Source organism: Papaver somniferum, chromosome 7, assembly GCF_003573695.1.
Source record: "Papaver somniferum cultivar HN1 chromosome 7, ASM357369v1, whole genome shotgun sequence".
Classification (NCBI taxonomy): domain Eukaryota; kingdom Viridiplantae; phylum Streptophyta; class Magnoliopsida; order Ranunculales; family Papaveraceae; genus Papaver; species Papaver somniferum.
In genome coordinates, this window is record NC_039364.1 from 84,357,943 (window position 1) to 84,429,803 (window position 71,861).

A 71,861-nucleotide genomic window follows, 5' to 3' on the forward strand; every position below is an offset into this window, starting at 1 on the left:
GGGCGGCTCGGCATATAGGTTTTGACCAAGGGGTCCCACTTGTTCGTCATCCGGTTGTTCCAGAAGTCTCGTTGCCAACTGTTCTCGATGCTACTGTTCTTGTGTCGGGTAAAAATTTCCCTTTCCTGCTTGCGGAACGAAATCCATCAACAACCTCCAAATATAACATATTTTGGCAGGATGAGTTTCTCTTTTTCCATGGATTCGTGAATGATGTGGTAGAAAACCGTCGCGGTAAGCCTTTTCCTGCGGTTTTAGCAGAGCATCCACTGTTGAGGGATCCTTCTTTGCCCAAGCGAAAATCCGTTAGCCCGAATGCAGATAGTCCCCAAGTGAAGGAGCGAAGATCTAAAAGCTGTGCAGATGGTTCCCAGTCAGTTTCGACAGCCCTACCGACTTTCAGTTCGTCCAATATGCGGGTACGTATGATTTTCCTCTTGACTTTAGTTGGATCGTGTATATCCTTGTTTCTTTTCTGAATATCCGTCTTTGTATCTTGCCTAAGGTCTCAGCAGCGTGAACGCCTTTACCAAACTTGCAAATGGTCAGAAAACATCGTTTCTCGAGACGGAGGGTGGCGGTGTGAGCCTATCCATGGTGATGGGGAACCTGAGAAGGATGAAAGTTCAGAGTCCAGTGATGGCGAGAGTAGTTTTTCCGACAGCAGTGCCGAATCTTCCTCTAGTCGGTCTAAAAGCGAATCAGTGAGACTCCCGCATGTTTTTTCTTCTTTCCTCTCACCCTTTATCTTTGGAAAATATCTAAGCCGTGATATCATAGGGGGAAGCCGTTTCTGAAAATGGCCCTGAGATGGAGACTGGCGGAGATACAACTTTGTCTCCAACTGTGGCAGCCGCATCGGGTGACCTTGAAATGGATGTTGCTCGAGATGAAAACGTCGTTGTGACTCAGACAATGGAGAGTACTCCAGTGGCCGCAGGTGCAATTGTCGTTAGGAATCCCTTGCCTGACGTTGATGCAGTCGCGGGCGCCACTTTCAATCCTCCATACCTGGTTCCTCATCCGGATCATGTGTTGATCGGGGGATTTAACGTGCCAGCCAAACATGCGGCGCTATACACTAAGATATGGGAAATCTACGGACATATCGCCACGACCAAGAAAATTACTAGTCGATTTGCGTTGGTTAAGCGTGTGGAGGAAGCTTTGTCTTCGATTGACGACATGTGCAACGTGACAGGTCATACTGTTTCTGAGGATGTAGTCTCGAGCTGGAGGTTCCATCGTGACGTGTGTGTAAACTTCGAGTTCAATGTTCCTTGGTTCGTTGAAGGTCTCTCTGAGGTTGAAAAGTTGCTGGCCGAAACAGTCGAAAGTCCTTCTGCGGATATGGTGAAGAAGCAGGAAGCGGAAGTCGAAAAGTTTTCCAGGAAGTTGAAGTTGAAGAGGGCGGCTCTCCAAAGCACGAAGGAGGCTTTCGCCAAGAAGAGCAAGCCATTGTTGAAAAACTTTCCTTGAATGCATTTCTGTCTTCTGAACTTCTTATTTTAGGGTTTTTTTTTTGAAAGGCAAATGAAACGCCTAGTTTATGGTTTTGATTTCCAGAATTTTTGGGTTGGTAGACAAATGTTACCCTGAGGGTTTTGAATTATTATTTGGAATGAATCATCTTTAGAATAATGATGTTTTGGTTATGAACATAAGTGTCATGAGTACCCCAGGAGAGTCATGGAATTGTGAATGTTGTGCGATAGAAGAAAGCATGAAGCACGGGAAAATATGGCTATTGGTTTTTATTTCCCTTGTGAAGACTTGAGGTAGTAGACCAGGTATTTTGTCTAGCAAGACTTACTCGGTTTTTCGGATCTTCTAGTGAAAAAGGAATCTCCCGGATGTAAGACCGAGTTTTGTGGGAAACACCGATGTGACTGTGGAAAGTCCCCGGTCATTCCTTGTTGTGCCGCTGATCCCTGGTCGGATCATTCGCTTCTTACCCCTCGGAAGTCCCCAGTCGTCCCTTGTTGTGTTACGACTGGTAATCGAGCCGCCTGGTAGCTGAGTCGTCGCTTCCTGAGCGGATCGTTTGATTCTACTGTCCTGACGTCTGGGTCGAGGTATGAGATCGAGGATTGAAAACTGACGTCGTGACCGAAACATCAATCTCCCACTGTGGTCGCCAATTGTTTGAGGGTGAAAACGGTTTCTGCTGATTTTGCTAATTTTGGGTGTGTGGGTGAGAAACGAGTTTAAACCCTAAACAATGTACTGCAAGGGAGTACTTTAGATTCGAGAGATCAATCTGTACAAATCCGTCCTAAACCAAGAAATGGCCGTTCCAGAATTTCTTCAGTCACAAAGTGAAGGAGAAGGGTTGGTTTTGGGGAGGGAAGCGAAGAGAGTGTTGAGACCAGAATAGTTGATTCTGGAAGAGTAGTTGTTTCACGACTTGTATCAGAAAGTGGGAAGCTAACAGATAGAAAGCTAGCAAATGTTTTCTGAGTGTTGTATGCTCCTGACCTGAACTTGTTGTTCGGTGGGAATAGGTAATGCCTATTTATACAAGTCGAAGTGAAACGTACTCTGGTCTCATTAAGAAATGGAAAACGGGTGAGTAAATGGGAGGAGGTGGTAACCGGTAACGCCTGGAATTGATGTTCCATAAAAGAAAGCGTTTCACCATTACTCCCTGTATTTACTAACCGCCTCATCCTTATGACACTTTCTTATAACGGTCGTAGTGTATGCCGCACGCTGTAAACCTCCAAACCAATACCCAACGAGCATCCCCCAGTTTGTGACATGCGTTTATGTCTCGAGTGTTTTCATGGAAAACATGTAGCACGTTGTTGTTGTCTGGAAAGTTGATCTTGGGAGACTTTCCGGCTCGGTGGTGACCTTCGACAGTCGAGATTTTGCATCTTAAGAGGAAAGGTAGCCGTTGATTATTGCAACCCTTCGTTTGGTAGCCAATGACATGAAAGCATGATCAGTATGGCTTTAATATGGCCTAGTTTAGGCGCGGCCAAAAGTTAGGGTTTTGGCTTTGTTTAGGCGCGACCAAACTAGGGCCAAAGGTTGCCATGCGTTAGCTGGTAACCTTGGACGGCTAAGATCTGCACCTTAGATGAAAGAATGGTCGTTGATTGTTGCAGCCCTTCGTTTTGGTAGCCGCATAGGGAAGGTCGGAATGGTATGGTGCGGCAAGGTGGTTGGCATGCCATTGGCACATGTGGCATGGCATGCCTTGGCGCGGTTTGGCGTGGCCAAAACTAGGATTTTGGGCCAAAGGTTACCATGCGTTGTTTGGAGACCTTGGACGGCTAGTATTTGCATCTAGGATTAAAGTGTGGTCGTTGATCGTCGCACGCCTTCGTTTTGGTAGCCACATAGGGGAGCCCGGCATGGTATGGCGCGACAAGGTGGCTGGCATGCCATTGCCACATGTGGCATGGCCGGCATCCCTTGGCGCGGTTTGGGCGTGGCCAAAACTAGGGTTTTGGCGTTGGGCCAAAGGTTACCATGCGTTGGTTGGCAACCTTGGACGGCTAAGATTTGCATATAAGATGGAAGGGTGGTCGTTGATCGTCGCACGCCTTCGTTTTGGTAGCCGCATAGGCAAGGCCGACATGGTATGGCGTGGAAAGGTGGTTGGCATGCCATTGGCACATGTGACATGGCATGCCTTGGCGCGGTTTGGCGTGGCCAAAACTAGGGTTTTGGGCCAAAGGTTACCATGAGTTGTTTGGCGACCTTGGACGGCTAGGATTCACATCTAGGATTGAAGGGTGGTCGTTCATCGTCGCACGCCTTCGTTTTGGTAGCCGCATAGGGAAGGCCGGCATGGTGGGGCCAAGGAAAATGGCGCGGACGGCTTGGCATAGTGGAGCCAAGGGTTCGGCACGGACGGCTTGGCATGGTGGGGCCAACGCAAGGTGCAGTTGGCTTGGCATGGTGGTGCCAAGGCAAGGTGCGGTTGGCTTGGCATGGTGGGGCCAAGGGTTTGGCATGCCATTAGCGCATGGTGCGGCTAGCATGGTTGGGGCCAAGGAAAGATGTGGTTGGCTTGGCATGGTGGGCCCAAGGGTTTGGCATGCCATTGGCGCATGGTGCGGCTAGCATGGTTGGCATGCCTTGGCGCGGTAGACGTGGCTGGCATGGTTCGCTACTGGCACAATGGTGCGGCTGGCATGGTCGACATGCCTTGGCGCGAAGATGTGGATGGCATGGTTTGCCATTGGCACAGTGGTGCAGCTGGCATGGTCGGCATGCCTTGGCACGGAGATGTGGCTGGCATGGTTTGCCATTGGCACAGTGGTGCGGCTGGCATGGTCGGCATGCCTTGGCGCGGAGATGTGGCTGGCATGGTTTGCCATTGGCACAGTGGTGCGGCTGGCATGGTTGGCATGCCTTGGCGCGGTAGCATGAGAATTAGGGTTTGGCTTAGATGATGTCAGTCGATGTTAAGGGTTCTGCCGTGAACATGACCCATAAAAAAAGGGTACCCCGGTAATTCTTGCGCAGGCATGCTGATTGATTCAATAAATGTGCTAATGGTCATAGTGACGTCATGTCAGTTGTACAATTTTACGATTTTAACCCTAAGCTAAAAACCACCATCAACAGAGACATACATGTACAACAAATCAACAAAGGCAGGGTTAGATAGGCTATTTGCTTTAGCTATCGGACTTCAGGAAATATTGATGCAGTACATAGACAAGTGGCAAAAGACGTGCCAAGCAATTGGAAAAGTCAATCCAGAAATTAGCATTAACTGCTATAAGTATGGACTGGATAGAACCTCATCCATCTTCGTGGAACTTCACAACAGAGCCCTCGATTACGAAGGTGAGCTCAGGGTTGTTCAAGACCGCTACATCAGACTCGAAGAAATCCAAAAGGACAACCCCATGGCACAAGAAAAGGTGACAACAGCTCCACAACGTACCAACTCTTTGGAACCAATTCCGAAGATACCTAAGCGACAAAACAAAGCCGGGGCAGGACCATCTCTCGAGACAAACGATCCAAATACGGGGATGGCAAAAGAGGCAAAGGAAGGGAAGAATTTGTAGATAAAATCTACACGAAGCTGAATACAACTTTCTCTCACATTCTAAGCAAGGAGGGAGCAAAGCCAGGCTTTCCTTACCCTAATACTAGGGGAAAGCATCCAGACAAAACTAAGGAGTCCAAGGAGTATTGTGCATACCACCAATACTACGGGCATACAACTGATGCGTGCTACCACTTACGAAACGTGATCCAGAGATTTATAGACGAAGGCAGATTCATGGAGTACGTACAGCTACAGCCAGCTGAAACTGAGGAGGCCCCGAAGAAAATGATAGAATTACCTTAGGACGAAAAATACATCAACATGATCACCTTCTTCAGCGGAGTTCAAGAATAACTGCTCGAAGACATCCTCGAGTTAGCTCGAAACAGAAAAAAAAAAGCTAGAAGCCCATGATGTGTTCAAGCTAAGTGGACCACCTACTAGCACTTGGGAAGAGTGGATGGCCACGCCATTAACATTCTCAAAAAAAGACGTCAATCAGGATGTCGAGATGCACAACGATCCACTAGTGATCACTCTTCCATTACACAGATGGAACGTTGACGGGGGCAATTCGTTAAATGTACTGTTTTACGAACCCTACCTACGCATTGGTTTGACAACGGAGCATATGGATTCTTCTACTTGCACAATATACGGATTCAATGGAGCAGTCTCTTGACCAAAAGGAGAAATTGTCTTGCAGGTGTGTGCAGGACCCTTAGTAACCAATACACGATTCTGCGTGGTGGAAGCACCTTCGCCTTACAATGTAATCATGGGCAGGCTATGGGTCCATAAATTACGAGGAACAACTTCGACATATCATCAATACCTACGATTTCCTACACCTATGGGTAAAATGGAAATAAGAGGTGACCAGCAAGACGCAAGGCTATGCAATCTAGCAGAGGTCATACTCAACGAAGAAAGAGCTGCTGCCCAGCAGCACGAAAAAAAAGACGCAAAGCAAACACTAAGGAGGTGAAGGACGGATCCTTCTCAGTACTCGAAGCAATTTCAGTTCCGGAGACAAGAACCTCCGCTACTCCAAGGGCAGACGTCTCCGCCAAATGACAATTACAGAAAAGCACTCCTCAACGACCTCATCAACAAACCTGCTCACCGGTGGAACCAACGAAGAAAATCAACATCGGAACGGAGACAAAATCAAAAATGCTCAACATCGGAACCTTACTTGAAGAGGAAGAGGAGATGCAACTACAAAGGTTACTAAGGGAATACGCAGACGTCTTCGCATGGTCAATGGAAGACATGCCAGGAATTGACCCGAATTTGGTCTCACACCACCTTCGGCTCAAACTGGAAATGACACCATTTAAACAACGCATACGCAAGGTGGCAGACATCTATCATAAAGCGGTAGAAAAGGAGTTGTAAAAGCTACTCGCAGCAGGATTCATACGAGAAATCAAATATCCCACGTGGATATATAACATGGTCATCGTACCTAAGAAGAACGGGGGCGTGCGCATTTGCATTGACTTTAGCAATCTCAACAAAGCGTGCCCCCAAAGACAGCTACTCACTTCCAAACATTGACCAACTGGTCAACGCAACCGAAGGTCACCAGAAGCTATCCTTTATGGATGGATACTCATGCTACAACCAAATAGCCCTTGCAGAAGTATATCAGGAGCATACTGCGTTCTTTACCCCACGAGGCTTGTATTGCTATACAAGGATGCCTTCTGGACTAAAGAACGCGGGGGCAACATACCAGAAATTAGTAGACAAAATCTTTAATCCATGGATAGGAAAGATACTGGAGGTCTACGTGGACGATATGCTCATCAAGAGCAAAGAAGCATTAAACCACTTGTCAGACCTAAGGGAAATATTCGAAGCCATGAGAAACTTCCACATGAAAGTGAACCCGTAGAAATGCACATTCGGAGTAACCTCAGGAAAAATTCTTGGGATACTTGGTAACTAAGCGAGGGATAGAAGTAGACCCCGAAAGGGTTAGAGAAATAATGGAGATGACATCTCCAAAAACTTTAAAAGGAGTACAAAATCTAAATGGAATCTTAGCTTCCATGGAAAGATTCATAGCAAGGTCATCGGATAAATGCAAAGCATTTTTCGATACGCTAAGGAAAGGAAACAGGTTCACATGGACCACAGAATGTGAACAAGCCTTTCACAAGATCAAAGAGTACTTAGCATCAGTACCCATCCTACAGAAACCAGAGATACTCACCTTATACTTAGCAGCAACAAGCTACGCTGTGAGCGCAGTGTTGGTACGAGACCAGGGGCAAGGAGAAAATCGCGTATACTACATCAGCAAGACACCCAGTTCAGCGGAGCGTAACTATACCAAGGTGGAGCAGCTATGCCTTAGTAGTGGAAACACAGAAACTAAGGATATATTTCGGTGCACACACCATCCGAGTCTTCACAAAAGCTCAGATAAGTCAAATCCTCAACGGCACGGAGAAAATCAGAAGGGTGGCAAAATGGAGCGCCATGATTAAACAGTTTCACGTAATCTTCGAAACAAGGGAAGCTGAGAAATCACAAATCTTAGCGGACCTACCTCTTAACGACGAAACAGAGATAGATGGAATCCCAGGAATGGAGGAAGATAAGCCGGAACCTGAAGACCTCTTGGAACCACAAAATTCACGAAGGTGGGAGATATTCGTAGATGGCTCCTCCAACGGAGAAGGCGTAGGCATAGGGGTTGTAATTACAACCCCTACTGGAGACCGACTCATCTATGCATTCAGGTTAGAATTCGAACAATACACTAATAACATCACGGAGTACGAGGCGGTCATACACGGTCTACGCTTTGCACAGGAGCTAGGCTTATCATATGTTCGTTTGACTAGTGACTCACAGCTGGTCATTAGACAAATCGAGCTCAAATATCAAACTCTGGATCCAATATTGTATTCATACCTAAAGTTAACACAAGAGCATTCGTCAAAAATCAACAAGGTCACATTCAGACATGTCTGTCGGAAAGACAACAGACACGCAGATGCCTTAGCATTCATATCATCAATGCTGAGGGATAAAAGCACCACCTCCATACAAATAAGGAGGATATATGAACCCTCGATAGAAGGTCCAATCTCAGGCGTTGAGGAAACCTTGGCCGTCCAAACTTGAGCCATGAGAGAAGCAGAACAAGAAAAAGAAGACGAAGGAATAGAAGAGATGGATAACGAAGCTGACGAGTCTGACAAAGATCAATCCATGTCATACGGAAGCAACTAAGACGAAGCGGAAGATGATTGGAGAACCCCAATTCACCAGTACCTTGACAAAGGTACCTTACCGACATATGTCAAAGAAGCTCGGAAACTTGAATCAAAGGCGGCGGTGTACAGCCTACGTGATGGAATACTGTATAGAAGGTCATTTCTTGGACCTCTAATGCGGTGCCTCTCACAAACCGAAGGTAGGAAAACACTGCATGATATACACAGCGGAGAAGCTGGCAACCATAGTGGAAGAAGGTCCTTGGCGATCAAAGCCAAGATGCAAGGATGCTATTGGCTAAGCATGGACGAAGATCCAAAGAACGTGGCTAAGCGTTGCGAAAGATGCCAACGCTTTTCCAGGAAGATTAAAGCACCAGCAACGGAGCTCAACTCAGTCATCATACCATGGCCGTTTGTCAAATGGGGGGTTGATCTTGTTGGACCCTTGATAGAGGGAACATCAAAAAGAAAATACCTTATCGTGGCTACGGATTACTTCACCAAGTGGGTGGAAGCAAGGGCTTTGGCAAGAATTAGGGACACAGATGTCTTTAAGTTCTTGTTTGAGAAAATCATCTGCTAGTTTGGAATACCAGCCGCCATCTCTGACAATGGCAAGCAGTTGGAAGGAAAGAACATAGACATGTTGTTCAATACTTTCAACATTCAGAAAAACAAGTTCACTCCGATATACCCTAAGAGCAATGGAAAAGCAGAGGCGACTAACCAGACGATAGCAATGAACTTGAAAAAGAAGCTGGGAGCATACAAGAAGAGATGGTGCGAGCAGCTACACAATGTCCTTTGGGCCTACCGAACTACAAGAAGGGAGGCTACGGGATAAACCCCATTTTTGCCAACCTACGGAGCCGAAGCGGTCATCCCAACGAAGATAATACTCCCAACAACAAAAATGGAGGCATGGGAAAAGAACCTGACGACGGACCTAATGCTAGAAAATATCGATGATCTTGAAGAAAGGCGAGAAGTGGCATTGCAAAGGATTGTAAACCATCAACGAAGGCTAGCTCGCGAATATTACAAACGGGTTATCCCAAGGAACTTTGTAGTCGAAGAATACGTGCTACGACAGATACCGCCATATCAAAGGAAGAAGGAGTGGGGTAAGCTAGCTCCGACATGGGACGGGCCCTACATCATACATGACATTGCCGAGAAAGGATCATACTACCTAAGGAACCTCAAAGGTGAAGAATTACAACACCCTTGGAACGCAATATACCTAAAGAAATACTACCCGTAAGTGAATGGTTATTATTCAGGAGAAGAAGGGAAGGGGCAACGACCCACCATGTTCTATCCCTGACCAAAGGTATTATAAACCTTACTAATCAACGAAAGAAACTTTTTGCTAAGAAAAAGTCTATTTTGATTAAATGCAAACTGGGTTAGAATGGACACCCTCCATCAGGACTGACGATGAGACAAGGCAAGGCACAACTGCGCGTGTGTGAATACTCGGATCCTCGGAGTGATAGCTCCATTCATGAGGCAGTAAGAAAAAGTAAGATATCCCCTATAGAGATACCTTGTCGAAGTAAAGCAGCCTTCACGCTGAACGCGTAGGGTTACAGGAAAATTATTACCCACGTAGGAGCCCTCGCCACCACGGTACCTTCTGGCCAAAGGATACTTGAGTAAGATGATGAATGTTCCGCCAAAGTTTAAAATACCTTAGCACCTTGTGATAACTCGAATGTGCAAATAACTAAACATAACACGTCTACATATATATATTCATGCAATACTAAAGGTACCATAATAGTGTTACCAAAATACGACTAACACGTCTTAAAAGTTGCAGATGACAAAGGTTCAAACCATAACAAAGTATTGTTTCAAGGAAAGGAGACAACAAAGGCCCCTCAGCTGGGGGAATAACACAATAAAGAGTTCAGTTAAAGAGAGACGGAACACATCAAGGATAAGAAATACGAGGAAAGACAACTCCTTTGGCTTGGAGCTCGGCTTCTGCAAAGGAAATGTTAATATAATCAATGGTCGAACGCTCGAACTGCACCTTCATCTGAGAAGCTTGAACCTCCAAATCCGAAGCCGACTTTTGATGAAGCTCCATCATCTAAGCACTAAGATGATCGTTAGCTTGCCGAAGCGCCTCAGCCTTAAACTTAGCAGCAACATCAAATTAGCGAGATATCTCCAACGAAGATATTTGACCCTCAAGACGAGTAATCTTGGCATTTGCACCCACTAGCTGCTCCTGGAGACCTGCAGAAACGAAAGGTATCAACAGCAAGAAAGGGGCAATTAAAGACACGAAGGGTGCTGCGGAAAAATAAGTATCCTAAGCTACCTCCTGCATGGCTAAGGGATTCTTCTACACTATGTTGAGCCTCAACAAGATCCACCTCAGCGGCATCGAGATCTTCCACGAGGGTATCCCGTTCCGTCCGGAGATCATCAACATCAATCCGGAACGAAGCATTCTTAGAGGATAAAGCTTGGTAACCATTCCCTAACTCTTCTAACCTTTTTACTAAAGATGCATGAGACATGGAAGAAGACACGGAGCCAGCCTCGATAAGTTTGTTTTTAAGAGAACAAACCCCACAAGATAGGACATTTCATTCTGCAGTAACCTTAGCTAAGGAAGCACAGGCATCTTCGAAGTCTATGTGGTACTTCTTGCGGATAACTTCCTGGGCTGAGAGGCGTCTCTCAACTAAGGAAATATCCTCCCTTTTCTTTTAAATAAGACTCTCTTTACACTTAAGGGTTTTACCACACTCCTTGCGAAGCAAAGCCATCTGCTTCACTAGATCTGCATTATGAGCAGACTCTAGGGAAAGTTGGGCCTCGTTGTGAACAGTCATGTTCATCAACCTATCTGATTTCTTCTAATAATACCAAACATCAGACGATAACGTGGATACTTGTTCCCGAAGCTGCATAAGTTCGTCAGAACCACCAACTGGCAGGGATAGGTCGTCTCAGGACTATACAGCCAAGCAATAATACAGACAAGGTAAAGAAAGAGGAAAACAAACCTATGTCTTTAGAAGACTCAGCAGCTAAGGCAGAATCGGCAGCTTTGCTCCCATCTTCAGCAAGCTTGGCAACAATATTAGCTCTCTCAAGAGCCAGCAGACAAGCCTCCAGGGATCTCTGAGTCTTTCTCAGATCGTCCTCCAATGAGGATATCTTAGCAACAGAAGCAGCATTACTCGACGAAGGTTGTTGCACGATAGCAAGCGCATATTCTTGACGAGCACCTTCCAACAGAGCACCCAAGTGAGTACACTTAGCTCTATAGACCTTGAATAAGGTATAACCAACATCGATCTGCTTGCAAAGCTGCCAACAAAGAAGTATAAGAGCAGAATGAAGGACCAAAATCAGGAAGCAAAACAGTAAGGCAAGAATTACTTACTGAGAATGCTGAGAGACGAGGAAGGAAATCGGTGTAGGCGTCCATAAAAGCCTCCATCTCTTGGATACTACCCCTAAGGATCTCACCAAAACTCTGACTAGAACGAAGGCAATCCGGGTCAAAGAACAAGTCCTTAGCCGCACGGTACTGAGCCGATAGCACATCTAGCTGCGAAGCTACCTCAAAGGAACTGCCCAGATGATGGTGATCAACCCCAGCAGAAAAAGGACCCTTAGAGCCCCGCAGAATGGCTTCGAGGATAGCATCATCAGAACTACCAAGACTCAAGTTCTCAGGCAGCTTACCCTGACTAGGCTCAACAACAACTCCCTCAATCGCTTGAGAACGAACGTGGGGCACAACTGCTGAGCCCTCACCACGACGAAGAGACGACATGGTGGATGAGCTAGGAACTGAAGGAAAGGCTTGAGCACCACCTAAGTCCAAGTCACCAGCGGAAGGAAGATTACCCAGTCTGGTCAAATCTGGTGACGAAGGCGGAGGTCCAATAGCTTTGCTAACAGGGGAAGTAGAAACAGACTGAGCGCTCCTTAACGAGGTCGGCGTAGCATTGGAGGAGAAGCTAGCAAGTGAAATCACAACCTTCTTCTTCGGCTGAGAGTCTGAACTGCTAACCCTCACCGCTGGGGTAACAACCTTATCAAACGAACCACTTGATTTAAGCGAGGTAGAAGGAGATGAAGGAAGACTCTTGGAAGCCATAACAACAGCTTCAGCAGTAGCCGAGACAGCATGCAATGCTCCGTCGGGAGCAGAAAACGAAGGCATCTTCAAAGACAAAGTAGGAGTTGGAGCTTGAACACTAGCAGGCTCGACCAACTGAGCACTAGTACCAGCAAGGAGATTCTCACCCTCGACTGAGCCAGCTCGAACGGGACTGGGGATATCCTTGGAAAATCTGCCTCAATATCATCCAAATGAGGGTTGAGGCCAGTGTCCTCGATATCCTCCATGTCGTCATCATCTGGAACCTCTCCAACAGCCTTGGGATCCTCATCCAAAGCCTCAAGATCAATAACAGTCTTCAGCTTACCCTTTCTCTTGGAAGACTATGAAAGAACACATGCGTCAGCTAAGAATCAGGGGCAAGATACTAAGGAACTTACAAACACAAAGGTATGGTAATGATCCTTACCTCCGCAGGTGTTGGTGTAGTTGTTTCAGCCGGAGCTTTCCTCTTCCTAGTCCTGGTAGCCACGGAGTTACCAACAGAGCCCGGACCAGTTCCAGCAGACGAAGCAGGGGCAGACTACAAAAGAAAGCCATCAGAATATCAAACAAAGATACTAAAGCGAAAACATTCAAAGCAAAAACCTTCAAGGAAAAACGAAGGTTACCTCATGAGAAGCAGTAGGGTTGAAAACCCAATGCTGATATCCATCATACTTCTCAGGCAAAGAAAAAGTTGTGCGGGGAACGTGGGGATCAGCGGTAGTAAAACCGGGCCTAAGGACCGACCACACGAAGAGGAGTACGATCCCAGCTATCATCATGGTCAAGGCGGATGCGATCAGACTTTGGAAAAGGCAGCTTAGCGGAATAAGGGATGACAGTCAAACCGGTCTTATTGATCTCTTCCAACAGACGAAGGCTATTACCTTCCCTGATTTTCTTAGCAGTAACATGGATACGACGAGGGATAACACTCTAAGGAAGAAGATTACTCTTCTAAATAGCATCAACATACATAGCATTGAAGTTGACGGGGGTGTAATCCTCTCGCTTAGACCTCCCCTCAGCAAAGGGATCATAAGACTCCAGAGTTGTTTTACCCTTGCTACGGTACCAGCTCTCGCGAAGGACACGCCAGAAGTTACCAGTATACTGCATAACTTCTCGGACCTGAGTCTTGTTCACCGGGTCATCCCTGGTAGATAAAACGTCATAGTAGAAGGGATCCTTTCTACTAAACAAAGGGAGGAGCATACCTGCGTCCAATTGGCCAACACTAATCAGGAGGTTATTCTCATCGTAAGGAAAATCCCGGATAAGGGACTCGGTGAGAACATCAGGACCATTGACGAATGAGATCTTGAATTTACGGAGGCGAAAATACTTGGCGATCTCAGCAATGAACAGATGAGCGAAGCTATCCTTGTCACGCAATTGAAGCCTCTGAAGCTCATAGTGAGGAGGAGGAGGTGGAAGGTCCTCAACAACAACTTCTTCAACCTCAGGGTCCGCAACATCCTCAGGAACCATAGCCATCTCAATGCCAGTAGGTATCTCAGTGTCCTCAGGGGCGCGGGGATGGCGTAGCATCAGGATGATCCATCCGCGGAGGTGGATCAGTTGACGATGAGGTCCTCGGACCCTTACGCGTAGGCTTCTTCGGGAGTCTCCTAATTCCTAGCACCAACAGGGAGAACATCCCATCAACAATGGCGGACGAAAATCACAGTCCACTTCAAAAGAAAATAAAGGGAAAAAAACAGTATACTTTGGGCATGGGTTTTATTAAATCAACCAAAGAGAGGGTTTAAACTCATCGTAAGGCATAATCAAGGATCATTCACCACCAAAATCAAGGTTGCAGACGAAGAACAATCATGGCAGAATCGTCATCAAAACACGAAATGGGATAAAACCCAAGTTCTCATACAACATGAACAAGCGAAAAAGAACTAGAATCCTCACATGCAAATACAACAGCAACATCAAGCGATCAAAGAAGGAAATACAGGATTGAGCATGGAGAAATATGAAAACAACGGCAACGAGTAAGAACCACTTACTTTTACAACCAAGTGTTGAACCAGAGCCTTGAGGAATCGAAGGAGAAAGGGAACAATTAGCAGCAGGAGAAAAATCTCTATGAAAGAGATGGAGAGCGATAGTTCGAAGAAGAAAAAGGAGTTAATGAAAATTCCTTCTCTTTATTCCCTTCTTATAGGCGGCTGGAGAATCCAAAAATTTGGATGTCCCGAGATTCAAGGGGAAGTTATTGCATGAAAGGACATGTAGGGACCACCCAATCAGTATGTGCAAAAATGGCGGCTTAACGGAAGTTTTCTTCCAATCCTACCAAACGGTAGAATACGAAAGAAAAGGGGAAAACTGTGAATACCAATATTATGCGGAGCACGTGTCACGATTTTAGTGGACGCATACAAGATAATTATGTAGCCCTCGCTATGCAGAGAAACCTGAGTAACAGAGGATACCTTCGTAGATCTGCTTTATCTCATCCCAAGAAGGGATACTTCTACGACCAGGATGGAAAAAGTAAAGCCTAGTCTAGGAAGGGGCAGCTGGAGAGGGGACAGAGTTAGATGACACATCTAACCAGCATTAAATGCACAAATCTCTTATCTACACGAATAATCAAAGCACGTGAAGAGAGATGATGTGGCAGTACCTGATTGGCGGAGGCTGGCGGTGAACGAAGGTACAACCTGTACTAAGGTTGGGAAGTTCCCGAAGGAACGTGGGTCAGCTGAGATGGCAGAATACGACTGGAGAAAGCACGCGGTGAACGAAGGTACAACCTGTACTAAGGTTGGGAAGTTCCCGAAGGAACGTGGGTCAGCTGAGATGGCAGAATACGACTGGAGAAAGCACGCGGTGAACGAAGGTACCATTGGTACGAAAAGTATAGCAGCAAACGATGGACCCATAGGCACCAAAGATATACCTGGAGCAGAAGGGGCTATAAATACCAAGCCTCACCAACAAACTAAGGGCATTCAATATCTATGAGAGAAGATCTAGTCTTAAGCTTATACCTCTTTAATGTTTAGAACTTAAGTATTTACTTCCACTTGAGTTCTCTCTATTACTTTGGGAAGCATTTAAGATCTTTGTAACCACCATACTTAATACAAAACAATCACTCATTACCCCGTGGACATAGACAAAAGTCGAACCACGTAATCTCTTGTGTCTCATGATAACTTAGAAGCTTTTACATTATATTGTGTTCTTAGTTATTATTGTGATCTTTGATATCTTTTATTACTTAGCATTATCAGTTCAACAGAGGTATCGATACTACTTAGCATCTGATACTCTGAGCTGTATACATTACGTAGACTACGGGAAAACGAGTAGTCACAGTATGCAGTGGATGCAGGCGATATGCAGGTGATATACGAGTCTTGGTGATATGCTGGTGGTGAAGGTTATGCAGGTGGGGATGAAGATGATGTATGCAGTGGTGATGAAAGAGATGAACTGGATGGATGATTTTGGAGAGGAGCAAAGCTCCTCCCTGTTGGTGGTGGAAAACAGTCGCGAGGGGTATTAGATGTGTCTTCTATGTAGCTTTAGGTTAACCCTTTTTATAGCTCTACCTTGTCCTGCAATTTCAAATCTGAAGCACCCACATTCCTGAATCAGACAGACTTCTAAAATCACTTCTTCATCTCCTCCGTTCAGCACTAAATCGCACGGCAGAAACATACTTAATATTAGCTGAATTCTAGCTCAACTTACCCAAACCGACTAACTTGAACCCCTGATTTATCGAAATTCTCTCTTGACCCATTGAATACAACCCTCAAGAACCTGGTTAGCTGCGGCTAGAATTGGCAAGGCACCTGGCTTAGTGACATGAACATGGCAGTAGAACTAGGTCTCATTCTACCTGATTTCTTGGCTTAAAACATCTTACAACTCCTGTTTGGGAGCAACCCAGGTTCTCTCTCTTTCGTGGCTTCAAAATCCTGTCTAAACCCTTGGCAACCTGCTTTGGACCATGGCCAGAGCAGCGGTAGGGAGAGAAGACTTGAACTGATGCTGCAGACAGGACCACTCATTCGAACATTTCTACAAACACCTGATATGCCACGAACAGATTGGTGATGGTCGTGTACAGATTGCATTTTAGACCACACATCAACTCCTTCCCTGCAAGCAATTACGAATTCAGAACAAACCCATTCATTTAACCATTCGACAAAATCAACAACAACCACCAATCTTCATTATTCACTCACAAATGGTACTGTTTCAGCTCCCTCTCTTTGGCTGGTTTCTTGAACAAACTCTGCCCAAATCTATCACAAATTGGTATCCCAGCTCCGTCTCCTCACTAACTTCTGAAATATGTCCAACAATTCGAACACAATCCTATAATTTCACATCTCGGACCAACGAATTCCAATGGTAACAATACCTGCTCTTCCATGTATTTCCGGCACAAAGAAAACCCAAAACCATCACAGACTCATACACAAGTCTACCGTGTTGTTCTTGCCTTTGTGAACCTGTCCTAGCCAGTCGAATACGACCCCTGGTCCCATGGTTTTCCTGCGAGAACTTGGTGCAGCTGCTGCTGTTGTGACAGGAAGAAATAGAATCTGTCTTGTTTGAGCTCGACCTAGGTTTGATGTAAAGCAGGAGGATTCACCCCTTACCGAACTGTAATCTGTATTTAACAATCCTCAGATGGTCGCCTTTAAAATGACATTCCTTTCCAGATTGCAAATGTTTCTTATTCTTTTATTACTCCGATGACTCCAAAACACCTATAAAATGCAAATAATATACATAATTTACAAGAGAAATAGGTAAGAATAACGTACGAAATTGACACTCAAATGATATAATTAAGGCACTTATCAAAGTCCCCCACACTTAATCGTTGCTAGTCCTCGAGCAAACAAAACAAAACTAAAATACAACAACTCCATGACGTTGAGGATACAGTTACTTTTAGCATAACCCCTAGGTGTCCCTAGTGGACGAGTTATAGTCTCGTGAAGGTTTACAAGAGATATACCTAAAAAACCTTTTACTCCAAATTCCAACTACCAGTGAACAATCTATGAATAAATCCAAAATGATTATAGGAGGAAGTACCCGGATGCAACTCCAATTCATATATAGGTGACAAAGCTCTACTCAGAAAGTCGAACAAACCACAATACTCGGAATCTAACTAACCACAATCACACATGAATATATTAAGAAGATGGATATAGAGATAGATGTTTGTGAATGTTGACTAAAGTGAATGGTGTTTCCCATATCTGTCTGAAGGTCACCGCCAAGATGAACCTATGAATCCTAATGGATTGAGATACTGGTCTGAATTCTAATATCAACTCAACTGGCATATACGAGGGAACCAGTGGTCGATAATCTTAATTCTAGATCAACTCGACTGGAAAATACAAGGGAACCAGCAGTCGATTTATTAATTGAATAATAATAATAATAACTTTTTTTTTCTTTTTCTTTTTTCTTTCACTTTTTTTTTTGAATTGACAACATGATTAGATCTTTTGGATCCAAGCACATACTTCTTATCAGCAGATTACATGGTAATTCCCGTGGATCATGCGTTCCACGCTTGTGTAGGCTATGGAAACAGGGAAAACATACACATATTGCTATCCAAGTGTCAATCTATTTTTCTTTTTAATTTTTTTTTGATACATACTCCGATTGGTCTGGTCTTTTTTTTTTAGTAACTCAATCACTCTATTTATCCTAGCAGTAATAACAATTCGATGTTAGTGACCCACCACATCACTTAGATAAAAAAAAAGTTTGCAAAAATAAAAACAGAAAGTGATATGGTGACGATTCCGAGATATGGTAACAACTATCATATAATTTCTAACACCTGAGCTCTGTTTTTTTAGTTAATGGGTTCCTCAACCCCTGCAATCAAGATGGTTCCATCCACTTATATTATTTAGTGTCATCCTGAAGGCACACGTTTCTAGATTTTGAAGTTTATCATGCAATTTTTTTCTCTATAACTAAAGGCATCAAACTCTACAAATTATATACAAATTACATAAATTGATACTCCAACTCATACTTATTTCTGAACAATAGAGGATAAACACTAAACTAGCTATTTAGTTGGCATCTAATCCCAACTCAGCCAATATATACCTCACCGTCAAGAAAAAATGCCATCTACTTAGAAAGGCTAGTGTTCATTCTAAATTGTTCAAAAATCTCTAAAAGTTGGAGTTTTGTATACGTCAATTTTTTTGTTCATATTATACCCTACCCCCACACTTAAATCAAACATTGTCCTCAATGTTTCAAACCATTGCAAAAAGAATAAGAGGAATACTTGAAAAAGACAAGGAAGTAAGAATTGGAATTGTTCACCTGATTGACGCATACGAGAAACATTCAAAATAGACTCCCCATATATCAACAATCTGAAAATTTGAGGATCCACCCACAGAACAGTCTGCATATATTGCAAAAGCTTCACAATAATGTTAGCAAATGGTGGGAAAAATGAAATTATCATCCCACGAGAGTCACCCCCACACTTAGTCCTTTCTACACTCAGAAGTGTATACAAAACATAAGTGGAAGGCCCTTCGATTGGTTCGTCTTGGCAAACCTGCATGGTATTAGACTCAAACACATATGGTGGATATTTGGAAGCAAGAAATTCGGAAAGAACTTTTGAAGCACATAATTCCATCCCCAAATGAGGTATTTTCCTAAAAGATGGATTAATAACTTTATAAGAAACAACTTCAAGTTTGGGAGGATCATCATTAGATAAAGATTCATGTAAAGGGTTAGACAAACCTTGCATAATCTAACGCATTACGGGATCCTCAGTACTTCTGAAAAAGTCCATTGATTCTCCTACATCACAAGTATCGATATTCTCATTCAAACTCTTTACGAGCCATTCTTCATCAGTTTCTTCTATATCCAAGTCCTTCTCATCGGAAAAGAAATCAGAATCTTCCATAAGCAAATTGTCGTAATCCTTATGTGCTTCGTCACAAGTTGACTTCTCATTCAAAGTATTCACAATCTCTGAATTAGGGGTGTTATTCACAAAGAAGTCATAATCATCGTCGCTCTCATACACAACATAAGTCTTACCATTAATAACTTTAGTGTTTCTAGACTCAACTTCTTCCTTTTGAATAGGTGAATGATTATTATCACGATCAAGAGTTGAGCTAGTTACACCATCATTATCAACATTTAAGTATTCGTATTCTTCGGACTCATCATACTCTATATTGGCTTCCATGGGAATGTTAGAATGAGTTTGAACCTCTTCTTTGTTCCGCTCTTCTTGAATTTGATTCATGCCATTTCTGATGTTGTCTATATTCCGTTGAAGTTCTTGGAGTGATTCATTGTAACTCAGCTGAAATTCACAAAATTGTTTTGTTGTTTGAAGCATCTGTTGCATCACGGGAATAGCAGATTCAACAAAACTATCAAATTTTTGATTTGAAGATTGCTCCACCAAACTTGGACACACACCACTTTCATAGTTTCCAGCTCAAATCACATCCCTTTGAATGGGTGAATGATCATAAATACGATCCGGAGTTGGGCTAGACTCATTGAAACAAGGTCCGGTTACCAAGTTGTTCTACTGCCTTTAGCTCATAAAGAATGTGATCGAGCATCTGCACATGTCAAGAATTAAACTGATTAAAAGTACAACTATCCTCCCATCCTTGTGATCGTTCATCATATCCAAAAGATTGGTTTTGATTACATCCCAAGTATGGTTGGAAGTCATAAGAATGAGAATTAAATTGATCACTATAGTATGTACGGTTTTATGAACCATATTCGTTGTTCCCAAAAGGAAACATCTTGAAATATTATGCACACAACTCATTTAGAGACTTACCTCTTGTTCCCAATTGTGCACACGCAAAAAGGATGATTTATGGTACCTGAAAATAAGATTCTTAAAAAGAGAAATTAGTAAAAGCTAAAAAGCTAAAAATAAAAACTATATACAAAAACAGAAAATTAAATAACAACTCAAACTACCGACTGCTCCCCGGCAACGACGTCAATTTTGACGAGGTGTCGAACTCGCAAAAATAAATTCCTTACTTCTCTTACACTAACTAGTAGTACAATGACAAGCAGGTTCGTTCCTAAGGGAGAGTTGAGTCTAAGTTGCCAATTAAATTTCTGAATACGAATAATGCAAATATGAGGATGAAAATGATCAAGGGTTCTTTCTCGGTCACAAAATAAGAATCTTATCAATATAGCTATGTTTCTGCAATTACCAATTACTAACAACCCTAGAATAGTTAGTACGCTCAACTATTCCGTTATTATCTCCTAAGTTCACCAGACACGGAAGCGCTCGACTACTGGATTCTACTTGCCAAGTTTCCTAGAAGTACGATCTCTAGATGTGACTTAAACAAGTGCATTAAGTAATGTGAGATAGGCTATTCCTAGTGACAAATACATAGGCTCGACTCATCTACTAGTGTCAATCTCTACACATGAATATTTAACAAAATCTCATCATCAATATCCACGTATCGCTACTTGTATCAAGATTCTCTAGACAATTACGGGTCAAAGAGGTCTCAACTAGCATTAGAATCATCCATAAACCAATTTAATTTGCAACTTAAACGATTCACAAATAACTCATAAGCATTATTAGCACGGTAGAGAATAAGCAATAACGATAGAATTGCAAGAAACAAGCCTTTCAAATATCAATACGAGTTCATGTTTCGGACGTCAAAATCGTCCCTAATCAAATATGCTTAGCTACTGGAGTTCATTATAAACACAACAAAATATAATACTAAACAAGCAAACCAATCTAGCAAACCAACGCAGCAGCAGGTGGAGTGAATGATGTATGGCCTGGTGGTGATGTTGTAAGGCGAGGTGAACTGTGGAGTTGTTATTGCTGCTGGTGCTGGTCGCGAACTCAGGCCTATGCAGTGCTCTAGTGGTAGCTGTATTGCTGAAGAAGGCCTGATATTGGAGCTTGCGATGGAACTGGTGTTGTTCGAGTATGGACTGCAGGCTATGTTCTGTTGCTGCTAACAGATGACCGACTCCAACTGCTACTGTGGTGGGTATATGCAGGTGAGATGGGAGATGTAGGTGGTATGGAATGGTATGCAGTGGATGCAGGCGATATGCGGGTGATGTATGAGTCTTGGTGATATGCTGGTGGTGAAGGTTATGCAGGTGGGGATGACAGTGGTGATGAAAGAGATGAACTGGATGGATGATTTTGGAGAGGACCAAAGCTCCTCCCTGTTGGTGGTGGAAAACAGTCGCGAGGGGTATTAGATGTGTCTTCTGTGTAGCTTTAGGTTAACCCTTTTTATAGCTCTACCTTGTCCCGCAATTTCGAATCTGAAGCACCCACATTCCTGAATCAGACAGACTTCTAAAATCACTTCTTCATCTCCTCCGTTCAGCACTAAATCGCACGGCAGAAACATACTTAATATTAGCTGAATTCTAGCTCAACTTACCCAAACCGACTAACTTGAACCCCTAATTTATCGAAATTCTCTCTTGACCCATTGAACACAATCCTCGAGAACCTGGTTAGCTGCGGCTAGACTTAGCAAGGCACCTGGCTTAGTGACATGAACATGGCAGTAGAACTAGGTCTCGTTCTACCTGATTTCTTGGCTTAAAACATCTTACAACTCCTGTTTGGGAGCAATCCAGGTTCTCTCTCTTTCGTGGCTTCAAAATCCTGTCTAAACCCTTGGCAACCCTCTTTGGACCATGGCCAGAGCAGCGGTAGGGAGAGAAGACTTGAACTGATGCTGCAAGACAGGACCACTCATTCGAACATTTCTACAAACACCTGATATGCCACGAACAGATTGGTGATGGTCATGTACAGATTGCATTTTAGACCACACATCAACTCCTTCCCTGCAAGCAATTACGAATTCAGAACAAACCCATTCATTTAACCATTCGACAAAATCAACAACAACCACCAATCTTCATTATTCACTCACAAATGGTACTGTTTCAGCTCCCTCTCTTTGGCTGGTTTCTTGAACAAACTCTGCCCAAATCTATCACAAATTGGTATCCCAGCTCCGTCTCCTTACTAACTTCTGAAATATGTCCAACAATTCGAACACAATCCTATAATTTCACATCTCGGACCAACGAATTCCAATGGTAACAATACCTGCTCTTCCCTGTATTTCCGGCACAAAGAAAACCCAAAACCATCACAGACTCATACACAAGTCTACCGTGTTGTTCTTGCCTTTGTGAACCTGTCCTAGCCAGTCGAATACGACCCCTGGTCCCATGGTTTGCCTGCGGGAACTTGGTGCAGCTGCTGCTGTTGTGACAGGAAGAAATAGAATCTGTCTTGTTTGAGCTCGACCTAGGTTTGATGTAAAGCAGGAGGATTCACCCCTTAACGAACTGTAATCTGTATTTAACAATCCTCAGATGGTTGTCCCTTATCCTTTGCTGTCCTCCTGATAGCACTCGCCTTTAAAATGACATTCCTTTCCAGATTGCAATTGTTTCTTATTCTTTTATTAGTCCGATGACTCCAAAACACCTATAAAATGCAAATAAAGCATAATATACATAATTTACAAGAGAAATAGCTAAGAATAACGTATGAAATTGACACTCAAATGATATAATTTAGGCATTTATCAAGGAGATGAAGGCAGAATGATAAGGTGATATCATTCTTTCTAGATGCTTTTAATGTTATTTGCCATCAGTTCATATTAAATTTTATATGGGGTGTTACTTAATCCTATTGGTCTGAAATTGTTTGGCATACCAATTGCGCCACTATGGGAAAACTACTGGGTGATCGAGTTTATAACGAGCGTTATTATCAAGAACGTCAGCGATATCATGAGTATCGCTGGCGTCATACATCCCATCGCGAGATATAAGTAGTATTCCTGGCGATATTAAGATTATCGACTAGTAGATATTTTGCAACGGCTATTTCACTCCTACTGGTTCCTATATATACGCCCTTGTATTTCTCCAAGTTACTCACACCTACTTCTACCTATATTTCACCACTTTCTCTATCTCTATTCTCATTTTAAATTTCATAATCATCAATGGCGAGATCCAACGAAGAGAGGAATGTTATTATGAATCGGTTTAGATTACAACAAGAAATGCATCGAAGGAGGTTGCAACAACTTGATGATGAGGAAGCTGAAGATAATAAACTAATCGACACTTTTATGCTTGTACATACGGGCCAAATACCTAGAGTTCCAGAGCCACAAGAAGTATTCTCAAGAAGGTATACGTATCGAGGGAGGGAATTTTACCATCAGAAGCTGATGCACAATTATTTTCTTCCCAATTGTGTGTACTCTGATCAAAATTTTCAAGGTCGATTTTGTATGCCTCGTAATCTGGTGATAAAGATTATTAAAGAGCTTTGTCGAGTAGAACCTCAATTTAATTATCAGTTTGATGCACTCAATATTAGAGGTCATAGTCCTGAACAAAATATTACTTCGGCTTTAAGGATTCTAGGTTGTGGCATACCAGCGGATCATGCAAACGATGAGTACCTTCGTATGGGTAAAACAACTTCTTTCACTTATCTTTCATTGTTTTGTGAAGTAATGATTAATCATTTTGGTCCAACATATTTACGAAAACCAACCAAGGAAGATGTTAGAAAAATATTGGGGGAGAATGAGGAAAGGAGATTTCCAGGAATGATAGGTAGTCTTGACTGTATGCATTGGGTATGGAATGGATGCCCCGTTTATTGGGACGGTCAACATAAGGGTCACTATCCTAAACCAACCGTTATCCTTGAAGCTTTTGCTTCTTATGATTGTTGGATATGACGCACTTTTTTTGGTCTTCCGGGTACACAGAATGATATTAATGTTATGCAAAAGTCGCCTCTGTTTGAAGATCAGAAGTATGGAATTTGTCCCCAAGTCCATTTCACGATCAACGACCATCAATACACTCATCGGTATTATCTTGCAGATGGTATCTACCCAAAATGGTCCACCTTGGTTCAATGCTACCGTCAGCCTCCTGCCGGTGCGTTGGGGCGTTCATACCGGTATTTTAACACCGCCCAAATGGGAGCGAGGAAGGATGTGGAACGCGCTTTTGGAATTTTGAAGAGGAAGTTCGCTATCATTTGTGGCCCATATCGTAGGTTGAGTGCTCGTGAAATGCACAAGACCATGCTCACTTGTATAATTCTTGATAACATGGTCATTCAGGAAACCCGTCATGATTCAGAGTGGATTAACTATGAAGATGAAGATTTGAGGCCAGAGATTCAACCACAAAAAGGGGTCCCTGCAAGGAATTATGCTCAAATGACTAATTACATTCACAACGAGAATTTGTATGACAGTTTAAGAGATGATCTGAGAGTGAATCTTTGGGCAGAGCATGGAGATAAGTTATGTATTTTAAGTTATATTTAAGTTATTTTGGTTTATTTGTTATGTATTTTGGTTTAATTATTAAGTTATGTTGGTTTAAGTTATATATTTTGGTTTGATTATATTTATGTATTTTTGTTTAATTATTAAGTTATGCATTTTAAGTTATGTTCTTTGGTTTAATTATATTTATGTATTTTGGTTTAAGTTAATATGCGAAACTTATTTAAGTGGACTGCGACAATATTTCAAGTTAATCAACTTTTTATTTCAAACTAAATATTAAGCAGAATGCAAGAACAACATATCAAATTAAAATGCAATACTTCAAATTAAAACTTAAATTAATACATCAATCATCTAGAGGAACTACTACATCGAGCCCATCATCGGACTCATCCTCGTCATCACCATGGTTGTTAGTAAATCCAGCTTGTTGTTCAATTTGTGCTTGAATCCTGTCAAATTCGATTTTTCACACATGTTTTTGTTGGGCGTTCATAATTGAAGTGTTAGCTTGAAGAATGTTATGCTTGTCACAGTCAAACCCAAATTTTTCTTGAGAAAGACGACTTTTCTTACTCTCCTTGTTTTGAAATTTCCTATCAACTGCTCTTTGCTTCTCGATGGTCTTTTGATGTTCCATAAACTCCGTCATGTTAAATCCACCGGAATTTTCGCCTTCTTGGGCTAATTTTCTAGCCCCTGGAAGTTTTCTCTTACCACCATCATCATTGAGAACTAAGTTCGCATTTAGGTTTCTCGGGGTATCTGGTGAAGAATTTGATGGACTTGGTGAAAATGGTGAAGAATTTGGTGTTGAGGGAGATGAATTATATGGTGACCTTTCAGGTACTTGTTGATTACCTACTAACACATCTGGATTATATTTGTTCAACACCTTCAAAATATGATAACAACTTTCGAAAGCTAACTTTTTGCCATGTTTTAGCTGCCAAACCGTACAAACCTTTCTTTCAACATCAACATCCACAAGACCACTCTCCCAGCCTCTCTTGGCTTGCATTATCAATCCAACATAAGCGGTTACTTCCCTGTTGATTACAATTAAGTGTTCTGCCAACCATTTTGCATCACGAGAATTGATGTTCATGGTTTCTTCTTCATATTTACGAAATATATTTTCCCACCATCGATACAATCTTGGGTAAAAAAAATATAATTACGACAAATGCATTCATCTTCTATCATGGTGTATTTTGCACCCTGGACTTTGACCTTTTTACCTTTACCGTTGCCTTGGCTTTGAGATTGTGAATCCATATTACAAGAAATTAAGAATTGTAGAGAAGGTGTGATTGTTTTAGATTTGAATAAGATTGAGAGATTGAGAAATTCTAGAAAGATTTAGAAATTCTGGTGTGAGTTGAAATGAGTTCGAAATTGGGTATTTATAAAGGGGAAGAATTGTGGTCGTTGGATGAGGAACTGATAAGCGATGATCAGATCAGTGAGCGGTGTACTGACTAACGTTGGCGCTGGAATGACCAGCGAGCGAGATTATGACCATCGAGCGATGAAACTCTATCCCTCGCTGGAAACTCCACCGTGTATGTTATATGTTATAATTGACATATAGCCATATGAGTTTGGCAGTTTGGCATACCCATAGTGAGTGCATATATGACAAAATCGGATGTTTGCCATATGCATAGGAATAGGCCTTAGGATGTTTTATTTTTGGTATAATAAAAAAGAGATATTTTGTAAAAGGGTCGTAAGTTTATTTCCTAATTAGGGTCTGGGTCTTAGAACATGCGGTTGATGCATTAGGGTCGTAGACTAACCAATGACCGTTAACCAACTGTTAGCTGACCTTTTTTTTATTGCTTAATACCCCGACCTTTAATTGACCAGCGTTGACAGTTAGAGTTTGTTAAAATTGATAGTTGTCTCGTCTTTTTCCATCTTCTTCCGCTTCTAACGAGGAATTCTAGTTTTTCCTACCATCTAATAGAATTCTTTACCGTCAGCCTCCATTTCTACTAACGCCACAGCAGCTCCACCAGAATCAAAAGAATGTTTGATAACTCTAAAGAAATAAAAATTACAGCTTCCAAGTATTAACAATTTTTCAAAAAAGAAAACTCCTTATCAACACCATCGGTATGACCAGTTCTTTTGGCATATGCATATACTCAAATATGATTTAAGATTAACTATTTGACAGAAGATTAACTATTTTGACCGATATGATATGACATCTATTGATCAGATTAGTTTGATTAATATTTGAAGTTGGAATTAAGTCTTAAAATCTTTCCCCAAGATCGCACTTCTTATAACGCTTAACTATCGTTGCATTCAAGCTAAAACAGAGTACCTATTTTCCTATATATGAACCATTGATTTATTCTCAGAAAAAAAACTCAAGACCAAATTTGATCAGAACTTATCCCAAACTCATAACCCAAATTCAAAATCAAATTGAACTTAATCCTAAAATCCATTTGCTACACAGAAACCCCTAAAAGCAATTAAATGTTCAAGTCAAAAACTTAAAAAACTTAGAATTCTAGATTATGAAAAGTTAATGGTGTGAGCATTTCAACGGATCCTTCATTAATTTTGTTGTGTGTTTATGTTTTATAAATACAAATATTGTGTCGTCAAATTTACTGTATAAAAACTAAGTTGACGAAGTTTGGATAGTTTGAGATTTGAATTCAAATATCCGCCAATTAGTTATTGGGTCCGGTAGGGTGGAATCAGGTTATCTTTTAAAACAAAGCAAGGATAAAATTTCAAATATCATTTTAATAAGGGTCTTTTTGTAAGAATTAAAGATGGTCAAAATGGTCTTGGGTGAGTCAACGACCCAAAGACATCAACTACATGTTTTACGACCCAGATCCTAATTAGGTATTAAAGTTACGACCCATTTACAAAATAACTCTAAAAAAAATGAAAGTTTCATTTAGTTCTGGGTTGATTGTCTTAATTTTGAAAATTTCTTGAATCGAAGTTACAATTTGAGATCCTATTAGCTCCCAGTTATGTTTAAAAAAACCAACTGGGAACCCATCTGGTCCTGATGATTTATTAGCTTACATGGTTTTGACTACATTCCATATTTCAGGCTCACTAGGGAGGGCCATAAGTCTGTATTGTCTTTTTCAGTTGTTATATTTGGGATGAGATTCAGAATCTCATTGTGAGTCGTGGTGGGGGAGACAGTAAATAAATCAACAAAATGGTTTCTTATGAGACCACTCATTTCAGATCAATTCTGTTAAAGGGGCGGCATGATCCATTAGAGGGGCGACAACCTAATAAGACAAAAAGGGTCATTACATGGTAATTCATGCCACCCCTTATCAAAAAAAAATATGGAAATGACCAATTAACCCTTATTATTAATAATCAAGATTAGTGATGATAATCAAGATTAGTGTTGATAATCAAGATTAGTGTTGATAATTAATTTTCACTTATAATAACTCTAAAATCATATTTTTAGAGTTGAAAAAAAAATTTGTGAAGAGAAGAAAAAAGACATTTTTGTGAAACCCTAGATTTTGATTCACTCAACCAAAATGAGTGATTCCAGTGACAAATTTGAGATGGGTGAATCTCTAAATTAGTTCCCATTAGCTTTGTGTCGCTCAAAATTATCTAAAGTACGTAAAAAAAATCGAAACTTTTAAAATTTCAGAAGAACTTACGGTTGGAATTTAGCTCGTTACCAACCGTAACTCTCAGTTACGGTTCCAAAAGTATCGAATACCAACCGTAACTGGTTCAATTTGGGGAAAACCTAATCGTAATACCAGTTACGGTTGGTAGAATGACAACATATAGCAACCGTAACAAATTACGGTTGGTAACTAATGAATCGAGATCAACCGTAATTAATCTACGGTTGGTAAGGTTATTTGAGTTACAAGTCGTAACTCAAATACGGTTGGTAACAGTGATGCAATTACAAACCGTACGTAAAAAAAATATGAAACATCCAGGACAACTTACGGTTCGTAACTTAAGTAACGAGACCAACCGTAAGTAATTTACGGTTGGAAAAAAAATTCGTAACTGAATATTTTATCTCAAAATCAAGAACTTACGGTTGGTATTTGAGTTAAATGAACCGTAACATCAACCAAATCTATAGTTACGGTTCCAATTGGAGTTATTACCAACCGTAACTCACATGCAACACAGAAATTTCAATTTCAATTTTGATCCAAAACCCTAATTTTTGATACAAAACTAACTTAAATCAAACACAATAAACAAAACCCTAACTGGGTCTTTTGGAAATATAGTTTTCAATCAACGATTATCAATTTTTCAAATCGCTGATTAATCGAGGACGGTGAAAATTTCAATTTTAATGGAGGAGGAGAAGAGAAGAGAAGATGAAAAAAATCAAAAAAACTGTTTTGATTTTTCTGATTCCATTAAGTTAAAAATAGGAGTAGGGTAATCTGGTCAATTTACACCCCCTATAGGACATCCCCTAACCAATAAGAGGGACATTTCTATCACCCTTGCCGCCTCTCCAATGGAACATGTCGTCCCTTTAACAGGATTGTTTCAGATTTATCTGAGACAACCTGGCCATTTTGATCTGTCAAACAATTTATTTTATTACATTTCCTTCTTTTTAGAGTTTTGATGTGAAAATACTTAGTATTACGTTCACCTAAATTAACCGTATTATCTCGTGATAATTGTTTTGCTACTGATTCTTGAATATCGTGTAAATTTTCCAGTTCTAGAGTTTTTTTTCCAGTTCTAGAGTTTTTTTGCTTTGTTTTCATGTGTGAAAGGATTATTGGTGTGTACTGCATTAAGGTTCTCTATTTGTTTCAAGACCTTCATGATTTCCCGGTCAAGCGCTCCAAAAACGAGCTTCTTCCAGTTAATTAGGTTTTCGCCTAGTGTTCTAAGGTTTTCTAAAAAAGCCTCTTTTTAAAAAAAAAGGTAGCCGACAACTTAATATTAAGAGTACGAGGGAACCTCTTTTTTTAGAAAAAAGGAAAAAAGATGCAACAAATTACATGGCGGAAAGCAAATTTGACGTCGTACGAGGAAGAGGGGTTTTCTTTATTATAGTATAAGATAAGATGAGATATTTTTAGTTTCAATGTTTAAATTATATTATTGGATAAAAAATATAACATTAACTTGTTAAGCTAAGCTCCAACAACATAGTACTACATTAATTGAACAGGTTGTTGTGCTAGTCTACCATCGAGTCTCATGAATAACCTAGCCAAAGCCTACCATCGAGTCTCATGAATAATCTAGCCAAAGGAACTGAAACAGATGGGGCTGAGATTGTGTTACAAGGAGGGCAAACTAACCTACCTTCCATGTTAATTTTTTTTATTTTTAATCGTTTCGAAATAACAAAAAATGATATGGAAAAGATGTAAGCATGAATAAAGTATTTCAATCTTGCGCAGTATGCGAAAGAAATGGTTTTATCTGATCAACCAGCACTTGATGCGTATCAGCCGACCGTCAAATGTGAGGTTAAAAGCTTTTCGATTTTCTTAAGTGAATTTTATGGTCTTAATGGTTGTACATGGTAAACGTCTTTCATCTGTATTCATACAAATTCCCTTCGGTTTCTGATATTTGTGTCCCAAAAATGTTGCTATGAACATTAGCTGCTGATGGGAAAGGTGAAACGAGAAAATTTGTATATCATATTAAAAGCAGAATACCAGTGTAATTATAACAAAACAGAATAGGAGCAATAGGAGATTATATGTTATACACTTATACTACGAGTTGTGAGTGCGAGCCAGATAAGACCATAGAAGAATCCGTCTTGGTCGATCAAGATACCTAGCTTGCCAAGCTGGCTCATCACTTTCATATACAAAACCACTCTTTCCATACAACCTTCTCGCTGGTTCATTCTCAAAAGCTACATGGACGTATAGATCAGTTATGCCTGAAAACAAAACACAAACAAATATGAATTCAAGATGGCCTTCAATCATGAATTTTCTGTGTAGATTGGGTCACACTAAAAATCCACATTCAAGTCTAATTAGATTTGTACCTGGCACTACAAAAAACAGATTTTGCTACTACCTTTATCACTACAACCAAAGAAATCAGTTTTGAGGCCTTCAAACTTCACAAGCTGGAATATAAACCGTAGAACAACAACAACAGAAAGACTTTTGAATGTTCAAGAGCAACTACAAAGATTTTGAAATTATACCTTCCTTCTTTACACATCAACTAAATACATCTTTTCAGATTTTCAAACATCCCGTTTCTCAAAATCGCTAAACACAAGTATAACTTACGAAACTGCTGCTGTTTTCATCTTAAATTAGTATACCCTAATGTCATGGAACCGTTTGGTCTTTCTATAGGCTTTATGTTTTCATCAGCGAATTCTTCAAACATATGACAATAACTATTCAACGTTTATATATAACTGAAAGAGATTGTTACCCCATTCTTGAGCAACTTTTTTTGACTTGGATACCAATAAATAGCCGAGACCGTTTCTCTGCAGCTCCTTGGCTACACATACATTGCTCAAATATGCCCTTGAAACATCAGCACCACTGCCCTGTTAAAGTGCGCAAGGAAAGATCATTTAGAGAATGCCAGAACCGCAGGAGCTAAATTAAATAACATCTTAGTACCAGAAAGAGATGGTTAGAAGTTCCTCAAACAAATCACAATAATTTTAAGGTTGAATACTTAACCTACACATGGAATTAGCGTCTTTCTCATCAATTCTGACACATTTTTGCTCAACTTGAGTAGACCCAATACAAGCCTGGATGGTAGCTAGGGTTGACAAATAAAGAAACACCAATAACCATGCTCTAGCTCATATAAATAAAATTATGCTATGATGACTCCCTCCCTCCCTCGGTACCAAAAATGAACAATCTGGAGTTCATTTCTTCAAGATATTTGAAAGATCTCTTTGACGAGATAACATCAAGGTAGTACAGAAGCAACTACTGTGCCTTTTTCTCAGGATTAAATATATAAAGGTCTTTCCTTGCATGCAGAATATATATGCCATTGACTGATACTATTCCAGAAAAATGTAACTTTCATCATGTGCCTACTATAGTTATACGCCGCGGCTTCGCCGTGCGGCGCTTTACTCCCATGACAACATAGATAATGTGCGAAATAATATTGAGACCAATACCTGTGGCCTCTTCCCTGTTATTTCATCCGGAAGTCTCACGCACTGGTTTATGTCAAGAGTTCCAATGACTACTCGGTCTTCTCCATTAGCAGAATACTACAAAAGATGATCATTAAAAAACCAAGTAAAAACTTTTATTTCACCGACAAAAAACAAGTTAACAAAAAATGTGAAACATAAATGACTGTATTTTATTCAAATACTAGTATGTTCTTTGGATGGATATGTGTTTAACACAGAAGACATTTCCAATTTAGTCTTAACCATATCTGTGCATTATGGGATTGAGTTTGCCATACCTTGCATGCTGAACATAGTTCATCCGAAGAGCTCGACATGCGTGACAATGGAAGAGTGACATTTACGCAACACACCCTTTTAAACCCTTCCCTTGTCCCGGCGATGCGTTCTTTGGACGCTTCAAATTCAAGCTCGGCCAAGTGCTTCTTGTGATCCTAATAGAACTTAACAAGAAATGCATACCTTCAGGACCAACAAAGATAAACTATACATTACTTTTTCCTATTGAATGAACTCCAAAGACTGCATCACATAAGAGTAAATCTTACAGAGTTATGATAAATACTACTTAAAATCATAAATAGCTTTAATTCATTCTAACTATGTCAGCCACAAGTGCAATGCACCAGTACATGAGTAGGCAGATTGACGAGGCATTGTTTAAGCCCAGAGACGTTGGTAAACGTATAAAATGGGACATATTAACTAGGCACTCTGTAAATCCAAAAATCACCATGATTAGATATTTTTACATTGTGTAAGTTCCACCCTACTTGCTCGCATGGTAAGCTGGCCTTAGATGTAGCGCCCTTCTGGATGCCCTAATTCTTGGAATGGAAAACCGTTTGGTGCAAATGCCATGATCCGAGGGTTATCAGGGCACCAAGACGAGGTGAGTAATTAGCGTGGAACTATCATTTTCGATATTTTTACACGATGGAAGTTAAGCCGAGCTTGACAGGCTGGCGTAAAAACTATGTTATACATTTATGAGATGATCTCTAGCCTACCCGGTACTTGCTGCTGGAAAAAGGCTTTGGTTTTGGTTTGGAAGTTAAGCCGAGCAACATAAGTTTCTGAAAAATAAAATTCAAAATAAGAGAAATATTTAAAAGCATTGAATTTATGAATCCAATACTCACTTCGATACCAAAAGATTGCTTGAAATCATAGAAAGATCGAACTCGAAGGCAAGCAGAAGCCCAAATTTCATCTTCAGCAACAGCAACAGAAATATCTAAAGCAGAGGTATCTAAAGTAAGGGTTTTATCACTTGTACAGAGTTGACTACAAATAAGGGATTGGAATTTGGTTTTAGAAAAGAGATGTACATTTGATTTGCTGATTCTAGGGTTTCTTAAATTAGGGAAAATTATTCCAGAATTACAGTGATTTTGTCTCGAAATTAAATTGGGAAGAAAAATCGATGAACAAGAAGAAGAAGTTAGAATCGCCATTGAAGATTCTCAATTTCTTGTTCTATCCTTTACTTGGCTATTTAAAATATTCTCCTCCTCTGAAATTCCATATTTATAGACACGTTTTTTTTTTTGAAGCATTAGACACGTATTTACCCAAACTACAACTTTCATTTTTTTTTTTTTTTTTGCGGTAAAATTGCTGACGCGTACATTTTGCGTTTGGCATAGTGACCTTGTTCTAGATAAAAAATAAGGTGTCCTCTTTAACTTGTATACGTATACGTGTTAAGGTGCATTAAATTAACATCTTTTTGCATTGGAAACAAAATTTATTTGTTTTATTGCAATGAAAACAACAATTCTTTGCATTGGTAACATGATTTGTTGTTTTTAATGCAATAATTACCAATTTCTAGTAGAATAAGACAAAAATACACAATTTTCAGTACCATTAAACAATTATTTATTAAATTTTAACATGTATACTGGTATACAAGTTAACATAACCCAAAAATCAGAGCTACACAAATCTTATATTTCCCCAAAAATGTGGGAGTGTAGGATTTGGTGCAGACATTGCCTAATAAATTGCACTCCTTCCATTTAGATTTAGGCTAAAATGAAGAGAAAAAAAATCATAATAGTATATATTTTATAGAAACGGAGGTAGCAGAGCACAGAGTCAAGTATTCATCCGGTTACTCATTTATCAGTATTACAAATCCCTAGTCTTCAATTTTTCTCTCTCATTCCTTCTTCTTCTCCAACAAAACCATCAAAAACAACTCTTCTTTGACAGATTTCTTCATTATTCCTTGCTTTCTAGGTTAGTTAGTAGATTAGTTTAGTTTCTATTATGTTTTCTACTTATCTACACTGTTTTGGTGGTTTTATTTACTCTTAGGTTTATCTTCTGTTTAATGACGATTTTGGGTTATTGTGTTGGGTTCTAAGATCAAAAGTGATGCTCTCCAACGACGAAATCTCCATATTTGTTGTCTCCGGTGACAAACTCTTCATCGGAATCTTCATCATCAACTTATCCGGCGACGAAATCTTCATCGGTGGTCTTTTTGACGACGGAAGCTTCATTACTATTTACAAGAGATTTGAGCAAATCACTCCTAATTTGGGAGCATTTCTTTCTAAAGAAGAAAAACAAACTAAATGGTTGGAATTTAATTCCGAGAAAAACCATCGTTCTTCCAATTTAATCGGCTTTTATCCATACTTGTATTTGTCTTACTCCTGTAATCCTTCTCTTTCTCTTGTCGGATTTCTCGGTATTGTACTCTTACGGTATGTTCTTGTTACTTTGTATTCTCTTATTTTCGATCTTAAACTCATTGTAACCTTGAAATCCCATTAATGAAAAGATTCCTTGTTTATCGAAAAAAAAAATTTACAAATCCCTAATTTTTCTCATTAGCTGACTGCCTGCACCAAAGTTTTCCATACATGTTTCACCTAGAATAAGAATTCTAAGTAGATCACTGCAAATTCATCCAAGCTGCAACCAAACACATCGTCCACCATATGAATGTCTAAAACTCCCAACATTTCATAAATGACACATTTCCAAATAAATACGAAGCGGCTAAGCCCTGTAGGCTGTAGTCACTTCAAGAACCCACACCCCCTTTTTTTTTTTTTTGCATAAAATACAGAGAACCTGAAGCAGATATTAATGAGCTTGAAAAAGAAACTCAGGATTGATTACGAAGTAGTTGTATATCCATTTTATCCATAAATGTTGGTTCTTTCTGTTTGTACCCAGTAAATACACTGTAACGATGCTTATATTCAGAGTACATTGAAGCTCCATATGTACTAGTTTGGCAGCAGAAAACAATTTCAGGAATCTCAATACAATGAATGGCAAATCAACAAGCAATAGAGGTTGTTGAAATTTAACAACTTAAATGATCCCTGTGGAAGCCATTCACTTGGCACTATATTTACAAGCTCACAACAGTGTACAACCACCAAAATAATCAACCAATCCTTTTTTTTTCTATGCAAATTTTAGTCCCAAGTAACGGAAGGACATAACAAATCTTACACGAAAAATAATGGATAATTAGGAATTTTCTATATATCACGCTGTTTCTCTTGTGTTTTTCATTCAGCCACCAGCAAAGAAGAAAACCATGATCTCCGACTCTCGGTTTGAGATGCAGATCTTCGTAGATTTGACCTTGAACACCTACCCAAATGATCTCTTAATCTTCTGTCAGTAGCACAATGAACTAATGAAGGACTAGTATCTGGTGCTCCCATACAAAAAGTAGATGAGTTGATTTTCATTGATGAGAACCTCTGACAACTGAGATTGCGGAAAGAAGGTGATGCACAAAGGGGTAATATCCGGCTGCAATGATTGTCAGGTTTGGAATATGGGGCTAACATTGAAGTACGGTCGGATGCTTCACCTGAACATGCACAGAGAGTTAAAGACAAACTTGTTCTCGGAAACTCTTTATTGATTGGAGCTGTACCGGGAAGTTTAACAAAAGAAACTATCCCATGACGACAAAGAGGGCATGCAATTGAGCCTGGAGGGCTGTGTGGAATGGTCGAGTTGCTGTTGGTAGAACATAGATATAATGCACATTGTGTGCAGAACTCATGATCACAACCTGCAGAAGGTTAAGAGTATCAGAATTTCCACTTGGTTGGATATCAACCATATCAAGAAAGAGATAAGGATAACACCTAAAAGTACTGACGTTGCGATGTGCAAATCAGGGTTAGTTTCAGAAACCATTTCCACTCCAGTTTAATTATTTTCAGTAAAATGAGAACTGAGAACAATAACTCCCTATATTAGGTTTTGTAATGGAGGTTACCTTCTGCAGCCACTGTGCATTCTCTCTCCAAACAAACAACACATGGATCAATGGTTGTGGCTTGTGTATCATTGTTCTTCCATCCACATTCTCTGCAAAAGTAAGAGTGATTGTCAAAGACATAAAATGTTCCAATTCACATCAAACTGAAGAATATAGAAAAATATGATTTAAACTAGGTCCAGTTCAACTAGACATGAAAACAAACTACCAAATTGAAAAACCATGGATGAGCTAATAACAGGGAAATGATAAAACTGGAACCAAGACTGAATTTTTGAGTCTCCAGAAGAAGTTAAAATATGTCAGGAAAATTGATATTTCAACATGTAATTTCCACGGTATATCCCCTACAGAAATTTAGGCTATCATTTTTGCTTTTCGCCATTCTCCATGAGCAAAGTTAGCACTCTTCCCTTCTAACCTTCGAGGAACTCCTTGATTTGTAACAAAATTCTGATGTATGTTAACCACGCCATATATTTTGGTCAATTAGCTACCCCATTTAAATTAAATTGGGTTCTCTTTTTCGCTATAATTTTCTGTTTAACACTCCAAGTTCTCATCCTTAATCATCATCTAAGTTTATTAAGTATCTTACAGCAAATTTCCTCCTTTTCCACCTTGCATCAGATAGGTTGAATCATAAATTGAAGGTAACTGGGTGCGAGGATGTCTTCCCACAACTTTTTATGCCATTCTAACATTAGTTAAAGAAGTTTGGGTTAGAGAAGGAATTTAAAGGTGAGTGTGTCTGCTTTCCGATGTGGCACAACGCTTATATACTAAACACTTGAGCACTGGAGAGGCTCTAATTGTGATTTTGTCATTAAAGCACCTGTCATACTACCAAAGCATCCTTCAGTTTCGTAATTTACAACTTAGTAATTGTACCAGATTTTTGATGCAGTGTCATGTACATCAATAAGTATCCACATTGAAAACCTCACTCACCTAGCAATCTTGATAATGCTCATAAGGGGGAGAGAGAGATACGATGAAGGAGGAATTTGAAGTCGTTCTTCTGGCTGTTTACTCAGAAGTTCGTCAAGACCCACTCTATGCCACGAACGAGCAACCATCAAGGGTGTCCACCTAAGTAGTTAACACAATAAAACAATATTTAATTGGAAAACACTTTAACCAAAAGCAGAAATTATAACTCAATGCCATAAGAAATTGGAGCACACTTATTAAGCGCATAAACACATAATAAGTGGTAACGGTAAGTATTTTTCAGACAGCATGTTTCTCTAAGGAAACACAAAACATTTTACGACATCGAACTGTTTAGTACTACGAAAATTTCAGAAAATACATACCCAGTGGCATTTTCAGCATTCAGGTCAGCACCTCTTGCAATCAAAAGCTGGATTCCAAATAAGATAAGTCAATACTCATTCTCAGCATCATATTTCCATAGCTTGTCAGTAAATTACCACAAAAATTCAACATACTTGACAACATTGTGCATTTCCGCCACATGCAGCATAATGAAGTGGTGTGCTACCTGCCCCTGCAAGGATGCAACAAATACGATAACATAAATCCACCTAGAGTGAGAGAAAACTAATTATAATGAATCAAGATTTTAGATCCTTTATTTGGTTTAAGAGGCGTTGTAGGCCCCAGCTCAAGGCAGGAGTCCAGTGGTTTCCGCTATATTTGCTTAAGCGGCCATCATGAAAAAATCGACATTCAAAGCCTTCACTATAAGTTACTTGCTATTACTTGTTTCACCAAAACATACATTCTAACAAAAAGAAGGCCAAGGGATTATGATGTGTCAGTCAAATGCCGAACCTAAGCACTGTGTTAAGATGCATGTTTCCGTTTGTCAACACAGTGAAAAATGAACAGAAGTAAAAAGTAAGGGGGGCTACCAATTAGGTCAATCGTTGTTCCGTCTTCCACAGTAACCTCAGAAACACGAGCTCCCAAGTCCAACAGCAAATGGACGGTCTCGACATGCCCATTCAGTACTGCCATATGGAGGGCAGTAATACCCCCATCTGCGGGTGTATTAATTATTTCATGAAGAGCACTGTAAAAACAAAGTAAACCAAATAAGAAAAATGAAATAGAGAAGGAAAAAACAAAAAATTCTATAAAGTTTGACTTTACCCTTCATCAAAGTCTATTGCAAGTTCTTTACTACATCTTTTTCTCATGATACTCCAAAAGTTGGGGATGCTGGGAATGTAATCGGCAAGAATGAGACGAATGCATCGTGAATGCCCGTTCAATGCAGCAAAATGCAGTGCTGTACCCCCATTCAAATAGTCCACTCTATGAATCTAAAACACAATTACCAAAAAAAAATTTCTTCAGATATTACAGTAACTGAAATTATAAAGAGGAAAAAACACAGAAGAAAATTTTACATTGGCTCCGAAAAGCATCAGGGTTTGAACAACCTCCCAGTGACCATGTTGACATGCTTGCATCAAAGCAGTCTGTTCATCTCAATAAAATCAACAGATTATAAAAAGGAATCAATATCACAAAAAATCCCTGGTTAACCTTTGAAATTTCCTAATGTGTTGTAAGGAATCATTACCTGTCCACGGTAGTTCCTGACGTTAATATCAACTCCTGATTCAACCAACAGGTAGACAATCTAAAAACAAAAACAAGAGTCACGTCAAATTTTGAAATGGTCAAAACAAGTTATCACAAGCTAAAGACAAAAGCAAAAGAGACTAATTGCTCTACATGAATTGTAAAACCACTGAATTCAAAACAATGCAAATTGATATTTGCAATCCCATTCTTTATGCTAAATGCAATACCCATCAGTTCAATACAATCCAAATGAATACCGACAATTAAAAAAACAGACACCTATTGACATGAGTTGTATTGCCCTTAAATTCAATACATTCTAAACGGATATGATAACCAAGACACACAGATACAATAAACCAATTACAGCAAGTGGATTTAATAGAATTGGAATTGGAATATTACCTCATTGTGACCTTGGGAAGCAGAATAATGAAGAGGAGAATTTCTAACACCAAAAGTAGAATACCTAGCAAGACGAGGATTATATTCTAATAAAGCTTTAGCTTCCATAACATCACCATCTCTTGCAGCTGAAACTAAACGTTCCCCAGAAGCCGAGCATCCAAAAGAATTTCCCATTAAACTTAAAAATCTCATCATATACACAGAATACAACCAAATGAAATATTCATACTGAACACTTTCATATTTCCCATATCAAAAATTGCTTAAATTGAACATGAAATCTTTGTCACTGTATTATTAGTGAGTGATACAACGCAACCCATACAAGAAACTCACAATAGAACACCAATTCCAGAAGAATTATCAACAAACTAAAAAGGGAAAATGCTATCTTAACAAACAAAAAAACACCTTAATTTTGAAAAGATAGAGATTAAGTATGATAAAGAAAAGAAGATGGAAATCTCTGAGACTCAAGTTAGAATTTGACGTTATTTTGAAATTCTGATCAAATTCCTTCCTGGGTCTAACAGAGGTGAAAAGGAAAGAGGAGGAGAAATGGAGAAAGAAAAGGAGAATACAGTAGTTTCAATGGAGGAAAATAAAATGACCTCATTTTTTTTGTTGTTTAAACGAGAACAAAACAGAGATAATTAGTAAATTACTTCGTGGGTTAATTAATTTGTTAATTAAGACTTTTGTAACAATAAAATAAAGAAAAAGACTCGAGGAAATGGGGGATGATTAATTAAGGGAACACCCCCCCCACTTTGGAATGCTGCAGGCTCAAACCAACATGTCTTCCTGTAAGAAAAGCCTGTCTCCAACTCTCCCCCTCTCTCTCTCCATGATTGGATTTGGACGTGTTAAAAACTAGGTCAAAATAGTGGTAGTTAGGCTTTTAAGTATCATCATAATGTCACTTCTTTCTTCTTCTTTTTTTGGCGGAGAAACACGATGCAGTAACAAAGAAGAAAATTACAAACATCAATTGCGGGTTCTTTCCTCATCAAACTATCTTAAAAAAAAAAAAAAAAAGCCCCAATATCTTTCAAGCTAAATTTTCTAGCCCGACGTGCAAGCCGGTTAGCTAGCTTGTTCTTAGAACGCTAATATACACAAGCTTAAAACCAAAACAACTAGAAAAAGAAATCCGACATTCTTCCAAAATATCACTACATCTCCAATCCACTACACCGTTGCCTCTATTAACAAAATCCACCAGATGTAGGCAATCACTTACAACAGAACTTTAGACAGATTCAACTCCTTAGCCCGGGAGATTGCCAAAATTAACGCAGTCGCCTCAGCACCAACTGCGTCTGTAATCAGCCCAAAGCCCGATCTAGACCTCTTTACTTTACCTGCAGAATCACAGAGAATCATACCCACACCCATATTAAAGTTCTTGAATGAACCATCATAATATCACTTTTTGGTCAATGCATTTGGATCGGTTAAGTGCAAACGAGCATATTTGTCCATTCTCACCTCATAGTGGGTTGTCGTGCCAAGGAGGTGGGCAAACACTCAAATTTGGGAATTTACCCTTTCTGTCTCAGATTGAGCCGAACGTTTCAACAAGAGACGATCGGTTCAAACAGAGCCGCTCGTCTCAGTCAATAACGTTTATATTCATCCGACGGTCATAATCGCACTCCTTATAAATTCAATCAATTCCAACTCCAAAATAGCACCTTCTTCATCCAAAATTTCGTATATTTTCAATTCTCAAACTCTTTATCTCTAAAACAGTAGAAAAAAGTTAAAAAAAATGGCCATTCATCACAAAACCAAAATATTACAACAGAAAATCTCAAACTCTTAATTTCTAAAACAGTAGAAAAAAATTTAAAACAAATTTCAAAAAATGGACATTCATCACAAAACCAAAATACTATAATAGAAAATACTTCAAAGAAAACCCGCGACCCGAAGTATAATATGGATGAAGATAAGACTATTTGCAGAAGTTATATAACATTTACTCTTGATTCTATCAATGGTGCTCAACAACATCGTAATACTCTTTGGTGGAAAATTTTAAACAAGTTTGTCAATAAACTTGGAATATACAAAAACGCGATGCTTCGGGATTGTCGAGTCATTTTAATGCAAAGACAAGTTAGGTTGAATAGGGAGCAGAGATACTGAAGTCGGTTTGGTAAGTCACATTTCAAATGGTTTAATGGGTCTTTAAAACGTGTTATCTTTGTTGTAATAACTAATTTCAAATTATTTAAACTGCGGCGTAGAAAAACTCAGGAGGAATGGCAAAGAAAAAACTCTCCCGGTTTCAAGCACGAAACATGTTTCACATCCTCAGAAAGCTGAACTGATATAATCCGATCTGTTGAATGGATATCAAGTACCAAAGGAATCACCTTACGAGACTATAAATGTTTCTCAACAACTTGGGTCTCCTTATTCTTCACCAGAAACAAACTCAAACGTTAATCTCAATACTGGAAGTTTCCCACATGGTAATTATAATCTTAGTGTCAATGGAAATGCAAATAGACCTGATGAGGTGGTTGTCAAAAAAGAAAAAAAGAATCAGAAAGCCAACTCAAGATGCCGAACAATCATCAAATTTTTAGGATACCACCTTCAAGAATTTTTTGACAATAAAAAAAAAATTAATATTATTAAAATAGTAGAGCGTAAGAAAATGGTTTCATAAATGAGGAAAGGGTTGTAAGGCGGTTGAACAAAATTTGTTCAATGCGCACATCAGAGGAATCATGGGAATGGACATGTCAAGAATGAATGCTGCACAATTACAATTTTGGTAGGATGAATTTGATGAAGTTCAAGCATAGAAGGCACGCCAACAACAGTTAACATTGATTCTGATAAAGATGACTTAGAAGAGAATGAAAATGAAAAATAAAAGTATTGTCATTATACTTGTTTAGTTTGAGTTTTAGATTATGGATGTAATAGTTAGTTTTCAATTCAATGTAATCCTTACTTTAAAATACAATGTAATCTTTAGTTTTAATTTCAATTTCAACATTTGTTTAATCCAAATTACACAAACCATAAAATAAAAACAAACAAAAAATCCTATGATGATTTTTTCTTCTAAATTCAGCCCAATTATGCACAGTTAGATCCTACCTTAGTCTTAAATGTAAACCTCAATTCTTTATCTGGATAACTTGTCCAACTGGTATCCCGTCGTGTCTCCTTGATTACCATATTATGCAAAATGATGAAGGTGAGCATAACCCTGTTCATTTATACTGGTTTAAATGAACGATATGGTCCACAAATTATATGGAACTTCCTATTTAAAATTCCAAATGCTCGTTCAACATCCTTCCTACATGCCATCTGCTTCCCGTTGAAATGTATTCTGACACGGTGCACCTCCTTTTTGAGTAACTCTGTGTAAGCTTGAATTAAAGTTGACCACGCTGGATAAATTCCGTCCGCCAGAAAATACCTCATCTTATAGTTTTTACCACTGACAGTGAAATTTGTATTTAGAGCATCTCTATACTTTAGTTCTTCAAACAAAGGCATATTGTCGAAAATTATTGATGTTGTTATTTGACCCTGGGAGTCCAAAAAACATGCCATATCCAACAATCATAAGAAGCCACAGCTTCAAGAACAACTGTTGGTTTTGAGTAGTGCCTCTTATACTGCCCTTGTTAAGCATAAGGACATCCATGCCACACTCAGTGCATGCAATCAAGGTTACCTATCATTCTGGGAAAGTTTGTCTTTGCATTTTAACTAGTAATCAATCTATATCATCTTGTGTTAGTTGTCGCAAAAAAATGTGGACCAAAGTTTCGCAAAACATACCGAGATTTTCGTATGTTGTTGGTTTTGCTGTACAAATGTACTCATCACAGGAATCTGCTGGCATACCATAACCTATAATTCTTAAGGATGTTGTGACCTTTTGTTCATGACTATGCCCCCATATATTTCGTGCATCAAATTGATAGTTTAATTTTGGATTTACCCGGCAAATCTCTTCGATAAGCCTATTTACTAAGTATTGCGGCATGCGAAAGCGTCATTGAAAATCTTCATCGGAGAAAATACATCCGTTGATAAATAGATCAGGCATCATTGACTGATATCCTTTCTCTCGAAATATCCACTTATATCTTCTTGTCATTCTCGCGATACATGGCATGTGTATAATTGTATCATGACGTTCGACAAATTTTCCTTTTCGTCTGAATCTTCATCCATCTGATCATCCTGAAACATTTATTTTATTGTTGTTGGAGATATAATAATGCTACTGTCTACGCTTCCTTATTTTCCAAATTAGGATCCATAGAGAGAAATAAGTCTAATTGAAACGAATTATAACAAAAGGATTATATTGATAGAAGAAGTTTGATAGATAAAAGTTGTGTGAGTTTATTGGTGGATGGAAGATGATTTACATAGCTATAATAGGCATAGAGTTGTTGGGTTTAACGGTTAAAAATGTATACTGGTAGACACATTTTTGTGTCTGAGTTATCTCAATCCTCCGTAATGTTAGTGTTCATTTTTTGTATTTATTATGGTGTTTTCTGTGTGTAGGTGTTTTTGGAGAAATAAAGTTATATGGAAAAATTGGCTCGAAAAGTGGTATTTTTATCCCCGAAAATTTTTACCGACAACACCCTATATATTACTCAACCCCCCCCCCCCCCCCCCCCGGACCCCAATAATTACTAGGGAACCCCAGGTCCGGATAGGGTGCTCCAATCTTATTCTCGGATTAAAAGAAAATTTGGCGGGAAGATATGTTTCGAGAGATTTTCTCGCTGATTTGGACTGTTATCATCCTATTTTGACTAAACATGGTTGCTAAGTTACTCATAATCTAAGGAAGAGGGGTTGGCTGCACACAATTAGGCATGAGAGTATCCCGGGTTTTATTTTCTTCCCCGAGTTATTTGTTTATTTTTGGGAGGTTGGCGTGTGTTTTTAACGTTTTTGACTTCGTCTGGAACGTAAGTTCAGTGTGTTTGAAGTATATCAACACAAGCAGACGCGTGAAGGAGATTAGGAAAGAAAATATTTTCAAAATATCGCGTGTATTAGCAGGGAGTAAATGAATATTTTTAAGAGTTATTGACGCGTCATTCTATGATGTTGTGGTATTTGTAAGGTGTTGAAGGTGATTAGAGGGTTGATAGGGAGTTGGGGGAAAAATACAAAGCGAGAAATCACGAGTTTCAGAAGTTTTTCTGTTGGTGCATAGCAGTCTTTTATCTCGGAGTTTTTCTGTTCCTGAAGATCACGAAGAACATAATACTGCAAAAAGCAGTCTTTTATCTCGGAGTGTCGTTTATTTGAAAAACCTTGTAATAGTTGCTTTGAAACGTTTAGTTTGAATTTGCAACACTTGCTTTGTAACAGAGATTATGTAAAGCCTTACATTAAATTGCTTGCCACTACGGCTAATTATGAGTTGAAACCTGGTATTATTCAGATGATCCTTATATTTTTAGAAAAAGATGATGAAAACCCTTATTTCCATGTGAGGTACTTTGGAAAATATGCAGAACAATTAGGATTAAAGACCTTAGCGATAAAGTCTTGGAACTTAGGATGTTTCTATTTTCCATGAGTGATAAAGCTAAGTCTTGGTTGCAAAACCTACCATCTGAGTCTATGGAAACATGGGATGAAATTACTTTTGCTTTCTTTCAAAAATTTTACCCCAAGCATAAAACTGAATCAATTAGGCAGATAATTAGTGCCAGTATGCAACAAGAAGTAGAATCTTTTTATAGGTTTCTAGAAAGATTCAATTATCACTTGTCGCAATGTCCCCACCATGGGTTTGAGAAAATAAAACTAGTCCAAATTCTTTATGATGGTTTAGACTATATGACCAAAGCCATGGTCAAGCTTTTATGTGCTGGTGGGTTCCTTGAATAAAATTGTTGATCAAGCATATCCCTTTTTATAAGATATATCCGAAAAATTCCAACAATGGGAATCTTGCGTAGAACCCACTAAAAGACTCTTGGTTAATAGAAGTAACACCAACATGGTAGATGCGAGCTTTGGGTCATATGCTAAGTATACAACTTTATCTAGAAGGGTAGAAGCTTTAGAATTGAGTCAGTCTAAACATAAGTCTTTTCTTGAAACCGATGATAGGCTTAAAGCCTCTCAAGTCTCTAGTTGTGTGATAGAACCCAATATCTTTTGGAAATGATAATTAATAAAGAGTAAGATCATGCTCTTTATAACAACTCTAGGTTTGAAAATCGTCAGAAGTTTGACCCATATTCAGAAACCTTTAACCCCGGCTGGAAAAAAATTCTAACTTTTCATGGTCTCAGGGTCAGAATCAAGGTCAGACTAGTAATCTATAAGTTCCACCAAGGTTTAGTTATCCCAAGAATCCACTAGAGACAACCTACTCTCAAAACCCTTATGAGAAGAAAATGACTAGCTTAGAGAAATCTCTTACTATGTGAGCATAGAGCCAGCTTAGATTTCAACAGGAAACCGAACAGAATTTTCAATTTAATGCCCAAACTCTTACTAAGTAAGAACTTCAAGTAAGTTAAATATCCAAGACCCTAGGTGAGAGAGAGAGAGAGAATGGAAGGTTCCCTAGTCAAACTGATTTTAATCCTAGAGGAGACAAAACTTTCAATCATCTGAAATTTGTTACGACCCTTAGGAGTGGAAAGATAGTTGACAATAAGGTAGTCATACCTGATAGTGGACATATTGTAGTTCCACCTCCTACATCCCAAGAGGATCCATTATATGAAGAGACTGAAAAATCTCTAAGGATTCCAAATCAGTTTCTGATAGGACTACCTTTGTGCCTAGAGCCCCATATCCATAGTTGTTATCTCCAACAAGAAAGGAATCGACTTTCAACGAGATATCGGAAATATTTAAGCAGGTGAACATTAATATTTCGTTATTAGAAGAAATTAGGCAAATGCCTGCTTATGCCAAGTTCCTTAAATATCTTTGTACAAGAAAACATTAGCTTAATGTCCAGAAGAAAGCCTTTTTAGCTGGTCAAGTAAGTTCATTCATTCTGAACCAAATACCCCCCAAGTATAAAGACTTCGGATACCCCACCATATCTTGTGTGATTAGTAATCACATAGTTGATAAGGCATTGCTTGACTTAGAAGCTAGTGTTAACTTACTCCCTTATCATGTGTACACCCAGCTAGGTCTTGGTAAGTTGAAGCCGACCAAAATGACACTGCAGTTAGCAGATAGGTATGTCAAAGTCCATCGTGGTGTCATAGAATATGTTCCTATGAAGGTCGATAGGTTTATTTATCCAATGGATTTTTTTTTGTTCTAGATACCCAGCCTATTCAGGATCAAAGTGCTCAAATACCTGTGATTTTAGGTCGCCCATTTTTATCCACATCTAATGTTGTCATCAACTGTAGATCCATACTAATGAACATATCTTTTGGTAATGTAACTATTGAACTAAATACCTTTAATGTTACTAGACAACCTTTGGAGATTGATGATTTAAAAGAAGTGAATATGATTAACACTTTAGTTAAGGATCATTTGCAAGATACTTTGTTGGGTGATTTTTTAGATGAATTTGACGATAGTATTCTATTAAATTAGATGTGCGACCAGTCTCTAGAAAAAGTTCTCGAGTATTTTTCAGACTCTAAGGACCCTGAAATTCAAGCAATAATTTTAGGTATATCTGAGAGTAGTGATTACCCTGAGTTTGGAGGTAGTGATGATTCTTATGATCGTCAAGTATCCTTATTTGAAGTCCCTAACTTGGGACTCGAGCTTTGTGCGTCTAAGGTGTTACTTGAGTTTCTTCAGACTCTGCAACCCGGTCCTCCCGATACTACCCATGAGGGAATCCACCTACTAGAGACCCGTCGTTCGGTTGAAACCGTTTATCTGAACACTCATATAGAGCTCAAATGGACACCCCAGATAAATCTACTTGTCTTGACGAAACCTTAGATAAGGTTGTGCTCGGTTTGGTTATTTGCCTGGTCCAGTTCATGTGTTTAATATTTGTGTCTGCTCTATTTGGTATTGTTGACCCATAATTATTTCAGCTATTGGTATATGATTTTGAAAGGTGACTAGCCATTTTGTGGTACTTGGTGTCTAGATGAAGACTTTAAATTTAGCACTTACTGGGAGGTAACCCATGTAATACCCGATATTTTTATTTACCGTTTCGGGTCGGGTTATAACCGCCTTACTTTTTTACTTAGGTTGTAACTTTTGCCTTAGTCTAGTTGGGGTGTTTGGACTAGAAAAGCTACAAGTTAGGGTGGAAATAAAGTCACCTAATTTTATTTTAACAAGTAAAATAAAATAAATAGAAAATGAAAAGACAATTAAAAAGAATTTTATAAGTTAGAAAACATAAGGCTAGGAGAAGAAGAAAGAGAGGGAGCTAGAGATTTTTAGAGAAGAAGGATAAAGAAAAATCAAGATGAGTTTGTAGCAATTGATAGGTAGAATGTTTAATCCCTTTTCTCTTTGTGTTTCTTTGTTATACTTTGCTTTCAATTTTGTTTATTCTTACATCATTAGGGTTCTGAAATTTTTCTATTTAATTTTATGCATATTATTGATGATCAGACTTCTATCATTGGTATATAACATGATTGGGTATCAATATTTAAAATTTGAGAGTATTCCACCGTATATTCAGCGTTGAAAATTTTGTTTGAATTTGGGTGATAATTTTTGAATTTCTGGACAGTTTCGTGTTGATGTGGTTTTGATGTTCTTAGGCAGTTTTAATGATGTTAAAATGATTTGAGGTCTTAACAAAAGTTGTATATAAACATATTATCTTTCATTTTTCTTTGGAATTGCTTGATTTGAGAATAAAATGAATTTACTGTGAATATTTTTTAATATGATGTTATCTGCCCAGTTTTTAGAATGATCATATAAACCGAATATCTTTTGTTTGAACCGTTGGTTTTGTGTGAATGTTGGATATGTAATATATGAATATGTTAAGAATGTTCCTGTAAAATATGAAGATGATCAGACAAAGTTATGACCTGAAACACGTAATGTAAAATGTATGCAGTTAGTGTGTTTGATAAAATGCCTGAGATAAATGCATAATGTTTGTAGTATATTCTTATGCCATGGTTGCTTGTGTTGTGTGTAAAAATGTTTTATAAAAGGAAATGATTTCATGTTTTTCCGTTATATGGAATGTCTTTTCATGCTAACGGCGGGTAATGATCCCCGAGAGCAAATGGGTAATGATCTCCATTCCCGACCATCGATGGCGGCTGTCCGTGACGATAAACGATAGGTGGTGTACGAACCAAGGTTTTCATACTGTGAATGAAATGGACAATGATCCCCGAGAGCAAGTGGGTATGATCCCCATAGGAACTTTTGTTCCTGACCATCGATGGAGGCTGTCCGTGCCGATAAACGATAGGTGGGTGTGCGAACCAAGGTTTTCGTACCGTGAACTCATGGTTTGAGGTGACTTATAAATATGTGAATAGTGTGTTTGAAATCTAAATTAAATGAGTTATTGAAAACATAATCGATGTTATGAACTCATTTGTGAAATTCAAATGGATGAATTGTTGAAAACAATATTGTTGTTGTGAATTGATGAGTTGAATTCTAAATGGATGATTTGATAAATGGTTTGTTGATAGTAATATAAATGTTGTGAACTCACGTGCGAAATCTATTTCAATGAATTGTTTAACTCAGGTGTGAACTTAAATGGATGAATTGTGAATTGATGTATTAAATCCAAAATGGATGATTAGTTGACAATAATAATGGTATTATGAACTCATGTTTGGTTGGTGACAATGTTAATATGTGAATGATGTGTTGAAACTTAAATTGATGATTTGTTGATAATAATATTAATGTTATGAACTCATAGACTGAATTCTAGATTGGATAATTTATCGAAAATATTGTTGGTATTGTGATTCTTGAATATATCATGGATTCGTTGAAGTTGTACCATGTTCTTTTCATATGTTTTTCCTTGATAAAAATGATTATGTTTGCGCATCTTTAGAGAATTGGTAATGCATTCTACTGAGCTGTCATCTCACCCCAATTGACATCCTTGCAGATTTATTAGAGGTTCCCCGGCGGAAGCTAGGATTGAGTAGCTTAGTGCTTTGAATCTTTTCATTGTATTGATTGAAATGTAATTTGAGATAATAAGTTTGCTGGAAATGTTGTTACAAATAATTAGCAAATTCATATGTTTAAATTCATATTAGAAAGGCTAAATTATATTTGTTGTAAAAAAAATAACTAAGAGAAATATTTATGCATAAGTCTCTTTCCGACTCGTAACGCTTCGAGTTCGGATCTCCATATGGGGTTGAACCTGTTCCGGAACTCGGGGTGTTACAACCTATGTTCATACAACACGATGATATTCTTCCTTATTTCTTTTCCCTCAAGTGGTAACAATTTCTTCTTGTTCATACTTTTAATTTCATCTTTAGAACATTAATACAATTTTATTTTATTTTTGGTACACAAAAGGAAAATAAAAATAGGAAAGTTGATTATCTATCTTCGATCAAAAGAGAAGTTATGTCAGCTGGGATTTGAGAACTTGTCCACATAGCTTGGACTTTGTGTGTTGAGGCATAATCTGCCAAACGGTGAGCAGAGGTATTGGATTTCTCTGGGATGTGCTTGATCTCGCTATAGTTGAAGTTCCTGAGAAGAAGCTATATGTCATCTCTTAGTTTCCATATTCTCCAGGGGGAACGATAAGAGATATTAGTTAACCTGTTCACCACTACCTGGCAATCCCCTTCAAGAATAACGTCTTTCAAGTTGAGCCAAGTTGCCAATTCTGCAGATAACAAGAAACCATCAGCTTCAGCAATAACTGGGGTTTCACAGTGACCCATACGAGTTTCAGCTCCACAAAGTCTATTGTTATGGTCTTTTGCTACAGCAGCACTAGAATAAGACCCATTCTTCCAATTGGAATCAACATTGGTCTTTATGTAAGGAGGGTTAGGTGAAAAAGCGGGGGTACAACAACCACACCCAATATTTTGCTTAGCAATCTGTATGGAAAAATTCCAATATACTTTCTTGAGAATCAACTAGATAGTCAGACTCAATCTAGATAAAAAGTATATCAAAGAGTTTATATCTCAATCTCTCGATTTGATATATACTCAAGCAAATAGAAATCTGCGAGTCTTTATCAAATACTAGAGAGATAACTTGGATGGTACCAAAGACCAATATCCAAGTGTCAATCAATTTAAATCAACAACCAAAAGGTCGGATATTCTAATTGATTGAACAACGCACAACCTGTGATTTTTCAATTATATAACAAAATATAATGCGGAAAAGAATTAACACAGACACCAGAATTTTGTTAACGAGGAAACCGCAAATGCAGAAAAACCTCGGGACCTAGTCCAGTTTGAACACACACTGTATTAAGCTGCTACAGACACTAGCCTACTTCAAATTAACTTCGGTCTGGAATGTAGTTGAACCCCAATCAATCTCACACTGATCCAAGGTACAATTATGCTCTTACGTCTTTGATCCCAGTATGATAATACACACTTGATTCCCTTAGATGATCTCACCCACAACTAAGATTTGCTACGATCCAAAGTCGAAGACTTTAATAAACAAATCTGTATCACACAGAAAAGTCTACGGTAATAGATAAATTCGTCTCCCACGAATATACCTACGGGTTTTGTTACGTCTTTTGATAAATCAAGGTGAACATGAACCAATTGATAAACCAGACTTATATTCCCGAAGAACAGCCTAGTATTATCAACCCAACTATTACAATTGTACTCGTACGATAGAAACAACAAGATCAGATCACACAACTACAAGAAAGTAGTATCGGTATGGCTTCACAATCCCAATGAAGTCTTTAAGTCGTTAACTTGGTTTAGAAGAAGAAACCAAAGGTTAAAGGAGAATCGACTCTAGCTTAGCACAACTAGTATCACACAGAAGGTGTGGGGATTAGGTTTCCCAGTTGTTAGAGTTCTCCCTTATATAGTCTTTCAAATCAGGGTTTGCAATCAATGTTAGCTTGGTAACAAAGCATTCAATATTCACCGTTAGATGAAAAACTGATTAGATTCAAGCTAATATCTTTCAATCGTTAGATTGAAAACTAGATTGTTACACACAAATGAAATGCACGTTTCCAGGCTTGTGTAACCGTACCCAAACTTGTACATTTGTTGGTTCAACAATAATCAACCAAATGGTTAGCCATATGATCACTTTCATATAAACCATATTCTTCTTCACCATAACTAGTTCAAGTGACTCAAATAAACTAGTTAGAGAGTTGTTCAATTTCAAGGAAATCTTATGTAACTACACAAGACACAATCGAAGCAAAAACGATTTGATTCACTCGAATCTGTTCATGAACTATATAACCACGGTTTGCAATTTGCATTCCTTAGTTTATATAAAATTAAGTTCACAAACATCGTTTTTAGATATAACCTACTCAAGTTCGCGGACTGGGTTCACGGAGTTAAGTTCCCGGACGGAGTCCACAAACTCCAGCAGAATTTCTCGGGTCGAGAACTTCCGCCAGTTCGCGGACTTGACTCACGCCACTGTTTCGGTACTCTTGATCAACAAAGTTCGCAAACTTCGGTTCAAGGAATAAGGACTTATACATATATGTGTTTCCACAACAATGCTTATATCCTCCAGAGGTTATATAATCTAAACTCTTATTTCAATCATTGAAACATTCTTAGAGGACGTTGATATTCTATAGTTGTTATTCACAAACTATTTTCCGTCAAAGTAAGCAATTTTCAAAGTGATTGAAACTTGTCATGACTTTCGTCACTAGGTAAAGATGAACTTGGCTAAAGCGAAAGCTTACCAACACATATTTCGAGAAATAGATAGGCGAGATAAACTCGGCTCGAAATAACAGATGTGTATAATCTAAGTCTATATAGAAAAATGACTTTTGTCTCAAGATAGGAGATAAATAGACTTTTGAGTGATAGATAAGTTCAAGTCTCCACATACCTTTTAGTCGATGAAGATCCACCGGTTCCTTGAGTAGTCCTTCGTCTTGTATGATGATTGGCATGGAGTTATTAAGCTCAACTATACTTTCTATCCTAATCCGAGACCTTAGCTATAGTAGACTATAAATCAAGACTTATAGTTTTGATCATTAACATTGACAAACATGCTTGAGATGGCAACGCATGCGAGTTCGACCGAGCAATGCTCTAACAATCTCCCCCTTTGTCAATTTTAGTGACAAAACTATCAGTAAATATGGAATACAAAAAATAAATAAATAAACTTTTGTAGCTCCTATTCCACATGTCTAATCTTCAACATTACTTGAAATCTTCGTCACTTCCAAGTACTCCAATGATCCCAAAGGTTGTAAGTTCAGCATCATCGTTGTTGAAAATCCGTATCTATAACAACGAGAAAACAAGAGTTCTCAATCATTGTTATACAGTGTCATAGTATCATTACACAACGTCAAAGTTCAATTATATCACAACTTCAACAACAATACTATGGTGATATGTATCAATCCCCTTTAGTCAATACTCCATCTCACATGGAAACCACTCCCCCTTACATAATGATCCGAAAACCATATGTATTTGTGGTGTGAAATACATATTAATTCTCCCCCTTTTTGTCAATAAAATTAGCAAAGGTACAAGAACGGGATCCTAATAAAATTTCTGAAAGAGATATTTCATGACCAAAAGAAAGAAACACATATCATCTAATTTAGATGCAATCATAGAGACGAAGTTAAATGCATTCATCAAGGAGTTTATAAAGATACAAGATAACCCCTATAATATTCCACAGCCGCACTCCCCACAAAAATTTGGCAATTAAGCACAAGTTCAATTAAAAACTCTCCCCCATAATATGTCATTCCCGAAGGAACAACAAGAGCGACCTTAATTTCGAAGGAAAAGAAGGATTTCTTTGGACATAACAAATCACATACAAGTATGAATTTGAATCCAAAATACTCAATTAAATTAACCACAAGAGAATCCATGATTAATTTAATCGAAAATGCTCAACATAAGTGAACTTATGGAGACTTAAAAAATATACAATTAGATTAATCACAAGAGAACCCATAATTAATATAATCGAAATACACAACCAAACTAATCACAAAAGTAATTAATTGGTCATGCTCATCATAAGAAAACTTACGGAACAACAACTAAATAACCAAACAAGATGATTAATTTAGTTGAATATGCTCGACATAAAGTACCTCACGAACAACAACAAAGCTAATCATAAAAATAATCAACTTGGTCGTTTTAGTGCTCAACATAAGACACTTTATGGAGCCTCACAGTAATACATAAAATATGGATCAGGGAAGATCAATACTGCGGAATACACAAGGATTCATTCTATTTTCCATCACTATTCGCATAACGACATTCAATAGACATAATCCTTGCAAACAAAGGATTGTAACCTATCTTCCATCAATAATTGACATAATAGGCTTCACTTTTGTATTTGTCAAAATTCTACTCATTCTTTTATCAATACATGCATATCCACATACGAAAGACTTTACTTTTGATAAGGTATGGGATAATCATAGTTCACGGACGCAGACACACATATCCCATAACAATATTGCAATATATAAAACCATAAAGATTAATAATGTAAAAATCATCTTCCAAACAAATTTAGAATTTAAATAAATAAATCTAAAAACATGAAGATGAAAACGTTGGACATGGCTATGTGTAATCACAATAATGGCTATTCCAAACTCTAGTTATTCTTCTAAATAAAACAAGAAAAATAGAAGATTCACTAGGCAATAAGACCTTTGAAGAATTCTTTATCGTCCTCGAACTCCTTGTCCTCAACGACCATTGGGACATAAGGTTCATTAAGGTAGGAGTTTATATCTATAAACCTTCTTGGATGATGATGTCGAACCAGGGCCTTCTGAATCTCATGAGTCTTATACACAAAAACCTTTATTTGTTGAATCTCCTTTCGCATCTCCTTCAACTCTTCAAGAACATCAAAAAACTTCTGAGAGTTTGAAGGAACGGCGCTTGGCTTCCTCACATTCCTTCTCTTTCTTTTCAAGATAGGAGATAACGGAGATTTCTCTTTTTCCTTCATGATTGATGGCTTAACAATCATATTAACATCTTTTTCATCAGAAGACATCATGCTTGGAGTATCCATAACGTATGGGTTTGTGAGAGGAAATCACAAATTGAACTCAACAAGTAGTCTTGAGATAAAAAGAGGTTTTGAGGAAGGAAAAAGGAATGTAGGGTTTCGAAACCTTTAGACAGGTTTGTACATGTCCAACTCATAACCCAATAAAGGGTAGAATTGTCGATAATAACCCTCCTTTGTTGATAGATAGGTAAGAACAAAAACTAAGACAAGAAGAGAAAAAAAAACTTTTCATAAAGCCTGAGAGGTACAAAATCATTGTCTCTTTTGATCAGGCACATAAGACAAGATTTCCAAAACAACACAATCAAGTTGCGTTATGGTGAACAACAATTTGTCCACCATTTTCCTCTTGAGAGGAATCCATAGACCTCTATCTATCAAAACGACTCGACCATACTTTCTTCTCTAATGGTCTTGGTTTATCCTTGGAAACTAACTTCTTAGACGAAGTTAAAATCCTACATACCTCAGCGGTCTTCTGAGCAAGTTTAAGCTTATTTGCTAATTGATTTGCTCTTCGTTGAAGTTTGTTGACGTGCCTCAATTGGTGTTTGTACTTGTAACATTTTGAAAGTTCATGACCCTTTAGAGAACAATACGAGCACGTCAAGCTAGGATAAAAGTCAGGCTTCTGAGATGTGCACGCAGCTAGACACATGGTGGAACCTGAAACATTACAAACAGAGTTTCCAAGAAATAGGTCAACTTTTTTCTTCCAGATTAGATGGGTTCTCTTCTGAAAGAATATCGAGATTGATGTATGTATTGCTACAGTTATCAAAATCAATATTTTCACCAAGAAGTGCAACACTTGATTTCTCGTCTTCATTAGAATTATAGTTGTCAGACATTTCATCAAGAGTTGCAATAAGACCTTTGTTCCCAGTGTATTTTCTACGATTTGGGCACTCGTTTGCAAAATTACCAAATCCCTTACACTTAAAGCACTGAGGCATATCCTCATCATCAGTTTCATCTGTTTCCCTATTTTTGGAGGAATACGATTATGAGGTTTAACTGATGCTTTAGGCTTATCTCTGGAGAACCGTTTACTTCTCTTCAACAGAAGATCCCTAAACTGCCTTGTGATCATCGAGACCGACTTGTCAAGATCTTCATCTGATGAATCTGTCTCAGAGTGATCATCTTCAGAGATATATACTTTTTTACTCTTATCAAGTAATTTAGTGTCCTTTTGTGCTTTGAACGCAACATCCTTAGTTTTGGATGAATGTTCGTGATCAAAGATCTTAAGCTTCCCAGCCAGCGTATTTCTGGAGAGATTATCAAGGTTATTTCCCTCAACAATGGCATGCTTCTTAGAGTCGTATGTATATGGCAGTGATCTGAGAATTTTCATCACAATGTCCTTTTCAGGAATAGTCTTACCCAATGCAAAAGATGCATTAACAATTTCAGACACTCTGTGATTAAACTCATCAAATGTATCTTCATCTGCCATATGAATGTTTTCCCAATCGGAATTAAGGTTTTGAAGCCTAGCTTCCTTTTCACTGGAGTTACCTTGGAATATGGTTTCTAAGATATCCCACGCATCTTTAGACCTCGTGCAATTTGACACATGGTGCTGAAGATTTGGGGTAATGGCATGTATAATGGCATTCAAACCGTCAGAATTTTGCTTTGCAACATTTATCTCGGCAGGGGTGTATTCACCAATATCTTTGGGAACGTTTACATCTCCAACTGCCACGACGGGAGCATTATAGCCATTAACAACATATACCCATGATTGAAAATCACGTGCTTGAAGCAAAGCTCGCATAGAAATTTCCCACCATAAGTAATTAGAGCCATCGAAGACTGGTGGTACGTTAATTGAGATAACACCTCTTTCCATAGAGTCAGATCGCTACAAACACAGACTTGTAAGGTCTTAAACGTGCTTGCTTGCTCTGATACCAATTGAAAAAGCGGGGGTACAACAACCACACCCAATATTTCACATAGCAATCTGTATGGACAAACTCCAATATACTTTCTAGAGAATCAACTAGACAGTCAGACTCAATATAGATAAAAAGTATTTCAAAGAGTTTATATCTCAACCTCTCGATTTGATATATACTCAAGCAAATAGAAATCTGCGAGTTTTTACCAAATACTAGAGAGATAACTTGGATGGCACCAAAGACCAATATCCAAGTGTCAATCAATTTAAATCAACAACCAAAAGGTCGGATATTCTAATTGATTGAACAACGCACAACCTGTGATATTTCAATTATATAACAAAGTATAATGCGGAAAAGAAACAACACAGACACTAGAATTTTGTTAACAAGGAAACCGCAAATGCAGAAAAACCCCGGGACCTAGTCCAGTTTAAACACACACTGTATTAAGCCGCTACAGACACTAGCCTACTCCAAATTAACTTCGGTATGGACTGTAGTTGAACCCCAATCAATCTCACACTGATCCAAGGTACAATTATGCTCCTACGTCTTTGATCCCAGTAGGATACTACGCACTTTATTCCCTTAGCTGATCTCACCCACAACTAAGAGTTGCTACGACCCAAAGTCGAAGAATTTAATAAACTAATTTGTATCACACAGAAAAGTCTACGGTAATAGATAAATCCGTCTCCCACGAATATACCTACGAGTTTTGTTCCGTCTTTTGATAAATCAAGGTGAACAGGAACCAATTCATAAACCAGAATTATATTCCCGAAGAACAACCTAGTATTATCAATCACCTCACAATAATCTTAATCGACGCAGCGAAAAAAGATATTGCGGAATCACAAACGATGAGACGAAGTGTTTGTGATTTCTTTTATATCTTGCCTATCGGAGATATCAATCTCAAGCCAATTATTACAATTGTACTCGTACGATAGAAACAACAAGATCATATCACACAACTACAAGAAAGTAGTATCGGTATGGCTTCACAATCCCAATGAAGTCTTTAAGTCGTTAACCTGGTTTAGAAGAAGAAACCAAATGTTAAAGGAGAATCGACTCTAGCTTAGCACAACTAGTATCACACAGAAGGTGTGGGGATTAGGTTTCCCAGTTGCTAGAGTTCTCCCTTATATAGTCTTTCAAATCAGGGTTTGCAATCAATGTTAATTTGGTAACAAAGCATTCAATATTCACTGTTAGATGAAAACCTGATTAGATTCAAGCTAATATCTTTCAACCGTTAGATCAAAAACTAGTTTTTTACACACAAATGAAATGCACGTTTCTAGGCTTGTGTAACCGTACCCAAACTTGTACATTTGTTGGTTCAACAATAGTCAACCAAATGGTTAGCCATATGATCACTTTCATATCAACCATATTCTTCTTCACCATAACTAGTTCAAGTGACTCAAATGAACTAGTTAGAGAGTTGTTCAATTGCAAGGAAATCTTATGTAACTACACAAGACACAATCAAAACAAAAACAATTTGATTCACTCGAATCGGTTCATGAACTATATAGCCACGGTTTGCAATTGCACTCCTTAGTTTATATAAGAATAAGTTCACAAACATCGGTTTTAGATATAACCTACTCAAGTTCGCGGACTTAAGTTCCCGGAGGAAGTTCACAAACTCCAGCAGAATTTCTCGGGTCGAGAACTTCCGCAAGTTCGCGGACTTGGCTCACGCCACTATTCCGGTTCTCTTGATCAACAAAGTTCGCAAGCTTCGATTCAAGGAATAAAGACTTATATGTGTTTCCACAACAATGCTTATATCCTCCAATGGTTATATAATCTAAACTCTCATTTCAGTCATTGAAACATTCTTAGAGGACGTTGATATTTCTATAGTTGTTATTCACAAACTATTTTTCGTCAAAGTAAACAATTTTCAAAGTGATTGAAACTTGTCATGACTGTCGTCACTAGGTAAAGATGAACTTGGCTAAAGCGAAAGCTTACCAACACATATTTGGAGAAATAGATAGGAGAGATAAACTCGGCTCGAAATAACAAATGTGTATAATCTAAGTCTATATAGCAAAATGACTTTTGTCTCAAGATAGGAGATAAATAGACTTTTGAGTGATAGATAAGTTCAAGTATACACATACCTTTTAGTCGATGAAGATCCACCGGTTCCTTGAGTAGTCCTTCGTCTTGTATGATGATTGCCATGGAGTTCTTGAGCTCAGTTACACTTTCTATCCTAGTCCGGGACCTTAGCTTTAGCAGACTAGAAATCAAGACTTATAGTTTTGATCACTTACATTGACAAACATGCTTGAGATAGCAACGCATGCGAGTTCGACCGAGCAATGCTCTAACATTAGGAGCTTGCCAAATTTCAGATCCGCTATTAACTGTTTGAGGTAGAGGAGTGGTAACTTCAGTTTCGCTATCAGCTGCATCATTATAGTAAAGATTGAACCAGTAGAAAGCAATTTTAAGAGCTTCTCGAACACTTGTTTTTTTTTTTCAAACACCTTCTCATTCTGTAGTTTCCAGATGGCCCAACAGATAGTTAAACCAAGGCAAAGGGAGTAATTGTTGTCACCCCTATTAAGCCACGAGATAATTAGGGAAGACAATGTTAATTCAGAGTTACCTTGCAGCCTAAGATCCAGAGGAGAGGCGAACCAAATTGCTTGTGCCAGGTCACAATGCAACAACAGATGATCAACTATTTCGACTTTATTGTTGAATATGCAGCATATAGTCGAGACCCCTTCAACAAATTGTCCTATTTTCTGAGAAACACCTATTTAATTTCGCATAGCTATCCAGGCAAACATCTTTATTTTTGGAGCCACCTTATCTGTAGCCCAAAATTTCTTCCAGGGAAAAACATTCTCAGCAGTAGAGGACGATTCACCTTGTTGTTCAAGCAAGAGCTTTTGGAATGACTGACTAGTAAAATCTCCATGAGGGTTTAATCTCCATACAATCCTATCTTCAGCAGATTTATTGATATCTATCTTCTGAATTTGCAAATAAGTGAAAGGGTCCACCATTTGTTGAATAAGATTCATGTCCCGAGCTCCAGTTACGTTGCTAATCAGTTGTTTAACTTTAAAAACATCTTGATGTGTTTCAGTAATTCTGGTTGGTGTGGTGTTAGGCAAGGACTGAACCCAAGGATCAATGAATATATATGTCACCAGAACCAACAAGCCAGTTGCAACCTTTCTTAAGGTTGTCTCTGCTGTCCAACATGGCAGACTAGGTGGTGGAACAAATCCTCGGCTTATTAATGTCCCAAAAAGACTTCTCCTTAAGATATTTGGCACGAAAAATTCTTGCCCATAAAGAATTGTGATCTTGCAGGAACCTCGAGGTTAGTTTGGCCACAAGAGCTTGGTTGAGATCAAATAAGGATCTGAGACCCAGCCCACCTTTTTCCTTAGGGAGATTAAACCATTCCCACTTCAAATAGTGCATTTTTATTTTGTCTTTGTTATAACCCCACCAGAAATCCCTTATAATTTGAGAGAGTTTGTTCAACACTGTTTTTGGTATGAAAGAGGTAGCCATGTAGTAAACTGGAATGAGAGCCAAAACTGATTGAATAAGAGTTATTCTGCCAGCATGGGAGAGAGAAATCCTTTTCCATCCTGCTAGTTTTTCTTCAAACTTCTCAATAAGGAAATTAAATTTGGAAACTCTTGCACCTTGCTGTAGGATCTTCACACCTGAGTACTTCTCTTCTTTGTCCATTCTGGTAACTCCAAGAGAGGTGATGATTTCTTCTTCATAGGAAGGAGGGACATTCTTGCTGAAGTGGATGGAAGACTTTGAGTAGTTTACTACCTGCCCAGTCACCTTATAGTAATCTTGCAGAATGGTGGATATAGAGTTGATAGTGCTTGTGTTGGTGCTGCCAAAAAGCATTATATCATCTGCAAACATGATGTGAGTGACAGATGGAGCTCATCTATTTATATTGTAACCACAATATGCTCCTGAATCTTCCATTTTATTTATGATGCCACTGAGAGTATGAGAACATATAATGAAGAGGTAGGGTGATAGTGAACAGCCCTGTCTAATTCCTCTTTCAGGGTAAAAAAACCTTCTGGTTGGCCATTTAGAAGAATAGAGAAGGATGTTCATCTAACACAGTTCATAATGAGGGTATGAGCCATGTCAATTGTACCAATATTCAGTAAAGATTGACTCAAAAAATCACATTCTATTCTATCTTAGGCTTTGCTCATGTCCAATTTAAGAGGAAAGGAACCTTTGGATGTGTTGGAAGTATTCATGGAATGAAATAATTCTTTGGACACTACTATATTATCAAGTATTTGCCTACCAGGAACAAAGGTTGTCTGGTTTTTCTCAATTAGACCATCTAGAAAATGGCTGAGTCTGTTTGTGAGAATCTTGGTGACTATTTTATAAAGAACATTGCACAGGTCTATGGGCCTATAGTCTGCAGCAGTACAAGCATCATGTTTCTTTGGAATGAGAGATAGATAGGTGTGGTTCAGACCTGGAGGTAAAAGTAGAGAATCTGAAGCAGTCTTGGATCAACCGGACAACTTCTACACCAACAATGTCCCAACATTTGTTATAAAAAAGAGCAGGTAAGCCATCTGGTCCCGGTGACTTCAAAGAACCCATTTTCTTGATAACATTGAAGATCTCTTCAGCACTTGGAATAACACTTAAAGACATGCAATCATCTTGGGTGAGTCTGTTAGCATTTTCCAAAACAAAAGAGTTAGGATTCACTTGTGTATATGTAGTAAAAATATTTTGGAAATGAGATATAATTAAGTGTATCCTTTATATGATCATGGTCAGATATCCAGTTACCATCTTGGCTCTTGATAGCAAATATTTTGTTTTTGCTCCTTCGATGAATGACTGAGACATGAAATCCCTTAGTAATCTCATCAGTAGATGGTACCCATTTATACTTGTTTCTCTGCTGCCAAAACATCCTATCTCTTTTTTCTAGGCTTGTGATGTTGTTGATGATGATGATGTCCTCCTCTCTAATGTCTGCCAAGTAAGCTTTAGCCTGCAGGTCAACCAGTTTTTGCTTTTCATTTTCAATCTCCCTCCTAGCATCACCAAATGTGTTCCTGCTCCACTTGTTAAGACCTTCACCCACCTCTTGAAGTTTGGAAATCATGCCGCCTGAAGACTTTTCTCAGTTGGTCTTCAAAACTTCTTTAAAATCAGGATGCTCAGTCCAATAAAACTCAAATTTGTAATTTGGTTTCCTTTTTGGGGGATTTCTCATAATATTTAGAATAATATGAGAATAATCACTCTCTATTCTTGGCAGATGAAGTACAACTGCATTAGGGAATAATAATCCCCAATCAGTGTTGCATATGTCTTTATCTAGTCTCTCAAAAATGGGGGTGGATTGAACTGTATTGTTTGACCAAGTAAAGGCAGGTCCTGTATATCCTAAATCAATGATATCTCTCTCTCTGAGCATGTTTCAGAATTCAGTACAAATGATGTCAGTATTGGGAGAACCTCCCTGCTTCTCATAGTTATGCAGTAAAACGTTTAGATCCCCGATAATACACCGCATGGAGAAGTAATGGTGGTTACTGGATCACTAATTCCTTTCCAGAAATCATTTCTGTTATGTTGAGCTGGAGGACCATATATGCAAAGGAGATCCCACCCTGGTAAACAAAGACATGGGCCAATGGTGCAGTGGATTAGATTCTGGTTCATTGTGATAACTTGTAAATCAACATTGTCTTGCCAAAGAAGATCAAGACCTCCACTTCTACCATTAGCAGTTGTTAAAGTGGAATGTCTGAAATTCAAAAAATTGCACACCCTCTTACTGTTGTTCTCGTTTAACCTTGTTTCTGAAAGAAAAAGAATAGATGGGTTGCAGCTGCGCAAGAATGACTTTAAGATCAGAATTGTCGTATCATTCCCTAATCCACGACAGTTCCATGATTGTATTAACATCGATCTTGCGACTTTTCTTGTCAAGTCGCCACTGCCACATTAGTTTCACAGCAATGCTGCTTCATTTGGGGGGGGGGGGGGGTCATATTCCATTGGTTCAGCTTGTCTTTTGTACCCAATGATAGATTTTGGGTGGAGTTTTTCAGCACTCTTATTAACTCTGGCATGTCATTTTTACTGTCGAACTTTCTTTTCTTCCAAAACATCAGGGTCACTTGTAGGTGGGTTATCTAAAGTTGAGAATGGATTGGTCGACGATATGGTGGTGGGTGGAGGAGAATGGGTAGGCTCTGGGAGTGAGGTGGTAGGTTGGCAGGGAGTGTTACCTTGGTTTTTTCTAGGGATAGGTATCACAAGACATTGTGGGGTAGTTGAATTAGGCTTAGCCAGATGGATAGTTTTGGATTGTGTAGCTGGGTTTTGGGACGAAGGAGAGGTGTTAAGGCTTGATGGGGTTGAAGAGGCTGAAAAGTTCATGAGACTTGGGATGGAATGTTGTGGGTGTGCAGAACTGGTGGCTATGGTGGGTTTTTTATGGGGTATGGGAGGTCCATGAGTAGCTATGAGTTGCTTTAATATTGGATAATTCCCTCCAATATTCTCTGACGTAATGTTTGAAATTTTTTCATGCAGAGAATAATTCTCCATTGAATGAGATCCATCTTTATTGGGTGATTTTTTTTATTTTTTATTTTTTTTTGGGGTGGGGGGGAAGATAACTGTGGAAGATTTTGTGTGTGTGGGGGGGGGGGGGGGGGGGGGGGGAGATAACTGTGGCAGATTTTGTGGTGTTTTGTTTTATATTCTCCAGTTGTTGTGGGGTATTATTTGAGTTTTTATGGGAGGTTTTTACGGTTGAGGGTTGACTGTGTTGGAGGACTGGAGTAGAATTAGGAGTCTCAGATCTGTACAGATTTTCTATGTTATGGTAACTTCCTAGCTTGTTTCTAGGATTTTGGGATGAAAGCGTTGGTTTGGGTTTAAAACCTGCATTGATCTCTCCTGTGAATCTTGCAAACTTTGAATCCCGCATTTTCTCCATGAATGTTTCAGGAGAAAAGAAACCCATCTTCTCACATTCTTTAGAAAGGACTGGACATTGCTTCATAATATGCCCTGGAATTCCACAAAAGAAACAGATTCTAGGTAGACGTTCATATCTTAAATTTACCTTGCAGGGCTTCTTTGATGGGAGGGTGAAGTTTAACTCTTGTATGATTGGATTTGTGACATCTATCTTGACCCGGACTTTGGTAAAGCTTCCCCATTTTTCATGTTCAGATGGTTGAATCGGATATGGAGTACCGATCTTTGATGCAATGAATTCGACCATCTTGATCTTTTGTGCGCTCATAGATAAACCATGAATCTGAACTGTGAAGTCAGCATACTTGAATTCATATTCATGAGACAGCCTATCTGGATCACAGATTTCCATTAGAAGAAGATCTTCATTAAGAGCCCAAGGTGATCTTAGGATAACATTGTTGTAATCGCAACCTAACTCAAACTTGACACGATAGATTGCTTGATCAAAACTGGATATCTCAATACCGACTGAAGGTCTCCATGATCTCTGGAGCATATTGTAAAGAATATTTAGCCCGTATTCACGACCAGTAACTGTTGTGATAGCTAATGAATATTTGTGGTCTTCACTTGGTTCATCTATCTCGTCTGGTATTTCAAAAGGAGAATCATCCTCTTGTAACAGTGATGCCATTCTAGATATAAGGTCATCACAGTCAGGATCTTCTGATAGTGATGTTGTTGAGGTCATGTTTGTGATGTGCAGAAACCCAAAAACTTGTTAGAGACGAAAAATGATAAACCGACGGACAGATCTGGTGAACAGGGAGAGAATTAGGAAAATGAAAGCAAAACTCTGATAACCTGCAAAACATAAAGAAAACTTAACAGAAGGGTTAGAAACACTAGAGTAATCGTTCTTCTACGAGATAAAATCATCCTAAAAGATGAATGAAAAAATCGCCCTAGAGGAGAGAGAAAATCGTCATTGTGACGAAAATTACTTAATACGTGCTTTACACATACCCAACATTAATACAATGTTAGATTTAAGTTTGGGGGTAAGGGAGAAACTTCTAGAGTCACATAGACACTGGTCATCTTTAAACTATTGGGCCTAACCAACTTTTGAAAACAAAAATTGAGTGCTCATATACTTATTAAGCCTGTCAGTCCTGGATGAAACTGGTTTCATCCCTGCATATTGAAGAAGAAAAATTGGGCAGGTTGCAACCAGTATCATCCTCCACATTCTGGCAAGAAAACGTATTCATCCGGCACATTTTGACAAAAATATCTTTGGGCTTGGTTTCATCCTACATATTTTGACAAAGAAATATTTTTCATCAAGATGTATCTAGTTTCATCCTGCATATTCTGATAAGATTGTATGATTTTTCAACAAACTAAAGTGTATGCTAATTTTAAGTAAATTTTTCATATTTGATTAACCTGCAATTAAGATATATACATTCTTAGAAGAATTCAGGTTCATAAATGTAGTAAAGATAGAATTTTACGAACAAAAAGCTTAAACTTAAACTACATCGATCAGTAGTTTTTTTTATTGACCTATAACTAAACAACCTAATGACACAACGTTTGTAATTCTCGTTCAACTTCCAACAACTAATTTCATCATTGAATATTTCTTATACGAGGTCTACTCATTTTGGGCCCATCTTCTTCCTTAGAATTTCTTCATCTCCAAAGACGCAACTCTTCGCCATCAACCATTCTATGAAGTAGAGAACATATATTCCAGATTCAAGACTTCAAAACCAAGTCTTGATTTAGTTTGTATTTTTATAAATGAATTACAATAATAAATTTCAACACATGATGAAACCAATTTCATCCAGTGGCAACACATGACGAAACTAGGAAAAAAGGCAAGTGTACGTGAAAATAAAAAGTTCAGAACTGCACTGGTTTCCTGAGCGGGTTGAATAAAGATTCTGAATAAAACCAATGCTTGGATTTGAGTTAATCACATAAAACCAAAATTGTCGGTGTCACTGTAGTACAGTGGTAAAGTCATTGGGTGATGATACCAGTGACCTGAGTTCAAATCTCGCCAGCACCAAATTCTTTACTGATCAAACAAAACACGTAAAACCAAAATTGCTAAAGCAATATGCCAACAATATCCTTCGGGTTTAACAATACCAAATTAAATAGCATGTAATGAGAATATGTAAGTAATAATACATGATGTACAAAGGTTTCATCCTGCCAAAAAATCTATTATTTTATCAGAATAGGTCTAACTAGAGTGTACACTAAGATGAAAAATATTCAACAAAAATATGAACAAGGATGTATTCAACTGCACCAAATTTTATATTAAGTTCAACAAAATATAAACTAGTATGTATACAAATGCATTAAAATGAAAATTAAAGCATTACATACACGCTCCACAATTGAAATATGTAATCAGGTACGTCAAATTTCAAATAAGACGGAAACCAATTTGAGATCACACATAATCAAAAAGAAAAGAAGGGTTTGGAAACTGGTGCAGTATTTAGGGAAAGGATATATACACGTTTATTATTATTATTCTTTGATTTATTATTATTATTTAGAAAATAATATTTTAATTAATTAAGATAGTTTCGTTTTTATTATTTAGGTAATTTTTTAGAAGTGTCTAATAGTATTTATTTTAGTATTTTATCAGTTTAAAAAATATCCATTAGATAAGGTAATAAGTATTTTCATAATTAAAGAAAATATATGGTTATTAATTTGGTAAGGAGTTATCTATATAAAGAGCTCCATGTTTTGATATTAATGGAGAAGATTTTGATTAATTGAAAAGTAGTGTTTTCCTTGAGAGTGGTATCTCGGAAACATGTGGTTTTAGTATTAATTATGTTCAACGATTCCGCCCTGCATCAGAAACCAACCAATTTGAGCATATTCCTCATTTCCAATCTTGTGAAATTGATTTGACACAAAACCCTAATTCCTTATGTTTATGATTTTTGAGAAATATCAATTAAACTAGGGCACTTTATAAATTTTGAAAATTTTAATTAAATTAATGCATTTAGAAAACTCATTGTGGATGGTGGTGGAGGAGATGATGGTGGGGTTTGTGGTAGTGGAGGAAAAACATGATTTTTGGGTTTGTGGCGGTGACAGAAATGGTATTGGTAGTGTTGATGTAGTCGTTCGTGCTCGTGTTATGTGGTGGTGGAGATGGTGGAGGAAGACGTTGTAGATGGTGGAGAAGAAGACCGATGCTTTTGAGAAAAAAGTATGAAGTTTCTTCTTTTTTCGGAGGAAGATAAATTTTGGTAGAGGGTTTAATAGTCTGTCTTACAGTAATGTGTCTTTCGTCCATTTCACCTGGTACGGTAGTTTACTCACCCATCACGACCAGGTTTGTTGGATATCCGTCCATTTGAACCCTTTTCTCGTATTTTCTGGTTCTTTGTACTTTAAGAGCATCTCCAATAAAGGTGATTTTTTTTTCATGACCCGAATTAACAAAAATCCATTTCCAATGGTTGGATCCTACAAACTAGGAGGGATGGGAAAATAAATATGAACGTGCTAAAGAAAGTCTTATTTACTCCTTCGCTTGCACCTCCACGTCATATTTTCAAAATTTTTTTTCGAAATTAGTTAAAGTAAAAATAAACGGTTATGATTTATCATATAAGATATTTTAAGGATTAACTCATTTGTATATTTTAAGTAAAAATAAACGGTTATGATTTACTACAATGTGTAAAATTTCCTAAGAGCATCTCCAATAGTAGGTCAAAAAAATCCTACGTGGATGTTATTTTTAGACCGCCATTTATTTAGATTTTATCTCTGGAACCTAATAAGACCCTTATACTAAAACTCATCTCCAGTAGTTAAGGTTATACAATGTATTTTAGATTTAGATAAATAGTAAAAAAATAATATTTAGCTTGATTCCATATTAAAAATTATCTTTTTAAAATAAAATTGATAACATGAAATTAGTTAAGGGTCGTCCCGAAGGTGTAGTTAAGACTTTCTTTAACACCTTCGTATTTAGTATTTGATCCTCCTAATTTGTAGGACCTAACCATTGGAGATGTTTTTATACTAAATGGGGATCTAAAATTCTATGTGTCATTCAAAAAAAATATTTTCATCTTCTACTGGAGATGCTCTAAATAAAAGTCTTAAATAGACTTCCAAGTAGGAATTTTTACACCCACCACCGTTGGAGATGCTCTAAAAGAGGTTGTAGTGGGTGCTTTCGCCATATGAAGATCCCGAGTTTCAGGGAGTTCAAGGGTACTTTAACAACTTCTGTTACGACCTTGTCGTTTCTCATCGGAAAATAGTATATTTTAACACAAAGTACTGTACTTTTCTGATTTTAGCAATCTAGACACCACCTCGAACAAGTGATGTATAAAAAGAAAACAGAAATGCTAGATTTGCGATCAAATCTCTGCTGAAATCTCAGTCTGTTATGGTTTAGTAAATAGTTTGGAATCACTAAAGTCTTCCAATAGAGGCAAATCATGATGTTCATCATTTGGTGCTTTGCCTCATTCTCTGAAGACCATCCACAGTTTGAACTGTTCTTAATGGCGCCAAAGAATATCCCAACTAGGGCTGCACAACGGGTAGGGTGGGTAGGATATGGCCTATACCCGCCACCCTACCTATTTACCGGCGGTTAAGAAAATCTTTACCCGCCATCCTACCCGCCAAATAATGGATAGGATAGGATACGGTTAAAAAACTGGCGGGTAGGGTAGGGTTGGCGGGTAGGAATAGGGTATGTGCACTTCTAGGTAGGGTGGGTAGGATATGGCCTATACCCTCCACCCTACCCGCCAAATAGTGGATAAGATAGGATACGGTTAAAAAACTGACGGGTAGGGTAGGGTTGGCGGGTATGGGTAGGGTATGTGCACCTCTAATCCCAACCTTTAAATACATTATATTTGGTCGCTCGAGTTGAATTTTTTTTTTCTTTCTCCGAAGCATTCTCATTTAGTCATACATGCGGCTTATAATTTTCAAGAAAAATAAAATAAAATACGGTTTTCGTCGCTACAAAGGGACACTACAATATACAATACAATGGTAAAAGAACACCATGAATAAATTTATAGAATAACTCATTTGTATATTTCTTTCTAAAACTTTACACTTTTTTTTTTATATATATATATAGAAAGGCATTCAGAAAGGCTAATGATCCCCTCAACTGCTAGTAGTAATCAATGTAGTTAATATCGGATTTCAGTTTGTCTTGCTGGAGGACCGAGACATTGGTTCAATTTTATATCGGGAAGATTCCGATTTCAAATCTCGGTATAATATCGGATGTGTTTCCAGTTAATATTAGACGGTGGATCTTAATTTCCACCCGGCAATTGTAGTAGATCTAGACCTAGGTTACCCCCATTGATCAGAACCACATACTTATTCCTTTAATCTAAAAGCTTGAATTCCTAATACTTACTATTTCACATTTTTTGGTCTCTTTCTTCCGTGGATTAGAACCAAATGATAACCACGTAATTGAGTTAAGTGGTAGAACAGGAACTTGGTCTTTCAAAAGAAAAAACAAAGGAATTTGGATTTGATTAGGATGGGATGGGACCCTGACCCTTTGAAATGGACCAATCAAATTAGCTGAAACCATAATACTTAAATAACTTCTGGATACACCATAACAATTAACCTTATTTCTTCCCAAAAAAGCATGTACGAGGTAAGTTCTATCTCAGCAAAACACGAGTTTTTATTCTGTTGGAAAATTTCCTTATCTCGGCCGAATTTGAAACAAAATCTCGGACCGGAATGACCGATTCAGACGATTTTGTCAACAAAATATCGTCTCGGCGAAATTTACATCTCGTCTCGCTTCATTGGCGAAACCGAAAAAACCGGCGATATCTCGGTCGAGATGAACGAAATTAACAACACTAGTAGTAACCAAACAGGAGGTACAGACTAGTACATGGAATTTTGTTTGTTTTTGCCCATTGAGCTAACTCATGGACTACAGAATTACAAATACGAGGTTGAAAATTAAAGATACGAGCTACTAATTTAGAAGAAAATAACTGAATGTCTTTAAAAATAGCATCCGTACGAACATCTCCATCAAACAAGCCAGCTGAAAATTGTTCAATGAGATTCTTCACATCACTTTCAATAATGATGTGTGTTAACTTCTGTTCGCAGGCTTTCTTCAAGATTGCCCAAATAGCTCTGGCTTCAGCTTCTTCTGCAGACATTACGTCAAAAACCAGGGAAGGGCAAAGGGAGGCTTTTTTTGAGAAATCCCTTATCACATATCCTGCACCATTAGCTCCAGTAATGTCATCATAAGCACCATCAGTATTACACTTTATCCATCCAAAATATGGGGGCATCCATTTATCACATAGATTGACAGGGGTAGTAGGTGAGACAATAAAATATGGTTTCCTAGTTAGAAGCATGGCCCTGGCTCTTTCTATAACAGTAACATGAGCCTCTTTTAAATTTTGAAAGATGAAATTATTCCTGCTAGTCCATAGAGACCACATGATAGTAACAAAAAAATATTGAGCCTCTTCACGAAGACTAAAACCATGGTCAGTTAGCCAAAACATTAACCATTCAATGAAAGTTTTGTTTAGAAAAAATTGAGTGTTAATGCAGAAATCAGGGAGGAACCAGACTCTGCTAGCAAAAGGACAGAGGACTAAAGCATGCATTATGGATTCATGAGGATCATTACACCTAGCACATTCAACACTATGCATGGTCATTCTAGTATGCAAGACAATTCTGGAAGGAAGAGCACTTCTAGCAGCTTTCCAAGTAAAGACTTGGATTCTGTAAGGAACCCTAATTTTCCAAATACGCATCCAAATATTTTTACAACGGGAGGGCCTAAGACTTCTCAGCCCCATGTAGGCAGATTTTAAAGAAAATTTGTCATTCTTTGAAAGATCCCAAGCCCTCCTATCAGGAGTGCAAAGCTGGCTTAAGGGAATGGTGACAATCTTCTTAACAGAAGCATTATCAAAATGAGTGTTTAGTTTAGACAGATTCCAAGTTCTGGTATGAGAATCAATGAAGTAAGAGACTTTAATACTAGGATCAGGTGGGACTAAAGGGTTAGGTGTGGCTGAACCCAAAGTTGGGATCCATTTGTCACACCAGGGGTCAATGAAATGACCATCCCCAACAATCCAAGAGATGAAAGGCTTAATAAGTTCTTTTATAGCATGCACACACTTCCAAGTCTAAGAACACTTACCGGTGCACGTGGCATTCAAGAAATCAGTTCTAGGAAATTATTTGACTTTAAGAACAATAGCTAGCATACAAGTAGGATTTTCTAGAATTCTCCAGGCATCCCTAGCCAGCATGGCCAGATTATTTAACTCAGCCTTTCTAAAGCCTAGACCACCTTCATCCTTAGGGGAACATAGAATATCTCATCCTAAAAGATGAAGTTTCCTGTCTTTAGGATCTAAAGTTTCTCCCCACCAGAATTTACAAAGATGGGAATCCATTTGTTTACAAAGGTGTTTAGGAATGCAGAAAGCTCTCATTTGAAAAAGGGGGATAGTTTGACCAATGTGTTTTATCAAAGTTGTTATAGCAGCTTGAGACAGGAGCTTATGTAGCCAAATAGAGATTCTGGCATCCACAGCTTGGAGAATACCCATGTGGGTTTGAATTTTAGAGGCTTGGAACACAGTTGGAGTGCCAAGATATTTTTCTCCTAAATCTCTGCTCTTAATTTCTAGAATGTTAGCCAGAAGAGCTTTCATGTGTTCAGGAATTTTCCTACTAAATAAAATACCAGATTTATCAAAATTTATTTCTTGCCCAGAAGCCAGACAGTACTTTTGAAGATAATCTTTGATAACTTGAAAGTCTTGAATATTAGCTTTAGAAAACAAAAGAGAATCATCAACAAACAACAGATGTGTCATTTCTGGAGCATCTTTACAAACTTTGATACCTTCTAAAATTACTTTCTTTTGAAGGCTGTCAATGTAAGAAGATAAAGCTTCAGAGCAGATGATATAAAGATAGGGGGATAAAGGATCCCCTTGTCTCAGACCTCTTTCAGGTTGGAAAAACCCAGTAGGGCTACCATTGAGGAGGAAGAGTATGAAACAGTAGAAACACAATGGTTAATAAGTTTGATTCAGTGGTTTGAAAGTCCCATTCTAGTCAAGACACTCTCAAGAATAGACCATTCTAATTTATCATAAGTTTTTGACATATCAAGTTTAATGGCAACAATGCCTTCAGTTTTGTCATTATGATTGACAACAAATATAGCTTCATTAGCTAGCAGAATATTATCATAAATACTCCTCTTAGGAATGAAAGCACTTTAATTTTGAGAAATAATATTGTTCATGAAAGGTTTGAGTCTATTAGCAAGAGTTTTTGAAAGAATTTTGTAAATGAAATTGCA

At 38.4% G+C, this 71,861-nt stretch overlaps 7 protein-coding genes across 8 annotated transcripts in view; 1 reads left to right on the forward strand and 6 right to left on the reverse strand.

Annotated features, from left to right (window-relative positions):
- Positions 1-10,285: 10,285 nt before the first annotated feature.
- LOC113299744 lies at positions 10,286-11,765 on the reverse strand. The gene is made up of 3 exons (XM_026548819.1): positions 11,672-11,765; positions 11,289-11,595; positions 10,286-10,509 (listed from the first exon to the last, which is right to left on the reverse strand). The coding sequence occupies exons 1-3, from the start codon at positions 11,726-11,728 to the stop codon at positions 10,427-10,429; spliced, it is 447 nt and encodes a 148-aa protein (XP_026404604.1). The 5' UTR covers positions 11,729-11,765; the 3' UTR covers positions 10,286-10,426.
- Positions 11,766-15,637: 3,872 nt separating this feature from the next.
- On the reverse strand, positions 15,638-20,429 carry LOC113297790. Of its 2 annotated transcripts, XR_003333719.1 has the most exons (3): positions 20,283-20,429; positions 18,767-20,052; positions 15,638-17,160 (listed from the first exon to the last, which is right to left on the reverse strand). XR_003333719.1 is itself a non-coding variant. In XM_026546364.1 (2 exons), the coding sequence occupies exon 1, from the start codon at positions 19,827-19,829 to the stop codon at positions 19,215-19,217; it is 615 nt and encodes a 204-aa protein (XP_026402149.1). In that variant the 5' UTR covers positions 19,830-20,429; the 3' UTR covers positions 15,638-17,160; positions 18,767-19,214. The 2 variants fall into 2 exon arrangements, 1 of the variants encoding a protein (XP_026402149.1); XM_026546364.1 differs by having other exon boundaries at positions 18,767-20,429.
- A 3,871-nt stretch (positions 20,430-24,300) lies between these two features.
- LOC113294855 lies at positions 24,301-24,858 on the forward strand. The gene has a single exon (XM_026543232.1). The coding sequence runs from the start codon at positions 24,301-24,303 to the stop codon at positions 24,856-24,858; it is 558 nt and encodes a 185-aa protein (XP_026399017.1).
- A 5,607-nt stretch (positions 24,859-30,465) lies between these two features.
- On the reverse strand, positions 30,466-33,487 carry LOC113297791. The gene is made up of 5 exons (XM_026546366.1): positions 33,145-33,487; positions 32,281-32,436; positions 31,982-32,077; positions 31,261-31,381; positions 30,466-30,745 (listed from the first exon to the last, which is right to left on the reverse strand). The coding sequence occupies exons 1-5, from the start codon at positions 33,457-33,459 to the stop codon at positions 30,573-30,575; spliced, it is 861 nt and encodes a 286-aa protein (XP_026402151.1). The 5' UTR covers positions 33,460-33,487; the 3' UTR covers positions 30,466-30,572.
- A 1,770-nt stretch (positions 33,488-35,257) lies between these two features.
- LOC113297792 (probable E3 ubiquitin-protein ligase XBOS32) lies at positions 35,258-40,002 on the reverse strand. Its single transcript, XM_026546367.1, has 10 exons — positions 39,243-40,002; positions 38,833-38,892; positions 38,657-38,728; positions 38,397-38,569; positions 38,156-38,316; positions 37,730-37,788; positions 37,595-37,641; positions 37,227-37,367; positions 36,273-36,364; positions 35,258-36,062 (listed from the first exon to the last, which is right to left on the reverse strand). Exons 1-10 carry the CDS (start codon positions 39,438-39,440, stop codon positions 35,545-35,547), a joined length of 1,521 nt encoding a protein of 506 aa, XP_026402152.1. The 5' UTR covers positions 39,441-40,002; the 3' UTR covers positions 35,258-35,544.
- Positions 40,003-69,354: 29,352 nt separating this feature from the next.
- LOC113294857 lies at positions 69,355-69,963 on the reverse strand. Its single transcript, XM_026543235.1, has one exon. It carries the CDS (start codon positions 69,961-69,963, stop codon positions 69,355-69,357), a length of 609 nt encoding a protein of 202 aa, XP_026399020.1.
- A 900-nt stretch (positions 69,964-70,863) lies between these two features.
- LOC113294858 overlaps positions 70,864-71,861 on the reverse strand; it is a 2,266-nt gene continuing 1,268 nt past the window's right edge. Inside the window, exons 3-4 of the mRNA XM_026543236.1 lie at positions 71,635-71,759; positions 70,864-71,527 (exon numbers count right to left, since the gene is read on the reverse strand). Coding sequence (XP_026399021.1) covers positions 70,864-71,527; positions 71,635-71,759 — 789 coding nt within the window. The remainder of the gene's footprint in view (positions 71,528-71,634; positions 71,760-71,861) is intronic.

Coding starts and splice junctions, on each gene's coding strand:
- LOC113299744 (XM_026548819.1), bottom strand. CDS start 11,728: ATGGAGGCTTTTATGGACGCCTACACCGATTTCCTTCCTCGTCTCTCA. Junction 11,596..11,671: donor CTCGTCTCTCAGCATTCTCA/GTAAGTAATTCT, acceptor CTTTGTTGGCAG/CTTTGCAAGCAGATCGATGT. Junction 10,510..11,288: donor TGAGTCTTCTAAAGACATAG/GTTTGTTTTCCT, acceptor TCGTTTCTGCAG/GTCTCCAGGAGCAGCTAGTG.
- LOC113297790 (XM_026546364.1), bottom strand. CDS start 19,829: ATGCAACAGATGCTTCAAACAACAAAACAATTTTGTGAATTTCAGCTG.
- LOC113294855 (XM_026543232.1), top strand. CDS start 24,301: ATGCAAAAGTCGCCTCTGTTTGAAGATCAGAAGTATGGAATTTGTCCC.
- LOC113297791 (XM_026546366.1), bottom strand. CDS start 33,459: ATGGCGATTCTAACTTCTTCTTCTTGTTCATCGATTTTTCTTCCCAAT. Junction 32,437..33,144: donor AGCAATCTTTTGGTATCGAA/GTGAGTATTGGA, acceptor AAGTTCTATTAG/GATCACAAGAAGCACTTGGC. Junction 32,078..32,280: donor AACTATGTTCAGCATGCAAG/GTATGGCAAACT, acceptor CATCTTTTGTAG/TATTCTGCTAATGGAGAAGA.
- LOC113297792 (XM_026546367.1), bottom strand. CDS start 39,440: ATGATGAGATTTTTAAGTTTAATGGGAAATTCTTTTGGATGCTCGGCT. Junction 38,317..38,396: donor GCAATAGACTTTGATGAAGG/GTAAAGTCAAAC, acceptor TTGTTTTTACAG/TGCTCTTCATGAAATAATTA. Junction 36,063..36,272: donor ATGCACAGTGGCTGCAGAAG/GTAACCTCCATT, acceptor AACCTTCTGCAG/GTTGTGATCATGAGTTCTGC.
- LOC113294857 (XM_026543235.1), bottom strand. CDS start 69,963: ATGTGGTCTCTATGGACTAGCAGGAATAATTTCATCTTTCAAAATTTA.